General features: G+C 38.0%; 3 protein-coding genes and 1 long non-coding RNA gene across 6 annotated transcripts; 2 read left to right on the plus strand and 2 right to left on the minus strand.

Annotated features, from left to right (window-relative positions):
• Positions 1-16,817: 16,817 nt before the first annotated feature.
• LOC138880975 (uncharacterized) lies at positions 16,818-17,273 on the plus strand. The gene has a single exon (XM_070161162.1). It carries the CDS (start codon positions 16,818-16,820, stop codon positions 17,271-17,273), a length of 456 nt encoding a protein of 151 aa, XP_070017263.1.
• Positions 17,274-21,995: 4,722 nt separating this feature from the next.
• Positions 21,996-22,550, minus strand: LOC138882326 (uncharacterized). Its single transcript, XR_011403878.1, has 3 exons — positions 22,355-22,550; positions 22,202-22,259; positions 21,996-22,112 (listed from the first exon to the last, which is right to left on the minus strand). It is a non-coding gene; the product is annotated as an uncharacterized lncRNA (long non-coding RNA).
• An 11,551-nt stretch (positions 22,551-34,101) lies between these two features.
• Positions 34,102-44,760, plus strand: LOC104220094 (peptide deformylase 1A, chloroplastic). Of its 2 annotated transcripts, none has more exons than XM_009770909.2 (5): positions 34,102-34,209; positions 42,360-42,857; positions 42,933-43,022; positions 43,108-43,175; positions 44,049-44,760. In XM_009770909.2, the coding sequence occupies exons 2-5, from the start codon at positions 42,426-42,428 to the stop codon at positions 44,287-44,289; spliced, it is 831 nt and encodes a 276-aa protein (XP_009769211.1). In that variant the 5' UTR covers positions 34,102-34,209; positions 42,360-42,425; the 3' UTR covers positions 44,290-44,760. The 2 variants fall into 2 exon arrangements, with proteins under 2 accessions (XP_009769211.1, XP_009769212.1); XM_009770910.2 differs by having other exon boundaries at positions 34,122-34,209; positions 42,363-42,857.
• A 2,126-nt stretch (positions 44,761-46,886) lies between these two features.
• LOC104220093 (polygalacturonase At1g48100) lies at positions 46,887-52,413 on the minus strand. 2 transcript variants are annotated; one of them, XM_009770908.2, is made up of 7 exons: positions 52,324-52,413; positions 51,119-51,250; positions 50,580-50,777; positions 49,757-49,801; positions 49,234-49,441; positions 48,311-48,501; positions 46,887-47,506 (listed from the first exon to the last, which is right to left on the minus strand). In XM_009770908.2, the coding sequence occupies exons 1-7, from the start codon at positions 52,363-52,365 to the stop codon at positions 47,129-47,131; spliced, it is 1,194 nt and encodes a 397-aa protein (XP_009769210.1). In that variant the 5' UTR covers positions 52,366-52,413; the 3' UTR covers positions 46,887-47,128. The 2 variants fall into 2 exon arrangements, with proteins under 2 accessions (XP_009769210.1, XP_009769209.1); XM_009770907.2 differs by lacking the exon at positions 52,324-52,413 and adding an exon at positions 52,037-52,212.
• Between the last annotated feature and the right edge of the window lie 19,676 nt (positions 52,414-72,089).

Below are 72,089 nucleotides of genomic sequence, written 5' to 3' on the forward strand. Positions count from 1 at the left end.
GATATTTATGGATCGGGTTGCATACCAAAACATGCCTTATGGATACATGTGGATTGGGTTGCACATTGCAACAAGTCTTATGGCTATATGTGGATCGGGTTGCACGCCGCAACATGACTTATGGCTATATGCGGATTAGGTTACAAGCTGCAACAGACCTTATGGCTATATGTGGATTGGGTTGAACGCCGCAACAGACCTTAGGTCTATATATGGATCAGGCTACACGTCGCAGTAGGCACCATACAGTGCTGAAGTGACTGAGTGTGACGAGCAAGAATTGGGGCAGTCAGATTGAGTGCTTTGAGAGTATGCGTATGTGAGATTTTCATTATATTACAGCACATACGGTATTTATATTGGCATATAGATATAGAGATGTCATATTCCTCATATCAGTCACACTTGGCATATTTTATCTCTATTGAACTTAAATGTTAAACCTGGAAGCATGCCTACATTTTATGTGCTGTTAAACTCTATATTTGTACTATTCGCTTCAGCCCAAAGGTTAGACTTGTTACTTATTGAGTTAGTTGACCACACGCTACACCCTACACTTTGTGTGCAAATCCAGGTGTTTTCACCCACGGTGGTTGCTGATCTTGGAGTTTTTACTCGTTCGGAGATCATCGAGGTAGCTGCTTTGGCGTCCGCAGACCTTGTCTCTCCTCCTCTATATATTAGTTTTACTTATGCTGTCCTACCTTTCTAGACGGTGTTTTATACGTAGTAACACCTCGATTTTGGGGGAAAATTGTATTCGAGTCATAGTTTTTTATATCAGTTATTTATGTTAAACTTGCTTCATCTTAATTTTAATACCAAATGCCTAGATTTATTGTGAATGTCGGCTTGCCTAGTTTTATGATAGGCGCCATCACGACATGTTATATTTTGGGTCGTGATAAGTTGGTATCATAGTCTAGGTTACATAGGTATCACGAGTCATGAGAAGGTTTAGTAGAGTTTTGCGGATCGGTACGAAGATGTCTGTACTTATCTTCGAGAGGTTGCTGAACCCTTAGGAAAATTTCACTTTCTTGTATTTTTGTCGTGCGAATTTGTTGATTTCGGGAACTAAACTTCTGTTATTTTATTCTCTCACATATGGTGAGGACACATGTTACCGGATTAGGAAGACGACCACCTGTACCACCAGCTAGGGACACGAGAGGCCGAGGCCGCGGTAGAGGCCGAGATGCAGCTCGTACAGCAGCACCCATAGACCTACCAGTTGCTCTAGCTCAGGAGCAGGTTCCAAATGTGTTTGAGTCGGTAGGGCCAGCTTAGGCACTAGTTGTGCCAATCATGATTCCAAGACTTTAGGAGGCTCTGGCCTAGATATTGAATGTTTGCACTAGCCTTGCTCAGGCGGCTTCAGTTCCGGCCACGCCAGCCATTTCTCAAGCCAGAGGAGGTGCTCAGACTCCCGCCGCCCATACCCCAAAGCAGGTGATATAAGGACTTCAGAGCCGAGGTATTACCAGCCCGACCAGTTGTAGTTGCTCAGGCCCAGGTGGGTCTCATTATGAGTGATAAGGAGCAGAAAAGACTAGAGGGGGTTGGGAGGCTTAAGCCTCCTCTTGGATAGGTGCTAGCAGATTCTTCGTACGACGGGTATTCTGAAGACTAGTAGGGTTTCATTTACCACTTTTTAGCTAATAGGGGCAACCTTTATATGGTAGGAAGCCTATGACCAGAGTAGGCCAGCCGATGCTATACCACTTTTATGGCACAAGTTCTCCGTTCTCTTCTTGGAAGGATTTGCATAGTCAATTTGTCTGTGACTATGCTAGGAAAGTATGTATGTGACCTAGTATGAGATGAGATTTTCATAGTTGGCTCATCATGTAATCTGGTTGGTTCCCACTGAGAGAGAGAGGATTAGGAGGTTCATTGGTGGCCTCAACTATCAGTTGCGTTTTGTTATGACTCGGGATAATGCATCAGGTACTAGGTTTGATGAGGTGGTTGATATTACTCGGCAGCTAGAGTTGGTCCGTAGTCAGAAGCATGAGGAGAGGAAGGCCAAGAGGCCTCATGGTTTGGGTGGTTTCAGCGGTGTTCCTTCCGGGGGCAATCCTACCATAGCAGGAGTCGTCCTTATAGGCCCGCTCAGATGGCTTGTCAGGTTCATCGTGGTGCATTAGCTAGCCATGGTTCATACAGTGCTCTCCTGGGACAATCATCTCTCAGTGCTCTCCCAGCTCAGAGTTCATTTCGTGCTCCTTCAGTTCAAGATTCATCTGCACCAAGTTCTTCTAGCGGTTATTATGGTTCTCAGGGTCCGATTCAGGCACCACCACCATTTATGGAGCGAGTTTTCTACGTGTGGGGAGCTTGGGCATATAAGTAGGCAATGTCCCTATCTCCTGGGAGGGCCAGTTCAGCAGAGGGGTCAGGCTATAACTTCTACACCAGTTACTTCACCATTCACGCAGTTAGCTCGGGGTGGGGCTTAGGAAGCTAGAGGTCGCCCTAGCAGTGGAGGCCGATCCTGTGGAGGTCAGGCTCGATTCTATATTATTCCTTCCAGGCCAGAGGCTATTGCTTTAGACACAGTGATCACAGGTATTGTCTCAGTATGTCACATGGATGCTTCTACATTATTTGACCCTGGTTCCACTTATTCGTATGTGTCATCATATTTTGCTAATTATTTGGATATGCCTCGTGAGTCCTTAGTCTCAACTATTCATGTATCTATGCCGGTGGCCGATACTATTATTATGGACCGTATGTATCGGTCGTGTGTAGTGACTATTGGGGGATTGGAGACTAGAGTTGATCTCTTATTGCTTAGTCTGGTTGATTTCGATGTTATTTTGGGCATGGATTGGTTGTCTCCATGTCATGCCATTCTAGATTGTCACTCTAAGACCGTGACTTGGCGATGCCGGGATTGCTGAGGATTGAGTAGAGAGGTTCTCTAGATTATATTCATAGTAGGGTGATTTCTTATCTGAAGACCCAACGGATGGTTGGGAAGGGGTGCCTGTCATATTTGGCTTTTGTGAGGGATGTTGGTGCTAATACTCATACTATTGATCTGTTTTGGTGGGGTGAGACTTTCCGAACGTGTTTCCTAAAGACCTGCCAGGCATACCACCCGACATGGATATTGATTTTGGTATTGACTTGGTACCGGACACTCAGCACATTTCTATTGCTCCATATCGTATGATACCAGCAAAGTGAATGAATTGAAAGAGCAGCTTCAGGAGCTTCTTGTAAGGGGTTTATTAGGCCGAGTATGTCACCTTCGGATGCACCGGTTCTGTTGTGAAGAAGAAAGATGGTACTATGCAGATGTGCATCGACTATAGGCAGTTGAACAAAGTTACAATCAAGAACAAGTATCCTTTGTCGCACATTGATGATCTATTTGACCAACTTCAGGGAGCGAGAGTGTTCTCTAAGATTGATTTGAGGTCTGGGTATCACCAGTTGATGATTCGAGAATAAGATATTCTAAAGACAGCATTCGGGACTCACTATGGTCACTATGAGTTCCTTGTGATGTCTTTTGGGTTCACCAACGCCCCAGAAGCATTCATGCATTTGATGAACAGTGTATTCCAGACATATCTTGATTCGTTTGTCATAGTATTCATTGATGATATCTCGGTGTACTTGAGTAGCTAGGAAGAGCATGCCCGACATTTGAGGATTGTACTACAAAGGTTGTGGGATGAGAATCTTTATGCCAAGTTCTCCAAGTACGAGTTTTGGTTCTGATCGATGGCGTTCTTGGGTCACATGGTGTCTAGTGAGGGGATTAAGGTGGATCCAAAGAAGATAGAGGCGGTTTAAAGTTGGCCTAGACCATCTTCAGCTATTTAGATTTAGAGTTTTCTCTGCTTGGTCGGATATTATCATCGTTTCATGGAGGGTTTATCGTCCATTGCAGCGCCTTTGACTAGGTTGACCTAGAAGGGTACTCCATTCAGGTGGTCGGATAAGTGTAAGGAGAGCTTTCAGAAGCTCAAAACTGCCTTGACCACAACCCTAGTTCTAATTTTGATTTCAGCGTCAGGCTTTTATATAGTGTATTATGATGCTTCTCAGATTGGTATTGGGTGTGTCTTAATATAGGAGGGTAGAGTGATTGCTTATTCTTCGCACCAGTTGAAGCCCCGTGAGAAGAACTACCATGTTCATGATTTGGAGTTTGCAGCCATCGTTCATGCATTAAAGATTTGGAGGCATTATCTCTACAGTGTGTCTGGTGAGGTATTTACAGATCATCGGAGTCTCCAGCACTTACTCAAACAAAAGGATCTAAATTTGAGGCAGCGGAGATGGTTGGAGTGCTAAAGGACTATGGTATTACCATTCTATATCATCTCGGGAAGGCCAATATGGTGGCCAATGCCTTGAGTGAAAAGGCGGTGAGTATGGGTAGCCTTGCATTCATTCCTGTTAGTGAGAGACCACTCACGTAAGATGTTTAGGCCTTGTCCAATCACTTCATGAGATTAGATATTTTGGAGCCCAGTCGGGTTCTAGCTTGTGTGGTTTCTCGGTCTTCCTTATACGATCGCATCAGAGAGCATCGGTATGATGATCCCCATTTACTTGTCCTTAAGTACATGGTTCAGCATAGAGATGCTAAGGATGTTACTATTAGAGATGATGGGGTGTTGCGGATGCAGGGTCGGATTTGTGTGCCCAATGTGGATGGGCTACGTGAGTTAATTCTTGAGGAGACCTACAGTTTGCGGTATTCCATTCATCCAGGTGCCGCAAAGATGTATCAGGACTTGAGGAAGCACTATTGGTGGATGAGGATGAAGAAAAATATAGTGGGGTTTGTAGCTCGGTGCCTAAATTGTCAGCAGGTGAAGTACGAGCATCAACGACCGAGCGAATTGCTTCAGAGGCTTGAGATTCTAGAGTGGAAATGGGAGTCTATCACCATGGAATTTTTCGTTGGTCTCCCACGGATTTCGAGGAAGTTTGATTCGATTTGGGTGATTGTGGATCGGTTGACCAAGTCCTCACGTTTCATTCCAGGTGGGACTAACTATTCTTCGGAGTAGTTGACTGAGATCTACATCCGCAAGATTGTTCGCCTTCACGGTGTGCCGGTGTCTATCATTTCAGATCGTGGCACGCAATTTACATTGCAGTTTTGGAGAGCAGTGCAGCGAGAGTTAGGCATACGGGTTGAGTTGAGTACAACATTCCACCTTCAGACGGACGGATAATACGAGCGCACTATTCAGATATTGGAGGATATGCTACGCACTTGTGTCATAGATTTGAGGGTTCTTGGGATCAGTTTCTGCTGCTTGCAGAGTTTGCCTATAACAACAACTACCAATTGAGCATTCAGATGGCTCCCCATGAGGATTTGTATGGGAGATGATATCGGTCTCCGGTGGGTTGGTTTGAGCCCAGTGAGACTAGGCTATTGGGTACTGACTTGGTACAGGATGCTTTGGACAAGGTTAAATTGATTCAGGATCGGCTTCACACGGTGCAATCTAGACAGAAGTGTTATGTCGACCGAAAGGTTCGTGATTGTTACACCCCATGTTTTCGTACGTGAAGTACGCCGTAAATCAATTGATGTAAGCTCACAAATGAGATCATATTTGAAAGTACATAAAGTAAGTTAATCATGCAACTTGGAAGTTACAAATATTTAAGATCATGGACTACACGTACCAAGAGGGTTGGCAGGCTTAGAAGCTAAACCAATTGAAGAAAATAAGTTTCGTTAAAAGTCGACAAGTTGAGAATGTTACAACATGTACTTTTGGGGTGAGACTAGGGTGCTCAAAATGATAAGGAGGTTATGTTATAAGTTATTTTTGTCTTATGATAGTCGTGTGATATGTTTTGAAGTCAAGTGACTTGTGGAACAAAAGTTGGCAAAGATCATCACAAGTTACATTCATAAATATGCTGAAATTTAGGTCAAATATAACTAAGCTTTTCTCCCAATATACTTAGAATTAGGGGATAATATACCTACCAAATTAAATATCTACGAGTCTATGTTCTAATATATTAAGTCATTCATTGATACGACATATGAGTAGATTGATATTTGCAGTTTTGCGAGACTGCGTAGACTGCATAGGTGACAAGTAGGTGTATCACTAAAGCTTTTTGAGAAATACATTTCATGTGTTATATGAGGTCTTTTTGGGAAATATTATATATCAAATTGAAGGTCTTGGAATTTAGTTTCTAACTCTCTTAACTGTTCATTCATATGTCATCCGAATAAAAAGATATAAGCGTCTGAAGAAGAATCAATAATAGGGTGTAAAGCTAGCACCTCTTTGACTTTTTAAAAATGGATATATATATAGGCCTTATATCCTCTTTTTCGTCACTTTTCCACATACCACAACCAGAATAAGACCCCTAAACTTATCCTCAATCTCTCCACAAGGGTTTACAAGAATACTAACATTCCGGGTACGAAATCAAGAAGCGATAACACTAGAACGATCCCTACGATGTAAGTATCTCTATATCGCCTCTCTTTTTCTTTGTAGTTTGAGTTTTGGAAGGTACTTCATAGTTAAGAAAACGTCTACTTACTATAATTAATCTTTAAATATCACGTAAGGTTGATAAATTCGCTTCCTAATTGTTAGAACTCACGGGACGGTGATCAGAAGCCGTGAGTTCGAGTTATTCGACTTGTAGTGGAGTGTTTTGTGGGTTGTTTCATGTTGCTTTTGGGATGTCTATTTTACTGATGTTTTATGGAGTTTTGGAGGATAGAAGGTGTGTAGAAACACCTGTAACACCTCTTTTTTACCTACACCCCCGAGGGTGTAAGGGAGTTTTTTCCAATTTAAGTGATAATCGAAACGGGATGATATTTATTAAAATTCAGAGTCGCCACTTGGGATAATTTATGGTGTCCCAAGTCACCGGTTTAAAATCCCGAATCGAGGAAAAGAATGACTCTGTTTAACAGTCCGCGAACCAGAAATTCAGGTAAGGAATTCTATTAACCCGAGAGAAGGTGTTAGGCATTCCCGAGTTCCGTGGTTCTAGCACGGTCGCTAAACTGTTATCAATGGTTCAATTATCTGATTTTAAAACCATTATAAACCTATATGTATTTTTACTTTAAACCGATTTTATTTAATTAATTAAAGGAAGATTGCAATATCATTTAAAATATGTTTCAAACCACGTCACATAAATACACCCGCAGTTCGCAACACATTTCAGCTAACGTTGAGATTTGGATTTGGGTCACATAAATGCGCACCCAAGTTTAGGAAGGTAAATTATTAAATAGTGCGCCTAAAGCAACTACGCATTAGCAACTGTGTGAGGGTCATGGAAATTCAACTAAGTGGCACGCCTCGAATTCTAAGGATCAAAACAAGATTAATTAAACGAGGGCCATGCAATTGTCATTTTTGTTTGGCATGGCGCACCTCAATTCTAATTTTAAAAAAAAAATTAAATTATATTTAGAAGGGCCATGAACTATTTATGTTGTCTACTATAGTACATCTCCAAAAAGTCAAGCTAATTAATAAAACTCAAGGAATTCAAAAAGCCTTTTATGCCAAGTTTGAACTTACGCTGTAAGAACAAATAATTAAAAGTCCAATCATCTTTCAAACCTGGGCCTAAAAAGGAGCCAATTGCTTACTGCGCATGCTACTGAATCAATGATTTTTTGATGACGTAAACTAAATTACACATGCAGCCCAACATTAAAAATGTAGGCAACTGTAGTGCTGGGACTCAGGATAGAACCCCTGCGAGAACTCAAGACTGCACATAGCCCTTTAGAATTAAATATTGATCCCATGAAGCACACATGATAGCAAGAACTGTTGTTGTCTATTTCCAAATGATTTCAAGGTTTTGGGCCCAAATTAAACCCAAATCTAACAAGGTAAGAGGAGATGTTAACGTGTGGATCCTAGATCGAGTCCCTGCGAGCTCAACTTAATCCAACTATAGAAATTGGATCCCAAACTTATTATGCTAATTTAAGATGCTCTTCAATTAATACCAACAGTCCCGTCTTTGAATTTTTGATTACCTAAATGGGGAACAATAGAAAAATTGATTTGTAGGAAAATTAAAACAAACTGATAGATAAATCAAATTATATTTATCATGAATACATGACTGAACCTCACACGTCAACCAAATCCGTATTTAACAATATACCAAAATACTTTAAACATAATAGAATATACATCATTCACTTTCACCTCTAACTTATAATTATCATAATAGTTGTTCTAATACAAATTCACCTACAAACAAGAGCACCTATTTCAACCAAAATTACAGCTAAAACTCAGGTGTTTGAAGAAGTATGTTGCTGCATTACCTTGACAGTTCCAAAATACCATATCCTTAGCTAACATGGTTTAATCACAACACTTAGCTAAGGGTCAATATTTTTATCAAGTTCCTTGCCTCAACAGTCCAAAACCAACTATAACATCAAGAACTTCAGAAGCAAGTAAAATTATCGCAAAGGCTATACTAACTTCAACAGAGGCAAGTTGACTAATAGCTCCCATGTGAGCATACAACATGTCAATTAACTAAAAAAATGAAACTAAACTAATAGATTTGAATGTGCAGAAGCCACATTTGGAACTCCGAATTTCATTTCATTTCAATATCAAAACCTCATGTGAGATAAATCTAGGAACATGTACCTGGAATATGAAATGTAGGAAAGCAAATGAATATCAGTAACCAAGCAGCACAGCAGTAGAAACTCAGCAACCAACAGAACCAATTTGAACAGAAAATTTATATGCAGCAAGCCCAGAAAAGTTTGATCGAACAGTGAACTTCAACACATCAAACCAGACTTTCACAAACCCATCTCAAACTATTTTTTTAACCTCAGATGATTTAAATGTTCTTTCAGAGATTGAAAAGTAACAAAAAATGTACAAATGATCAATGAAACAGTAAAAACAGTACAACCTATTAATTTTTCAGATTATTTCTCTTCAATCTCCTCTGTTTCTTTTATCTCTGGATTTCTATCTCTTTTTTTTTCTCCTCACTCCTTTTTCAAAGTATTCAGCACTCAGTCCCTCTCCCCCCCCTTTTGTATGAACTTAGTATCTATATATAGGCATTCAACTTAGTGCATTTACCACTATCAATTCAACTTTTCATTTCTTTAATCATCCACTCAATTGTCCACTCAATTAGTGCAATCTTAACCCTACCATCAACTAGAAACTTCTTAAGTAGGTAAACACCTGAATTAAACTTACATTAATCAGTCGATTATTATACACATTTAACCAAACTCAAGCTAATCCTTAATTTAATTGACTAAATTATTAAACAAGATATGATTTCCAAATTCTAAACATATTGACCACACAAACTTATGAAACCAAGAACAAATTCACCAAACATTCTGAAAAATAAAAAAACGAATAGAAAATAGTTTATATCAGAAGATTGGTCGAGTTTTTAATTGAAATCGACCAGAGAAAAAGAAAAAGAGATGGGGAAAGATGAACAATAGAATAATACTAACGAGAATAAACACAAACTATGAAAGAACTCACCGGCCAATATTAATTGAAGAAAACCTTCGAATCTTCAATTTTTAAACCAGATTTTGACTTTAACTGTGTGTTCTTATCAAGAACACATAGATAAAGTCAAAATTAGCTTAAAGTATCAACGAATCTTGACTCTGCAGTTTTAGGTTTAAAACTTAGATTCGTTATTCGACAAGTTCTGGTTTGATTCGAGGGTAACGGATCGTGGATTAGGGAAGAAGGGAATGATGTGGCTTCAGGGTGTTAATTTGGGGGTGCTTGGGTAAGTTAGGGTTCGGGGTCAGATCTTCGATCTGAGATTTGAAGGATTCTAGGGATGTTCGAGGGAAACTAGTCTAGGATTTGGAAAGAGGAGACAGAGGGGATTGTATGGTATAATTTTGGGGTTGTTTGGTGGTATGAGACCACTCAATTTTGGGGTTGTTTGGTGGTGAAAAGACCTAAAATAACACATAATTAAAGAAAAGACCTAATTTTGGGAATTCTTTTGGAGTAATTCGTATGAGGCAAAAATCACGTGCTCACAATACCACATAATGACGGAATGGTGGGCTGGTCATTCGTCGTTATATTTTTAGGTTGTTTGAAACTACTTTTGTTGTCGTTTTATGTATGAAGTGATTAGGGTGTGTGGGCTATTTTATGATATATTGTGATGGAGGTAAGGTTGAAAAATGAAGCATGCATGTTGTTATTGTTTTGTTCTTGGTGTTGCTGGTATATGATATTGGATGAGGGCCTTGGTACATGGGAGATGCTGCCCAAATTTACGTAAACGAGCTACTAGTTTAAGTTGCCTTTACTCAACACTGATTTTTAATCTCCTTATGTTGTGGTAGATTGAGTTGAGTTCTTTGAAGAATTTCTTGGAAGGTATTAAGGACTCAATAGAGTTAAGGTATATTTAGGCTAAACCTTTCTTTCATTTTGGCATGATCTAGTAACTACATGTCTTTGATAACGAGACATAAAGAGAAGTTCATATCCTTGAATTTATGTATATTTTCCTAGTCTCATAAGTTACAACATTCTCCCTTATCGAGCCTTCACATTCAATTTATTTTTGTCTCTAAGAGAGCAGAGAGCCTCTCTCTCTCTCTCTCTCGCTCTCTCTCTCTCTCTCTCTCTCTATATATATATATATATATATATATATATATATATATATATATTACAGTATTTTTGTTGATACCCAATTTTTCCCTATATATTTTCAAAATTATATATATGTGCATATATAAGCACCTAAAGGGTTTTGGCATTTTTTAATGATTTTTAAATCAATTTACGGCCTATTTTCACATCATAAAATTCCAATAATTATTCCCAAAACTTGCCATTTTGGAAAATAATTTACTTTATTCTCATAATTACCTCAAATATAGTTGGCATAATTTTTGCATATTTTTACAAATTCGTTTGGTATTTTAAAACTAAATTGTATGTAATTGCAATACTAGCCCCTTTAAGATTTAATAGCATTTTATAATTACAAAATTGATCCCAATATTTTTGAATTAATATTTATATATTATTAGTTGACTCAGTGCCTTTAATTTGCTTTTAAAACATTTTTTACTATTTTCATAAAATAATAAAAGGAAAAATTGGTTATTTCAATCGTAGCCTCAATTCATTTCAATTATAACCCAAATTCCATTTCAATTTCAGCCTGAAATCGGCCCAATTTCGAACTCAATTGGACCAGCCCAATTCATTCAAACCCAGCCCCTTGACCCGTTTAATTCAACCCGCCCGGAAATCCTTTTAATCCAGGCCATTGATCATTTTGATCAACGGCCACAAACGACCCTTTCCTTTTTTATTCCACCAACCCCCCAACCCTAACCCTCATTTCTCTTAGACAGCCGCCTCTAAAACCTCTTTTCTCTCAAACGCTCTCTAACACTCAAAAACCTTAGCCGTCGTCCTCGTCTTCTCCGACCAAATCTCACCGGAGTCCATGGCTTCTCAGGCCATGGACGGCCTATGCTCACCTCCCTTCACTCCCAAATCATGGTTGTTCGAGATTTCGAGGTTCGACCTCAATGATGCCCGTTCAGATCCTCCACAGATCTGAGGTCCTATGGCCTCTCCGGCTCCGTTCCGACGTGTTCGAGCCTTAAAAAGCATAGCTATGGCTCAGACCTGTTCGAGACCAGACCCTTTCCAAGCCTTCTCGTTTCTAGGGTTTCTGAGAAACCTTAAAGCTGTTCGAGGTTCCTTTTTCTTTTATTTTCTTAGATCTGTGGTAAATCTATGTTATACTCGAAGTTTTAAAACTTTTCCCCAATTTTTCTTTTTTTAAACTAGTCTGATTCGATTTAGGGTTTTCAAAAATCTTAAAACGACTTCTGTCTCTTCTCCTTCTTCTTTTCTTTGTGTGAATCTGTATATGCCATGTTTCTTACGAGTTTTTTGCTTATGTCTTATGTTCTTTCCTCGTATGTCTTCTCCTATGTTCTTGTGTTTTGCCGTTATTACGCACGTTCTTCTGTTTTTGTGTTTTGTTCTTTCTCCTACTGGGTTCTATAAGCATGCTTTATGTGTCTCCCTCGCATATCCCTCTACTGTATTTTTTACTGAACTTTTGCTCCTTGCCTGCCTTCACTGGATTTTTTGTTTAAAGCCCTAAGCATGATTCTTCTACTGTTTTCCTAAACCTGTATTGCTTGTCTCTCCTGAACTTGTTTAAGCAACAAAGCTTTGCCTAAATGTATTCCCTGTGTTTCAAACTTGTTGTTCTCTCTGTTTGCTTATTCTCTCATGAGTTTCTGAGAGAGGCTATTGAGCCTATTCTACTTGTTGTTCTTCGCCTATGTATCTGATTTGAGTCAGAAAACCCTAGTGTTGGAGGTTTTTGACAAGCTTGGCTGTGTGCTTGGGTTAGGGTTCCATTCAGAACCCTGACCCTCTTTCAAAGACTCACTTTGAGTCTATGAACCTAACTTTCCTTGCTACTCTGATTTCTTTGCTAGTGTTGCAACAACTCTCTCTTGTCTCTGTATGGTTTTTATATGACTTTCTCTTCTTTCAAAAGGCCTTTGGCCAGCCTGTGATTGATTCCGAGTCCTTTTTCAAAAGGGTATGATTGATTGTTAATGATTTTCTTCAAATTAAGTTTCTCTTCACCTTTTCTTGGTTGGATCCATTCATGCCAAGGCTCAAACCTTGATTTTTACTGGCTGTGATTGATTGTCTTCCCTTATTTAGCCCAAACCGTGTAATGTTGAACTATTTCCTTAAATGAATTTCCATGTATTTACCCCTGTTATACTGCCTTAGAAAAGATTTAAAATCAAAATCCTTTCCTTATTTGTCATGCCCGTTTGAAATCAATCACTTGGCTGAAGGGAAATCTGTATGATTGACTTTCAAAATTATTTTCTTACCTTCTTCTCACTTGTCTTCTGCACTATAAAAGGGGCTACCCCTTTTGCACTTAAAACGGACATACACAAAAAGACTTCGAACTTTTCAATACTTTCTCTACTACTACTTTCTCAACTTCTAGTATTGAGCACCCTGCTCCTCTTCTCTTTCTACTTTCTGAAACATTCTTGAGTTCTCTTTGAACTCTCAAGTATTTGCTGAAGACTCGATTTTGCTCCTGCTGACTTCTAGCTATTTACTTGCTTTTGTTGTTCTGCTATTCTAGTACTTGCAACTGGTATGTCATTCTTAGTTAAATAATGCCCCATTAACTATTTGTTTATTTCCTAGCATGTCATGCTCTCTCTTTCACCATGTGTTTACATCTTAGTCTGTTACGCTTTCTTTCCTTATGTTTCTGCAACTCTGTATTTGCTCTTCTCATGTGAATCCCTTCCCTTTACTCTTTTGTATGAGAGTACAGTTCCAGCCATGACAGTACTATATTATTGCTGCCCATGACTTTGAACTAGGTTCTTTTGAACCCTTTACTCGAATCAATTCCCACTTCCCTTTTCCCCTTTATATGCTGAGCCTGATTTGGGTCTGGTGGTGTCCTAATCACCATCTGGACTCAGGTCTGACCTCAAGGGTCTGCTCCTAACTTGTTTGACCAAACAAATGGTCAGGGGTGTGCCAGTCTGCACATGTGGCTGGGTATGACCACCATTTGTTATGGCTCCCCAATTCCTTTTCACTTTGCACTTACTCCTAGCTCTAAGTTCTGCCCCTCTCTTGCAAGACATGCTTTGGGACCCTTGAGCTCCCACTGAACTTGAATGCCTGAGGGCTGGCTATTCCACACTGCACTATTCTAATTCTAAATGGTATCTTGAGTGTAAGCAATACCGGGAATCCTTGAGATTCCTTGGAACTTTGAAACACTTTGGATAAAAGGAAGGCTTTGGGAATTCGGAATTGGTTAATCACATGTTATTGGACATTAAGATTGAATTAGGCTGCTCGGATCTAGCTGTTAGTTTTTAATGTATTTATTTTCTTTCTTTTGGTCTGTAATAATTTGTATAAAGGATTTGGGGAATATAGTAAAAGGGTGTGGGAGGGGTTTTACATTCTTGCATTAGTAGGGGTAGAAACCATGTTTTAGGATTTTAATTTTTTTAGAAATACTGCCTATAGGGCTGTTCAATATTTCTGGTTCCACATCACCTAGAGACCATGCCTATAGGGTCAACGCTTCATTGTGTTACAAATCACATAGAAATCATGCCTATAGGACTTAACGTTCATGTAATCAATGTATGAGACCATGCCTATAAGGAATGCATATGCATTAGGAAAACTGTAGGGTTAATTAACACAATCATCTTTTACAAGTTCAATAACAGGTTTTAAAAATCAAAGTAGATATCATGCCTATAGGATTTGCATCAAACTTGTATGATTCACTTAAAGTAATAATGATCTATTAACTAGTCCTTAACGTCTTAATATAGCAACGATTTCAGAAGTCTTAATTCTTTGACAAAACTCTCTTGACTCAGTATGCTTTGAATCCCTCAAATCGGCATCTTTTCTGAAACAGTTTCTTTCTAAACATTCTGCCTAAACGTTTTACTCAGACCCTGAAATTGTCTTTCAAAACAGTTGCCACTTACCCTTTCCTTAGATATTTCTATCTCTAAAACTCTTTCACAACCATTTCTGTGTTTTATTTTTTTCAAAACTCCTCTGCATTAGACTACTTTTCCTGAAACCAGTACCTTTTAAATCACTCGCTTGAAATACCTTAATTTCTGACAATTGGATCCAAGTCTCCTAATGCAGACTTTCTATCTAAACATATGGATTGAACCAGTCCGTTCGCTGTTTAAGTTTAATTTAAAGACCAAATCAGTATGTGTCAAGACATGCTAAACTAAGTGTTTGTTTGATTAATGGGTTTACTTTAGCCTTACCTATTTGTTTTGTTCATCCTTATATTTGTTACTTGTTTTGTATGTCGCAATTAAAATTTTACCCTTTGAACTCCATATATGCTTATATCCCTTTCCTTCCCCTTTAGGATCAGAAGTCCTGATACCCCGGGACTGATAGGTTGGGACGGGTACTAGCATGCAATAAGTAAACGAGACTGATCGCGTTTAAATACCTTAACGGGGTGGGAAGGGTAGAATATGGATATGATGACCGATGCGCTAATATCACGTGCGACCCCTCTTCTGAGGAGTGATCGCTGGGTATTGCATTGAAGTGATCCATATTAATTATAAACTTAGGACTCCCCTCCCTTTATTTGCTTTCATCTCTTCTTGTAAAACTGTTCGAATCTCTTTTTCATAAATTTCTGCCCTCTCTACTTACCTTTGAAAATTTTCAACTTGGTCACAATGTTATGTGCGAATCCTTATTTGATCCTTGATTGTTTACTTGTAAAGTCACAATTGCAACATGGCCGGGAACCACACTAGTGGATCTTGAGGGGTGCCTAACACCTTCCCCTCGGGATAATTTCTAGCCCTTACCCTAATCTCTGGTCCCTTAATCTCAAACCCTTCTTAAAGTGTCCTAATGCACAATAATCATTAGGTGACGACTCTTTAACTTCTAAACCCAATTCTCTAAAGGGAATAGGGTTATCCTCCCAATGTCGTATACCCGATTTCTGACCCCACGGTTAGAGAAAAAGGGGGCGTCGACAATTTTGACCACCATCGAGCTATAATCGATGGGCATGCCCCTATTGGGAAACCTCAGATCAGATGGTGAGTTATATATTGAGCCTACTGTGGGTGAATGCCTATGAGCGAGCCCAAAATGGCCGAGATATAGAGCCTAGTGTGGCCGAACGCCTATGAGCGAGCCTACTATGGCAGAGCAGTTACACATACCAAGCCTTATAAAGCCGAACAACTATTTTACTTTCTATATTGAGAGAGTTCGGTCAGTAACAGCAGGTAAGACCATCTCCAAACCAACGGTATTTTTGACGCCAAATGCTATTTTGGTGTAAGATTTGGTGTTTTAGTGCTCCAACCCAACACCATTTCTTACACCATTTTGGTGTGTGAATAATGTTACACCAAATTTGGTGTAACACTATTCATTAATAATTTATTATTATCTTTTATTATATAACAGAAGAATACAAAAGGAATATTCTTTTTTGGTATAAAAATAGTGTAATGGGTTGGAGTTAATTTGCACCATTTTAATGTTTACACCATTTTGGTGTAAAAAAATGATGTAAGGTTGGAGATGCCCTAAGCATATCTTCAGATTATCTTTGATTCCCAGTTACTTTCAGTTATTATATTATCAGTTCAGTTTTAACTTTCAATTATTTGGTTGCCTTACAGACTTGGTACATTATTTTGTACTGACGTCCCATTTGCCGGGAATGCTGCATTTCATGCCTGCATGTCCTCATTGACAGTTGGACAGGCCCTCCCAGCAAACAAAGTCAAACATCAGCTTGGTTGGTAAGCTCCACTTCCTCGGAGTTACCAAGTCTAGACATTGGAGTATGGGTAGGTCGAGGTCCTGTGCCGATCACGGTATAGTTCAATTATCTCTAGAGGCTTGTAGACAAGTCCTGTATAGTTTTTATATCAGTAGATGTTCATGGTGGCCTCATCAGCCTGCATAGTTTATATATATATATATATATATATATATATATATATTTGGGTATATTTACCCCTCAGATGAGAGAGATGATATTTTTAGATGATTCAGAATATGGCCTTATCGGCCTAGGTTAAGGGTTACCCCTCTAGAGTTCATAGTTACAGAGTGGTACGCTCGGACCGAGTGACACCGGGTGCCGACCACGCCTCTTTAGGTTTTGGGCATGACAATGATGTTGCTTACATGGTGAGGGAGAAGGTACTACTCACAGTTTCACCTATGAAGGGTGTTATGAGGTTTGGGAAGAAGGAGAAGTTGAGCCCTCGGTACATTGGCCTGTTTGAGGTGTTTGAGAGGATTGGGGAAGTGGCTTATAAGCTTGCATTGACACCTAGTCTGTCAAGTGTTCATCCAATGTTTCATGTTTTTATGCTCCAGAAGTATGTCGGCGATCCGTCTCATGTTTTGGACTTTAGCACGGTTCAGTTGGATGGTGATTTGACTTATGATGTGGAGCCACTGACCATTTTAGATCGGCAAGTTCGAAAGTTGTGGTCAAAGGATATAGCTTCAGTGAAGGTGCAGTTGAGAGGTCAGCCAGTCAAGGAGGCTACTTGGACGACCGAGCGGGAGATGCAGAGCAGATATCCACACCTATTTGAGACTCCAGGTATCATTCTAGACCTGTTTGAGGACTAACGTTTATTTAAGAGGGGGAGGATGTAACGATCCAGCTGGTCGTTTTGAGTGTTATGGCCCTGTTACCCCATTTACTGCTTATTCTATACTCGATCATTGTTATGTCACTTGTCGGGGGGTGGTTGGTTTGGTTCCAGGGATGTTTCGAAATGAATTGGGATACTTAGTCCCAAGGTTGGAAGCCTAAGCTGAAAGAGTTGACCGTATATTGACTTATGTGTAAATGGATCAAGAATGGAGTTTTGACGGTTTTGCTAGCTCCATAGGGTGATTTTGGACTTAAGAGTGTGTATACATAGTGATTTGGAGGTCCGTAGTTGATTTTTGGCTCGAATTGACGAAAGTTGGAAAAATGGAAGTTTGGAGAGTTGAAGAGTTTGACCGAGAGTTGACTTTATAGTTATCGGGCTCGAATTTTGGTTTCGATAGGTCAGTTGTGTCATTTATGATTTGTGTGCAAAAATAAGGTCAATCAAAGTTGATTTGATAGGTTTCGGCACCGATCGTAGAATTTGAATTTCTTAGTTTTTATTAGGCTTGAATTAGGGTGCAATTCGTGTTTTTGATGTTATTTGATGTGATTTGAGGCCTCGACTAAGTTTGTATTGTGTTTTAAGACTTGTTGGTATAATTGGTTGAGGTCCAGAGTGCCTCGGGAATGATTCATATGGGAATCAGATTAAATTTGTGGACTTAGAAGTGCTGAAGCTAAGATTTACTAGTGTGACCGCACCTGTGAGGGATTGGTCGCATGTGTGAGCTCGCAGAAACAAGCTGGGTGTCACTGGTTCAGGCCTGAAGGGAGTTGGCCAGTGGTCGCAGGTGCGAGGAGTATGCCGCATGCGTGTTTGGTTCCATAGAAGCAGAGGGTGAGCTGGGATTGGAAGTCCGCAAGAGCGGGCATTGTTGCACAGAAGAGGGCTTTGGACCGCAGAAGGGGTGGGGCAGAGTTTAAGTGAGCTCCGCATATGCAGAAATTCGATCGCAGGAGCGAAAGGCCTGGGCATAACTTAAGTTTGAAGGGTTTGAAGCTTTTCTCATTTTTGGACTTTGCAAGCTCGGTGTAAAGCGATTTTTGAGAGGGGTTTCGAGAGATTTCTTGAGGTAAGCCACTTTTGGTAACTTTTATTCAATAACATTGATTACCCATCACCTAGTTTATATGTTTTTAAGGTGGAATTTTGGGCTAGGGATTGGAGAGTTAAATTTGGGGATCTGAGTGACGATTTGGCGTCGGAATTTGGTAAATTTGGTATGGTTGGACTCGTGGTTAATGTACATTCGAATTTTGTAACTTTTGTTGGGTTTCGAGATGTGGGTCCGAGGTTGACTTTTTAGTTGACTTTTTTACTTTTGATTAAGAACTTACCATTTTCATATGGAATTTATTCGTATAGTTTTTTTGATTGTATGGAATTGTTTGCGACTAGATTTGAGGCGTCCGGAGGCCGATTCGCGAGGCAAGGGCTTATCGGAGTAGAAATTTGCATGATTTGAGGTAAATAACACTTCTAAACTTGGTTCTAAGGGTACGAATCCCTGAATTACATGTTGTGTGATTGGTTTTGAGGTGAATCACATGCTGGGTGACGGGCATGTGGGCGTGCACCATAGAAATTATGATCCGGTTGTTTCCATGGTGCTGTGTAGTCATCAGACCTTGTAGCCATTCATGCAATCTCTATGTGTTAGAGTAATTAAGCTACCGATTCATGTTAGAAATCATGTTAGGCTATATGTTTATCCTGTTGAGACCCACTATGGTTGTTTCTGTTGTTGAATTATTTGCTTAAGGCAATTTTGTACTCAGTCATATCCATGATTCACACATCATATCTCAGTCTTTGTTACTAGTATTGTTGTGTTATATATCATTGTTTGGGGATAATTGCCATGAGATTGTGAGACCGAGAGACTGGAGAGATTGATGACTGAGTTGGGGCTTGAGAACCGTGCTATGAGTGAAATATCTGGATCGGGTTGCACGCCGCAATAGGCCTTAGGGCTATATGTGGATCGGGTTGCACACTGCAACAAGCCTTATGGATATATATGGATCGGGTTGCATGTCGTAACAAGCCTTATGGCTATATATGGATCGGGTTGCACGCCGCAATAGGACTTAGGTCTTTAAGTGAATTGGGTTGAATGCCACAACAGGCATTGTACATTACTGAGTGACTAAGTGTGACGAGCGAGAATTAGGGCAGTCAGATTGAGTGCTCTGAGAGTGTGAGTACTTGAGATATACATTGTGTTGCATCACATATGATATTCATATTGGCATATAGATATAGAGATGTCATATTCCTCATATGAGTCACACTTGGCATATTTTATCTATGTTGAACTTAACTGTTAAACCTGGAAGCATGCCTACATTTTTTGTATTGTTAAACTCTGTATTTGTACTATATTGGTTGAGCTCGCCACTACTTTTAGCCCAAATGTTAGACTTGTTACTTATTGAGTTGGTTGTATTCACGCTACACCCTGCACTTCGTGTGCAGAGCCAAGTATTTTCGGGCACAATGGTTGCTGATCTTGGAGTTTTTACTCGTTCGGAGATCATCGAGGTAGCTTCTTTGGCGTCCGCAGACCTTGACTCTCCTCCTCTATCTCTTAGTTTTACTTATATTGTCCTACCTTTCCAGACGGTGTTTCAGACTATGTTATTGTATAGATGCTCATGTACTCAGTAACACCCGAATTTTGGGGAAAAAATTGTATTCGAGTCACAGTTGTTTATATCGACTATTTATGTTAAATTTGCTTCATCTTATTTTTAATACCAAATGCCTAGTTTTATTGTGAAATGTCGGCTTGCCTAGTTCTGTGATAGGTGCCATTACGACATGTTGAGTTTTGGGTCGTGACACATGCTCAATTGGCTAATCTACTGTACCTATGACTAAGTGTCCCTTTTGACCCTTAAGTCATGTCGATCCCCATATAGTTTTTCATTTAATACTTTTTTATAATTAATAAATAAATAAATTCCTAATTTTCCATGCTCTTTTTAATTATTAACATGATGGTGCACCCATGTTCCTAAAATTCTAGATATGCCTTTGTGTCTCATTTTGAATTCTGAGAATGACAAACCTTTCGATAAGCATAGGCGGAGTCTGGATTTGAAATTTATGGGTTCGTGATTCTAATCCTTTTAAGTTAATGGATTCTATATTAATATTTATACATATTCAATGAATTTTTTAAAACAAATACATGGTTCGAATTAAAGCTACTGGGTTCGGCCGAACCTGTAGGCAACTTGCTGGCTCCGCCCATGTCGATAAGGATCACTTTAATCCTTTGTCTACTTGGCGCAAATTAGGATTAGCCAAAGCTTGTAAATTTGAATACACGATGATTAAATCGATCAAACAGTCAAGACGAAAATTGTCAAAACTCTTATGTCTAAAGTACCTAATTAACTAATGCTTACCGATGAGGAAAGTCAACTGCCTTTGGGGAAGAGAATTTTGTAAATCAAATTTAATTTTATAATCTATATTCATTTGCTAAAGGATCATTTTCGGAGATCTCATAAGTTTCAAAATTAGTCACAAAAAGAAGAAAATGAAGAAAAAAATTATAGAGAGAAGAAGGGAACTTCTATCTAATTAATAGGCTTTTTTTTCTAAAGAACTCTTTCAAGGCATATAGTCTATTGTTTTTTTTTTCCTTTTCTTCTCATTTTGTATTTTTTCTGGGATCTCGATTAATTTGGACTTGCGTTCTGTAAGGTCTATTAAAGGAAAAACATTCCCTACCAATATATTTTATTTTATTTAAAGACTCAAATTCAAAATCTTTAATTAAAGATTGAGTTATCCCATCCATCCTATTTCTGACAAATGAATAATTCATCCCACTGCAAATAATCAACGAGAGACACGTACATGCATACACTTACACGTGGGCATCGGTCGGTTCGGTTCAGTTTTGACCATTATCGGTTTTGCCTATCGGTTATCGGTTTACAAATATCATAACCCGATAACCAAACCGATAAGATATTGGTTATCGGTTATCGGTTAATCGGTTATTGATCATTATCGGTTCGGTTATCGGTTTACCCGATAAGGTAAAACTAAAACTAAGAGTGTTGATTGCTGAACGCTGAATATTACCTAAAATTAAGAGTGCTGAACGCTAATATTTGTACAAAGTAAATTTTGTACAAAGTTTACTGAACGCTAATATGAATATCTTGTGGCAGTCACAGTACATAACAGAAAACTGCACACAAAGCTGCACATAAAACCAACATTTCTCACAATAATTTCAGTTTAAAGTTAAACTTCTCGCTGAATAATTTCAGCACACAAAGCTGTACATTTTTTGCCTCAAACTAAACATACCCAGTCATACTGTCACAGTACATACCCAAAAAATGCAAACAGCTCCCATTTTAAACATACCCAGTCACACAAAGCTGTACATATCAAGAAGAAATATTAATAGGAGCTAAACATACCCAGTACGACAGTACCTCAATTGCCTGTGCATACAAAATGCAAATAGCTCAAATTCCAATCTAACAAAAATATGAGATAAAAAAATCCCAACTTTCACAACCCAAAAACAGATGTATACAATGTCCAAACTCCAAAGTAATAGTTCAAACACATTAATAACAATGCAAAGTAGTATCAACCTTAGGATTAACAAGTCCAATTGTCCAAAGTCCAAACATAATGATAATACATAAAACAAGATGACAATAACTACATCTTACTTTCCACCATCCATCATCACCTTCTTCAATCCTTTCATAGTGACTCCAAACATGTGAGATAGCTTTGAGACCACAAAGTCGAGGCATGGTTACACCTATTAAACATAACAAGAAAATATATTAAGCAAGTAATATTTGAATAACATATAAGTTGAATAATTAACTTACCAAAGTTTTAACTTACAACTATCTAAGATTCTACATATCATCATCGCAGGGTTCGTTTCCAAGATTGGCAAAATCTATGATAATATATATTAACAAGTCAAACAACAAAAATATTAAATAAACTATTTATAAAAATAATATACAATCAAACAAATTAAAATATTGCTACCTTGTTCTAGTTGCTCGAGAACATCTAAATCTTCCTCAACACTTACAGGTAATGGCTCACTTCGAAGCCAATCTTGAAGGCACAAGAGAACTTCCACCAATTTAGGAGTCAATGAACTCCTAAATGAATCAAGAATACGCCCTCCAGTGCTAAATGCACATTCAGATGCAACACTTGAAATAGGAATAGATAATACATCCCGAGCCATCTCAGCAAGAATGGGGAATCTAGGTGAGTTTACTTTCCACCAAAGCAATATATTACCGTCTGCTATTTCATTTTCAACTTCTTCTGTTAGATATTTTTCCAATTCTGATTTAGAATATGAACCTCCAATCCCAGCTTTATGTCTTTTTAATTCTTCAAAGAAAGAACCAAAAGATCCATTTGAAGTTTCCATTGTGTCCATTGAAGAGTTAGATAAACATGAAGAGGGACGACAAACTTTATCTTTTGAATAAGACTTTACATACTCATCAAACAATGAAGTCATGTATGTATGTACTCCCTTCGCGATAATTGGTCCTTTCTCTTCGAACATCTTCGCAAGTGCAAAACTAACAGAATCAAACTTGTACCGAGGATCCAAAACACATGAAATGAAAATCATTTTGTTCATTTTTTCTGGATCACCCCAATACTTATCAAATTTCTCCTTCATCTTCTTTGCCATTAAACCCAACAAAACATCTTCATTTAATATCAATTGTTTCAAGTAAACAGCAACTTCACAAATTTCAAGAAAATGATGATTTGATGTAACATAAAGTGAGCCAGATACCTTTACAGTAAGCTTATAAAAGATTTCAAGAAATTTTGTCAATTTCTTTACATCCTCCCAATCACTACTCAAAAGTGTACCTGCAGGACTTCCATTTACAATATCAACAAACTCAAGATGATGTGACAAGCCAATATCATGATCAACATATTCTAAAATTGCACTCTCATATTCAATAGCCCTGTTCAACATTAAGTATGTAGAATTCCACCTTGTAGGAACATCCAAACATAAAGATTTCCTAACTAGATTTCCTTCATCACAACATTCCTGAAACTTTTTCCACCTAGCAGGAGACTGCCTGATATATCTCACTGCTTGCCTAATACGTTCAATAGACACAATTGATTCTTTTATACCATCCTGAACAACAAGATTCATAATATGAGCCATACACCTCACGTGAAGGTGCTTACCATTCATAGAATTGGTCCCCCATTTAGTTAACTTCTTAGAAAGCTCCTTCACCGTCACATCATTTGAACTAGCATTATCAACTGTGACAGTGAAAATCTTTTGTAACCCCCACTCTTTCAAACAATTAACAATACTATTTGCCATATCTTCCCCCCTATGACTAGAAATTGGACAAAAGTTGACAATTCTTTTATGCATTTTCCATTCACTATCAATCCAATGAACAGTAATACACATATAATTTATTCGTTGTAAGGAAGTCCAAGTATCAGTGGTAAGGCAAACTCTCTGATCTTTAAAAAGCTTCAACAAATTACGTTTTTCATCATTGAAAAGATCAAAACAGTCCCGAGTCACAGTTCTACGTGAAGGAATTCGAAAAAAAGGTTGTGCAACTTTCATAAAATTCATAAAACCTCTTTTCAACAAAGCTGAAAGGAAGTTCATCAACGATCACCATACGACACAAAGCCTTCCTACATTATTCTTGATCAAATTTCCAAGGAACAACGGCTACATCACCCTTATTACCCCCGGAATAGGGTTAAAGCCTAGTTTTGATTGACTTTTTGCAACATCTAAAGGCATTTTTAAACACTTGGCCATATGTGTAAGGAGTGATTTCGTACCATTATCTTTTGAATCGGCAAAATATTCTCTTTTGCAATGTTTACAAACACCCTTTTGATTTCCTTCCGGATCAATAATTTGGTCGAAATATTCCCATGCAACAGACCTCTTTTTTCTTTGTTTTTTTGCTTTCGATTGAACTGATTGAGATTGTGATGTGGCATTTGAATTAGAAGCTCCACTTTCACCAATCACCTTATCAATCATGATATTTTCAGCCATGTTTTTGTGTCACTGTAAATTTGATTTAAAAGAAATCAAACAGTGAGACAACAAAATCTTAAAATGAAACACATATAACTACATATTTAGCTTAAAATCTTAAAATGAAACACATATTTTTTTAATAAATGCTCAATACTTCCTGCCACAACATAGACAGTAAACAAGTGAGTCAGTATTACTGTTGCTAAGAGGGCTTAAGGCATTCTCAAAGGCATCAGTACTTTGCACAAATGCTGGAAAATCTAAGACAATTTGCACAATATGTGATAGTGCACCTGAGACAATTGAACATTTGTTCTTTGAATGCCAATTCTCTAGAGCTTGTTTGCAGGTTATTATAAACTGGTTAAACATTGGAATACAGATTACAGAACACTACATTACTCAGTCTAAGGCTCTAAGCAGCAAGCAACTATCAAGCAGAAAGGAAAAAGGAAATCAGTGCAACACCAAATTTTCAGGATGTTACCCACTAAATTTGCATGATGTTATATTATAAATCAGTATAGTATGAAAAAGGAAACCAAACAATCAGTGTAGTATAAATTCAAGAAACCAAACATTTTAGGGAAACTAAGACCAATCAGTCTTAGTTTGGTCCCGCTTCTGCGTCCTTTCGATTTCCCATTTAGTTAACTTCTTTTGTAACCCCCACTCTTTCGAGCTTCATAAAAAAGGAAAATATGCAAAAATTGATTTCTAAGATACCAAACTAAGACGAATTCAGAAATGGGATATGAAACACTAACCTTAGTGCACCGCTCTGCCGGAAAAAGATATAGAAAATTGAGTTTTGACGGGCTCAGTCGTGTGGGCGTGACTGCCGACTGCGTGAGTCATGAGTCGAATTAGGTCGAACTGGTGAGGGCTTGACTGCTTCAGCCGTGTGGCCGCCTGGCCGGTGGCGGACTGGCAGAGAACTGGTGAGGTTTGACTTGGACTGTGGACTAAGGGCTTGACTGACTGACGGAGAGGGCTTGAGCTTAACTGAGGAGTGACTGAGTGAGGACTTCAACTCTTCAAGTTCAACTGTTCAAGCACAGGAAAGGAAAGGAGTTAGGTTAGTGAGGCACTGAGGTATGAGGCTGTGAGAGTGAGAGGCGGACAACAGAGAAAGGTATGAAAATGAAATAATGAAAATGAAACCCTAGTATTACTAGACTAAAGGGTATACTAGTAAATTAGTAAACCCTTATTGGGTTATCGGTTTACCCAATAACAGATTTGATAAACCGAGCCCGAACCGATAACCCAATAAGAAATTTGTTTTTACCCGTTACCGAACCATTAGCCCAATAACCCAATATCGATAACCCAATAAGTAATTAACGGTTCGGGTTATCGGTTTTACCCAATATATGCCCACCCCTTTCTTTTTAAGGCTAAAAGAAACATGGTAGGTAACATATTAGACTTACCACCAAGTGATCAAGGGTGGCTCTTCGATAAAGCAACTGCTTTAGGCTCCATATTTATGAAGGCTTTCTTTTTTGTTATATCTAATATGTTATGTATAAGTTTAAAAAAAAGATTCTGTGACGTAAAAAATTTGATTTCTTTCTTTAACAAGTATAGAGAAAAATGATTTACAACTGCTATGATTTCTGCCACGAAAATTGCAGTTGAAATAAATATCGAACCCGACTTTTGTAAGAAACGTATGATATATAGGAAGTAACAATTTGATGAGAATGTTGATAATAAAATCTCAAAATCTTTTGAAAAGTCCTTTGTAGTTGATTACTTTATACATAGTAGACAAGGCTCTTTTCTCACTTCAAAATAGATTTGAACAATTCGAAGCATATGAAAATATTATTGGTTTTCTATTTAGCGATAAAAATTAAGATCATTAGATGATAGAAATTTGAAAAAATATTGCCTTAATCTTGAATGTTCCTTAAAACATAATAATCAATTCGATATTGATGGTTTAGATTTATTTTCGAAAATAAAAATATTAAGAAAATAACACAATTAGAAGACAACAGATTAATTGATACACTCAGCCAAATAAAAAGATTTGATTCTTTTTTCAATGCCTATATTACTTATGGAACTCTTGTTACCCTCGTTTCATCAGAAAGAAATTTTCAAAATTAAAATTGATAAAATCGTACCTAAGATCATCAGTGTCTCTAGAAAGGTTAAATGGATTAGCTATATTGTCAATTAAAATTAGCTATATTGTCCAATTAAAGGACAATCGAAACGAGATTATTTACATTAAATTCAGAGTCGCCACTTGGTATAATTTATGGTGTCCCAAGTCACCGGTTAGAATCCCGAATCGAGGAAAATATTGACTCTGTATTACAGTCCGCAAGCCAGAAATCCAGGTAAGGAATTCTGTTGACCCGGGAGAAGGCGTTAGGCACTCCCGAATTCCGTGGTTCTAGCACGGACGCTTAACAATTTATACTTGGCTTAAATTATTTAAATACGTGTTTATAAACTACATGCATTTTACCTTTACCGCTTTTAATTACGCGATTTGCTCGTACTTAAAGAATTATCGAGTTACGCATACGTATACTCGTGTTGTTTGGCGTGTCAAGAGTCATGTCACGCGTACATGTACACAATTCACAACACTTAGTTTATTTAAGAAAAAAAACTTAGTCAAAGTCGCGCGGACGCGTACCTTAATTTATTTTGAAAATCATAATTATGTCACGCGAACATGTACACAATCACGATGATTGATTTATTAAGATCATACCTAAAAGCATACTATCGATTTAGTTTTGATGTAAATATGTGAAAGCAAGATTTTCATGGATCAACAGTGAGCCTTCCTCATTCTCGCATTATAGGATTAAAATTTCAAAAAATTAAATACTTGCATTCTTAAGAATTATGTTAACAGAAAATAAAAATATTACCACACAAAGCAACAAATTTTGCTAACATAGAAAACTGAGCAAAACAAAAAAATAAAACTTTATAGTCTTTTGTTATTAAAACAAAACTTCAAACAAGCTACCTAAAGCACTTTATGAATTATATATCTTAAGCACATAATCTTTCTCTAGCACATAATCTTTCTTCTCCCCTTTTTTAAAAAATAAAATATTCCTACCAAATTAACACTTAGAAATTTCCAACTTTCATGGCTAGGCAGTTAAAAATTATAAACGTTTACTCAGAGAAGAAAAATTTTTCTTTATGTAAAAGAAACTTACTACAATCTTATAAAGAAAGTTTATTATAGTTTATGGTCTATTCACAAGAATGATTAGAAAAAGTTAACCTATTTGTGACTTAAGGATACTATAACACTATTTTTGTCCATAATTAATAACTCTTTATTACTATTTTAAAAGTTTGGCCGTAATTGCGCGAACACATACTCCGGTTTATTTTTAGAAATCTTAATTGTATTACGCTGACGTATACACAATCACAATTGTATTTTTAAACGGCCCTAAAGGTTTTTCTACGAATATTAATCATTTTTATATCTAGGTTATGAAAATAATGCGGGGGCCACGCAATTTGTCACTTTTTATTATCTATATAGTCCACCTCCACTATTTGAAAGAAATTAGTTGTCTACACGTTAAGGGATTGGGCTTTTACTTATGGTATACTGCTTGTTCAAGTAAAAAGGAGCAGCCCACGTTGGATTGCTGAAAGGCCCAAATAAATAAAGCCCCATTAACTAACATTGATGCGGACCTGATATACGAGTCGCTGGGCTCCAAGTGAGCCCAATATCAAAATCTTAGAGATATCATGGACCATTCCCTATTTCGAACTTGGCCTAGTGATAAAAGGCCCACAATACTGAAACTCAGATTCGACTTTCAAGGCTTGGGCCAACAACGAGCCCAACTGCAAATTGATAACTCTTGAAGCTCAAATATACTAACTCTAATATTAACTTTAACTTCTACTAAATAATTTGAGAAACTTACGAAATGAACACAATTAATGTCTATTATATAGATGGCTAAACTAAAATCTATACCCTAACACCAATTAACACCAGAATATTGATGATAAAGCTTTCAACATCTTAATTTAAGATAAAGAATTCAAAGGCTTCCTATTAAACTGACCAAAACTCCATATGAGCTAACAACATACACGAAATAGGATAGTAAATACTAATATATCCTCAACTCGAAACAGTAAAGCGTCAATCCAAACCAGCAGAGTGATATTATGACTTAAACATAATAGAAATGAATACATGCTCCTCTCAACAGTAATGAATACAAAGGTTGCCTTACACATTGATCAACAAATGAACTAGCTATTCAGCCTTGAAAATACATATAACTTTCAGATCTTAACCAACATTTATCATGACCTTTCATACACATTTAGCAACCAACATAATGAATTACAAATTATTACTAACACATCATTCCTTATTCAAAATAGAACCGTAGGAGACATAGGAAAATTAAATTGAATCAGATGACTTTTAAAAATGCAGAAACATCAAGCATACGATTAAATTATTACAAACATCAACTTGAGTACACCAAACTTCATGTCCATCCCCTTTTCACACATTAGAAGGTGAGATGAATACCTGGAAATGAGAGTAAAGAGGGGTAAGGTGCAGCTGTAGCATCAACAGGACTCAGCAGTAAAAATAAACTAAAGGAAACCAGTTTTTTAGCCAAATTCAGCCCAGTAGAAGGATCAACTGATACTTAGTAATCAAAAATAGTCAGAACTTGAACCAAACACTTAAAAACCAGCACATTCAAATCATTTTAACCTATGATTATTCAGGAATTGTTTCACAAATGAAAAGCCTCAAAATCTAGGAAATTTTAATGGAACAATAAAAATCTATTTTTTTCCAGTATTTCAGAATCTCTCCTCTCTCTCTCTCTTTTGTATCCTTTCCCCCCCTGTTTTTCAGTCTTAAGATCTCTTAAATATGCAACTGAAAATGCCCCTTGGATTCACAAAATGACCTTTCAACATTTTAAAATGATTCCACTTACTCAATTAATGCACTTCTAACCCTACCACTATTAGAATCTTCTTAAGTTAGGTGAATACCCCTTTTTATTAAACAATGCTCAAGCTATACTCTGAAATCCTACTTATTTGATCAGAACTACTGAAAATTCTGATTATTTGCAAACTTGCACAAACAATTCTATAAAACAAAATCATCAAGCAGCCAAAACCAAACAACATCAATTTCTGAATATATAAGGGTTTAACATTGAAAAGAAATCAGAAAATACCCCATACATGAGTGATTAGAATTGAAACAAGCAAGAAATAACCAACGAATGAACTCATTTGTGATTCGACCTTTAAAACAATCAACACCAAATTAACTGGACTTGTTACTAAACAAATTCAAACAAATTTAATAAAAAGATTTAATTAAACTGACTGAGTTAGTGGACCAACAACCAGATAATTAAAACAAATACTAAAAAAAAGAAATAATAATCAAGAAAACTTACCGGCTCAACTGGACAACTTGGTATCAAATTTTCTTCTTTTTGATTTCATCGCCAAATGATGTTAGTCACTTGTTCTTTGTTAAAACAAGTGATTAATATCATTTCGTGATGAAACCGATTCTAAAATTATCATCAATTCTCCAGTTAGGTTTGACTTTAGAACTCGGACCCTTGGATTTAAGATTCAAGCAGATCGAACCCCATTCGAATGAAACTGGTTATGGATTAGGGAAGAGGGAGTTGTGGTGGTTCTACGGTGTGAATTTGGGGCCGATTGGGTGAGCTAGGGTTCGGGGATTTTGGGACCGGACATCTTCGATTGAAGATTCGAGAAGTACTAGGGTGATTCGTGGGAAACTAACTACAGATTGGGGACGAGGGGACGTAGAGGGTCTTGGGGTGTTATTTTTAGGTGGGTAGGAGCCGGAGCCGCCACCGGAAGGTGGTGGGGAATGGTGGCGGCTGGTCTCTAGGGTTTGGGGTGAGGGAGACGATAGACAAGATGGGGGGGGGGGGTTCTGAGTGGGCGGGGTTCGTTTGGATATATATATATACTGGGGTGGAATTGGATCCAGGCCGTTTGATCAAATGAGATCAACGGCTTGGATCAATCACTTAATAGGAACGACGTCGTTTAGAGACCGGATCGGTCTCAGATGAAACGGGTCAGATTCAGGTGAGGCGGGTAAGGGGCAAAATCTTAGCCGTTGGATGAAATCAAATCAACGACTCAGATGAATGGGTGGTAACACGATGTCGTTTGAATTGTAAAGGGGGCGGACCGGGTTGGGACGGGTCTGAGCTGGTTTTTGGCTGGGTTTGGCTGGGTTTTGGGCTGGACTGGGGTAAAACGACTTGGGCCTGGAATTTTTAATTAAATGTGGCCCCAAATGGATTTCTTATTCTCTTTTATTTAATTCTTCTCCTTTTCTTTTCTTCCTTTTTCTTTCAAAAATTGAAATCAAAATCCTAATTAAATTATAAAAGACCTAAATTAGCTTAAAAATATTAATTAACTTTAAATAATACCTATCACAAAAAATTAAACACTAAATTAAAAGAAAATCACACAATTTGACCAAAATACAAAAATATGTTATTTTTTGTGAATTTTCATTTTTGTAAAACACCTAATTATTAATTAATTCCAAAAATGTAAAAATCAAATCTTAAATGCAAATGCTATATTTTTTTATGTATTTTTAATGCATTAATAAAATTAAACATGCACATAAACATATACAAACAAACAGGAAAATCGCACAATAATTCCTAAAAATAACACATAATTAAAGAAAAGACCTAATTTTGGGAATTCTTTTGGAGTAATTCGTATGAGGGAAAAATCACGTGCTCACACATGGCTCTATTAGAAAATTCAACAGTTACTTCTTTTAGAAAAGTTGCTACAGTAACGATTACAATGAATTTAATGTTAATTAAATCCCATGTTGTTACTTTTAAAACCTTTCATATTCAAGTTACTACAGTAACGATTATAATGAATTTAATGTTAATTAAATCCCAAGAATTGCTATTACTTCTTAAACCTTTCATATTCCTTAGCTTGGAGGAGGAATTTTAATGTCTGTAGCAATCACCTGACTTATATATATGGCACCAACAGAGATATGCAATAATCCATGAAAGATGTGAAGTGAATCAAATCATAATATATATATATATATATATATATATATATATATATATATATATATATATATATATATATATATATATATATATATATATATATATATATATAGTCGAAAACACAATTGCCGCCTATGGCTTTTCTGGCCATATTTGATTTCAACGGATCCTCCCCAAATGAAGAAACAAGAGAATTTTGTTTGTCCTGGAAGAAAGAAAAAAGTTATCGAAAAGGGAGGTAACTAAAAGAAGAAAATTTGTTTGGGCATTTTCTCTTATGATATTCTTTCGGTACGTCCTTTCCTCTGCATCTAGATTTCTACATGGTCTTTGCTGTAATTATGTTGTTGCCAAAAAATCTGGACTAACCAACAAATTTTTACTTTTTAGACGGTTTGCTCTCTTCTTTCTGGTGCTGTCTGTGACAAATTTACAAGAAGAGTTATGAGAGTACTTAAATGATAAATTAATTATTAAAAGAAGGAGATAGAATTGTGGGATTTTGCAGAATATTTTGTAGCATAAAGAAGATTTTACTGGTTTTAGATAGAAATTAGGATGTGGAAATAAAGAGAAATATAAAAAGGGAAAGAAGAAGAGAAATAACAAAAAATGTATTTAAAATGGCTGAATATGGCAACTATGCAGAAGTTATGGGGGAGGTGACAGGTGATCTGGAGGAGAAAGAAGGAAATCAAAATGCACTTAAGGCAACAACAATAAAAAACTCAGTGTAATCTCACAAGTGGAGTCTGTGAAGATGATATGTACGCAGACCTTACTCCTACCTTCAAGAAAGCAGAAAGACTATTTCTCGTAGACCCTCAACAAAAAAAACTCTCATTTGATTCCTTCAAGAAAGCAGAAAGACTATTTCTCGTAGACCCTCAACAAAAAAAACTCTCATTTGATTCTATTATTCATGGCACAAGTGACCCATATTTGTGTTGTGCATTCCATCAATTTATTATTTGTTTCCTATGTTTGTGTTTTTTAATTTTATTTTTATTTTTTTATTTTAAATCATTAACAAATTTTTTGAAAAGATCAAAGTTGTGAAGGACGGTTAAGACGCCCGCATGCGTACTCTGCATCCTAAAACTCGCAACTGTTGTAGTCGGTTGACAACAACTGTGTGCAATCAAATGCAAATTTCTTAAGATACTACTAACAAAGGTTTCCCTTCTCTGTTTTTGAATATTATTTTTTAAACGCAGTGAACAGTAATCTCTTTATCTAAGCTTTGGTGATGTTGGATTTCTTCTTTGGTTGTCTCAAAGAAATTCACTAAGGGAAAATGATATCATTGAATATTTTGTAATAGAAAAATAACTAATATGTGGTTGTAACTCTATTATTTTGTATTGTTTGTGACTATGAGATAATTTACAACATTCACGGGATTTGCGCGTTAGCCAAGTGAAATAAGGCTTGACGCAAATAAAATTTGACTCACTCTAATACGATCTAAAGGGTCGATTAAATGTAAATATAATATCTCTATTACACTAAATTATTTATTTTCGACAGTAATAATTTTTTTTGGACAAGTTTTATAGGAGTATGTTAATGCCATGTAAAGGAACTCATGCATGGCCTCACAACAAAAATATTTGCTACATAATGTCTTTTACATTGCAACAACGAGTAAGTTGCTTCATCGGACATGAAAAGTTCACTTTAACTACTGTGTGCAATTATCACTAATAAATAGTATCTAAAATAACTTATATTATTTATAAACAACGTTTAACAGGATTCAAAGTCTTAGGTTACTTTTGTTTTCCCTCTCTACAACATGATGAGCATGGACTTCTCTTCCCAATTGAGAAAATTATACCTTGATAATCATGTCATTATTAAATTACTGTGTGATGATTTTTATTTGGATTTAATTTTCTATTGCACTATCTTTTTTATCTCAACTAAATTTGTTTTAAAAAAAATACTTTGTAATGTATTGATGTCTGACCGCACAAAGCGTGGGTAATTTAACTAGTATAAAACTAAAATTAGTTAAGCAAGTGGGATCTTAGTTGCCGCGCGTCTGAATTACTCTGGATACGTGATGCCTAAAGCACAGAAAACCCATTGTCAGTTTGGTTTAATGAACAAAGTTTCTGTGCAAACATATTATTTTGCTTCTATTTACTTTAAAAGTTTTCCACTGATATTGAAACGTTATTCCAATTTAATTTCAAGTAATTCAATATACAAATGTATCGAGTTTGTACTTGCAAATTACATGTATCCGCAATCTATTGTGGGGTTTAAAACTAGTCCATTATTTACCGGGCTATTATCACTTTTGACCTATGCCATAAATTATTTATATTCGATAATCGAAATAGTATATAAAATAATTTTTGTATATAACATAAAGAATATACATATATAAAAAATATATTTTTTTGGCTATTATTTTAAGAGCGATTATATAATGTAATTTTCCCGTATTTTACTGGGCTCAATCCCCGACCATGATTGTTACTTAAGCCCAGACCAAAGCAATTAAAATGGACAAGCTCAGCCCAAGATGCAATCACCATACGTCATCTTCTCTATCTATTCCTCTACATTTGTGTTAAACATCCATTCTTTTCTCTATTGGGTTCACGAGACTAGAGGAATAAAGCTCATAGCCTGAGAATTGGGCCAGTGGTGCTGAAGGTTTGCATTGTTTCAGGTGCTACCAGATAAAGGTATATCTATTGAGTTTTTGGTGTCTGCTTGGTGTTTGGGTTTTTGCTTCGCTGAATTATTATGTTTCCACTTCACAACTTGTTGGAGAAAAATACTACTCCTATGATGGTTTGTTATGCTTGCTTAATTTTGCTTAATCTATTTTAGATAATTGTTGTTCAGTAGTCTGAACTTATGGAGAAGGTGACAGACATGTTATAGGTTCTTTTTTGCCCCTAATTTGATACGCTGATATTTTGTACACTATCTGTTAATTTAACCTGTAATAGCACACTGCATATCATTTTTACCAGATTACCAATTAAAAGTTTATCAAGAGATTTACATTTACCTGTAATTACCTGATTATTTAATAAGTGACATGATTGTTAATATTTTTTACACTGCCAATGCATAGAACATAAATTCTTTACTCATCGCTTTTTCATTTTTTCTGTACGTGGACAAGTTAAAGTTAAATAGAGTTAGCATTTATCTTTGTAATACTGGGGGTAATACCGGGGTTAAGTATAAAATGTGCTTTTTTGTTTTTGATCTATGAGTTATTTACATTGCCAACAACAACAACAGAAAATCCAGTGGAATCCTATAAGTGAGGTCTGGGGAGGATAGAGCGTACATACTACGTACACCTTACCTTGGAAAGGTAGAGAGGCTATTTTCCCAGAAATATTCGGCTCAAGAAAGATGAAAAGAAACAATAGAAACAAGCAATATCAACAACAAAGGCCAGAAAGATAATAACAACAATCTAAGACCTAGAAAATTAGATTGAAGGAAGCGGCAACAATAAGTAGTAACAACAACAAGATACTAGAAAACCCAAGTGAAAGATAGTAGGAAAACAACATGTAATACTAACAATCTAAGAACAAGAATACTACTAGACTAACTCTAAAACCTCCAGTACGACACATAAATACGCTAAATTTCCTACTAACCTTCTACCCTAATTCTCGACTTCCACACCCACCTATCAAGGGCTATATCCTCGGTAAGTTGAAGCTGCGTCATGTCCTCCCTGATCATCTCTCCCCAATACTTCTTTGGCCTCCCTCTATCTCTTCTCATACCCACCAAAGCCAACCGCTCACACCTCCTTATTGGGGCATTTGAGCTTCTCCTCCTCATATGCTTGAACTATCTAAGCATCGCTTCCCGCATCTTGTCCTCCACAGGGATCACACCCACCTTTACCCGGATATTGTCATTCCTAATCTTATCTAACCTAGTTATGCCTGCATATCCATCTCAACATCATCACTTCTGCTACTTTTATCTTCTGTATATGGGAGTTCTTCTCTAGCTAGCACTCTGTCCCATACAACATAATCGGTCTGACCACCACTCTATAGAACTTACCTTTAAATTTCGGTGGCACATTTCTTATCACATAACGCCGGATGCTAGCCTCCATTTCATCCATCTTTCCCTAATACGATGTGTGATATCCTTGTTAATCTCCCCATTTCCTTGGATAACTGTCCCGAGATAGTTGTAACTTCCTCTCTTAGGGATGACTTATGAGTCATGCTTCACGTCTATGTCCGCTTCCTCTGTCACGTTGCTGAATTTGCACTCCAAGTATTCTGTTTTGGTCCTTGCTCAACTTGAAACCTTTATACTCCAGGGTCTGTCTCCAAACCTCTAGCTTCTCGTTAATACCGTCCCGCGTCTCGTCAATCAGAACTATGTCATCTGCGAATAACGTACACCAGGACACCTCCCCTTGAATATGACGTGTCAGTGCGTCCATCCAAGGCAAATAAAAAAGGCTTAGCATAGATCCTTGGTGTAACCTCATCACAACCGAAAAATGATCCGAGTCTCCTCCCATTATCCTCACCGGAGTCTTAGCTCCATCATACATGTCCTTAATCACCTAGTGTATGCTACAAGAACGCCTTTAGCCTCTTAACATCTCTAAAGAACCTCCCTTGGGACCTTGTCGTGTGCTTTCTCTAGGTTAATAAACACCATATGCAAATCCTTCTTCCTTTTCTTGTACTATTCCACCAACCTCCTAACAAGGTATCGCTTCCGTAGTCGAACGTCCCAGCATGAATCCGAATTGGTTCTCAGAAATAGACACAGTACTCCTTACCCTCACATCCACCATCCTATCCCAAATTTTCATAGTATGGCTAAGAAATTAATACCCCTATAGTTGTTACCATTTTGGATATCACCTTTGTTCTTGTACAACGGAATCATCGTATTCCACCTCCATTATTCAGGCATCTTCTTCGTTCTAAAAATGGCTTTAAACAACCCGGTCAGCCACTCCAAGCCTGCCCTACACACGTACCTACAAAATTCCACTAGAATCTCATCTAGCCTGGTCGCTCTGCCCTTACTCATCTTACATATAACCCCCACGACCTCCTCAATATTTATGCGCCTACAATACCCAAAGTCTCGACGACTTTAAGAGTGCTCCAAATCACCCAACACAATGTTCATACCTCCCTCCTCATTCAGAAGTTTATGAAAGTATGTCTGCTATCTTCGTTTAATCTGTGCTTCTTCCAATTAAACTTTGTCTTCCTCGTCTTTGATACAACTCACTTGGTCCAGATCACGAGCCTTCCGTTCTGTGACCTTGGTTAGCCTGAATAGCTTCTTGTCCTCGCCTTTGACCCCAAGTTCCTCGTACAAACAACTAAAAGCTGCAGTCTTAGCCTTCGGACCGCTAACTTCGCCTCCTTCTTAGCCTTCTTGTACCACTCTTTGTTCGTCTTCTTCTCCTCCTCGTCTGTGCTCTCCATTAACTTCAAATACGCTGCTTGCTTGGTTTTCACTTTTCCTTGGATCTCTTCATTTCACCACCCGTCCCCTATTGCAAGGGTAACCGTTCGAGACTCCTAGCACCTCTCTCACAGCTTCCCTAATGCAGTTAGCCGTCATGGTCCACATACCGTCCGCGTCTCCACTACTCTTCCAGGCCCTCATAGCCAACAACTTCTCCCCAACTCTTGGGCTTTGTCCTTAGTCAAGACTCCTCACCTGATCTTCCATCAACCTCACACCATCCTCTTCTTCCTCTTCAGCATGATCTCTAAGTCCATCGAAGAGCCTATGCTGGGTCGTGAGGTTCTCACTTGGGATAATCTTGCAATCCGCGCATAGACCTCTATCACACTTCCTGGGGAGAAGATAATCAATTTGGGTCTTGGCCAACGTACTTTGGAAGGTAATCAAGTGCTCCTGCCTCTTCTGGAAACTTGAGTTTGCAACTTCAAAAGTAATGGCACAAGAAGCAGGGGGGTATATAGCTCTAGATAATAAATGATGATCAAAATTATTTCTTGGAATGTTAGGGGACTTAATAGACATAGAAAGAGGGAGTTGATAAAAAATATGATTGACAGTTGGAAGGCAGATATCTACTGTTTTCAAGAATCCAAAATAGAACGAGAAATAAGAGAGATTGTTAAAGACTTATGGGCTAATAGGTGGGTAAAGTTTGCTCAATTAGAAGCTAGTGGCACTAGAGGTGGTATTCTCATTATGTGGGACAACAGAGTATGGGAAGGGGAGGTCAGTAGTGTGGTTTTTTTTCCATAACAATCAAGTTAGGTGAAAAATCACAAGAGTACATTTGGCATAAGTCTAGCATTTATGCTCCTAATGATAGAAGGGAAAGAGAAGAAGTTTGGTCGGAGGTAGGTGCTGCTAGAGGTCTGTTCAATGGGCCTTGGGTGGTATGCGGGGATTTCAACACAATAAGATATCCATCAGAGAAGAAGAATTGCAACACATTCACCAGGTCAATGCTAGAATTTTAAGAATTCATCAATAATATGGAATTAGTCGAGTTATGTCTAGCATTTATGCTCCTAATGATAGAAGGGAGAGAGAAGAAGTTTGGTCGGAGGTAGGTGCTGCTGGAGGTCTGTTCAATGGGCCTTGGGTGGTATGCGGGGATTTCAACACAATAAGATATCCATCAGAGAAGAAGAATTGCAACAGATTCACCAGGTCAATGCTAGAATTTTCAGAATTCATCAATAATATGGAATTAGTCGACCTACAACTGCTGGGTGGGAGGTTCACATGGAAGAAAGGGGTTGACCACAATATTGTAGCTAGACTGGATAGATTCCTAGTATCAGAAGAATGGGATGTAGGGTTCAGCGGAATTAACCAGTCAATCCTTCACAGAGTTACATCAGACCACTCCCCCCTGTTACTCCAAAGCGGGAATTGGGAACCAGTCAAGTCCTATTTCAAGTTTGAAAACTGGTGGTTGTTGACAGAAGGATTTAGTGAAAAAATTAAAAGCTGGTGAAAGTCCTTTTACTATGAAGGTCGACCTGACTTTATCCTAGCCTTCAAGATGAAAGCTTTGAAGGGGAAACTCAAAGAGTGGAGCAAACTAACTCAAGACAATTTTAAGATGCAGAGACTAGAATTGTTGGGTCAACTAGTTGAACCGGAAGAGACACAAGATTTGAGGTCTCTGAATGAAGAAGAAAAACTTAAAAAAGCCACCTTATTGATAAAATTTGAGGAAAATGCCAGGAAGGAAGAGATAGCATGAAGACAAAGATCTAGAGCAGTTTGGTTGAATGAAGGGGATAGAAACACCAAGTTCTTTCATAGAACTGCTAATTCACACAAGAGATGTAACAACATTGACAAGTTACTAGTGAATGGAGAAACAGTGGAGAACCCTGCAGATATTAAAAGAGAGATCCTGGCCTACTACCAACACCTATACTCAGAGACTGAGGAGTGGAGACCACAATGCAATCTAAGGGACTGTCCCACCATCAACACAGAAGAGAACCAGATGCTACTAAGCCCAATTGAACCACAAGAAGTATGGGAGAGTGTTAAAGCATGTGCAGGGGACAAAGCCCCAGGTCCAGATGGCTATACCATGGCATTCTACATCCAATGCTGGGATGTGATAGGCCTAGATGTGATTGCAACAGTCCAACACTTTCATGAAAATGGGACTTTTGAAAAGAGCTTTAATGCAACTTTGGTGGCTCTGATTCCAAAGAAAGTGGGAGCCAAAGAATTGTAAAATTTCAGACCTATTAGCTTGATAGGGAGCTTCTACAAAATTATATCAAAGATACTAGTAGAAAGACTCAAAAAAGTCATTGGAAAATTGGTGGACACTCAACATATGACCTTTATCAAAGGAAGGCAAATCATGAATGCTGTGTTGATTGCAAACGAGTGTGTTAATGTCAGAATGAAGAGCAAAGAACCAGGTATATTGTGCAAGCTGGATATAGAAAAGGCTTATGACCATTTGAATTGGGAGTTTCTGCTGGGAGTCGTGCTGAAGATGGGCTTTGATGAGAGATGGGTCAGATGGATCAAGGCTTGCATAAGCTCTATCAAATTCTTAGTTTTGATAAATGGATCACCTGTTGGATTTTTTTCTTCACAGAGAGGTTTGAGGCAGGGGGACCCTATATCCCATTCTTATTCATTTTCGCTATGGAAGGTTTAAATAGTCTGTTTAAATCTGCCAAAGTCAACAGTTGGATTAAGGGCTTCAAAGTGAACCCAAGAATTCCAGATTCTATGGAAGTGTCCCATCTACAATATGCAGATGACACTCTAGTGTTCTGTGATGCTGATAGAGACCAGGTGCTATTTTTGATAGTGATATTCATCCTTTTTGAAGCTGTTTCTGGATTACATATTAACTGGAACAAGAGCTTTATCTATCCAGGTAATGTAGTAATGGAGATTCATAGCTTGGTGGATATTTTGGGAGGGAAAGTAGGAGCTCTACCAACAGTTTACCTGGGAATGCCACTTGGGGTAAAAAGCAAGTCTAAAGGAATTTGGAATGGTGTAATTGAGAAGTGTGAAAAGAAGTTAGTCAGCTGGAAAAGCCATTATTTATCACTGGGAGGGAGACTTACACTAGTCAACAGTGTTCTGGATGCTATGCCAACTTATATGATGTCCCTTTTCCCTATGCCTGTAAGTGTAGCAAAAAGACTTGATACATTGAGAAGAAACTTCCTGTGGCAAGGAGCCAGTGAAAAGAGCAAGATTCACCTAGTCAGATGGGATACTCTCACAACAAGCAAAAAAGAAGGGGGTACGGGGATTAGGAATCTGAAGATCCAAAACCAAAGCCTGATGATGAAGTGGCTATGGAGGTTTGCCACAACAGAACAATCGTTGTGGAAAAATGTGATAGAAGTAAGGTATGGAAAGGAAGGCAGCTGAACAACCAAAACTGTGAACAATTCCTATGGGGTTAGCCTGTGGAGATCTATCAGAATCAATGGCCAAAATTCTACAATAAATTTAGGCTCAAAGTAGGCAATGGAATGAAGATTTCTTTCCGGGAAGACAAATGGTTAGGACAAAGAACCCTGAAGCAGCTATTCCCAGGCATCTACAACCTCAATCAACAGCAAGCTTCACATGTGGGAGAGTTATGGACAGGCCAAGGGTGGAATCTCACCTTCAGAAGACTCCTGAATGATTGGGAAATTCGAAGGGTGACAGAATTTTATAACACTTTAGAACATTTCAAAGGGACATCTAACTCTGAGGATAGGGTGATCTGGCAAGGAGGAAAAGAGGGCAAGTACTCTGTAAAATCTGCCTATAAGATATTTAACCAGTCTAACAGCCAGAATGATTGGTGGTCATGGAAGATGATCTGGAAAGTAAGAATTCCCTACAAAGTTGCATGTTTTACTTGGTTATTAGCAAGAGAAGCAGTACTGACACAAGATAATCTCACTAAGAGAAGTTATCAGCTGTGGTCCAGATGCCACCTATGTGAAGCTTAGGAGGAGACAGTCAACCATCTTTTTTTGCACTATAGTGTCATTGACCAACTGTGGAAGATTTTCATCAACCTGAGGGGGATCCGATGGGTGATGCCAAGGAGAATCAAGGAATTCCTAACCAGTTGGAAAAGAGATGGGGAACAATCCAGTCAGAAGGAGAGATGGAAGATTGTCCCAGCCTGCATATGGTGGACAGTATGGAAAGAAAGGAATCAGAGATGCTTCGAGGACAATCATAGCTCAATTCAAAAACTAAAGATGAGCTGTCTAATGCTCTTTTATTTTTGGTGTAAACAGGAATGTCTAGAAGAGAATGAGTTAATTTTTTATGTTTTAGACCAACTGTGAGTCTAATAGAATTTTAGGTCTCTCTTCTGGCTACCCCATTGTAACTATCAGAAGGTTACACTTTTAGTGTAACCATTTACTTATTCAATACAAATATATTACCATTTCAAAAAAAAAAAAAAAGCTTTAGCAAAATCAAACAGTGAAGTTCCTCCTCCGTTTCTAATCACCAAATCAAAAGCTTTAGCAAAATCCAACAGTGAAGTTCCTCCTCCGTTTCTATCCCCAAAACCGAAGCTGCCATGCATCTTGCCATATCCCCAGCAGTCGTTCCGATGTGGCCATTGAAATCCCCTCCTACATTACCAACAAAGAAAGAAATCAAGCAAATTGTTAGTAGCGCAAGAAAGGGGGGCCTTTTTAGTTGTTTAAACTTCTGAACTTTCTGTTTTTCTTGCTTTTCTGCCATTGAAGTGAATGGCTGAATTCTTTCAGTGTGCCCCTGCATTGCTGCACTGCACTATATTGTTTCTTGAATCTTGCCTCAAACTAGGGATTTTTTAATTCAACCAAAGATCTTCGATTGATATACAAGCCACCTGAGATAAGAACTGCCACGAGTCTGAATTTAACTTTAGATTCTGCACCTTCTGATTATTTGAATGAAAATATATGGTTTACCTGGAAAACTTGGCATCTTTTCATAATGCATTACTATCAGTTATTTACATCTCTTGTTGTATTCTCTTGGCCAATGTTATCAATTTACACTGCTGCATTTTTCTAAAGCTAAGTCACAAACACACATCAAACAATTATAGCCAAACTAACTAGTATTAATCATACATTTCGATCTGTTTGATCTAGCTGTATTCACAAGAATCTGAGGAGATAGTAGCTCCTAGGTATCATATTTTATCTGTAAGAGTTCGATAAATTGTTATGTGACCACCGGAGATTCAATTTTTGTTGAAATTGCGCTTTGTTTAATGTTGTTCTCTGGCAGTATGGTCCATTATATTGCTGACATGAAATTACTGCCAATTCATCTGATTTTCTTGAACAAAAACTGTGTGCAGCAGGCACGTGCATACTCCGGGATATTCTGACCAGTGTTATTGGGGTGGTGGGCTCTGAATTTAGTAATGGAGAGCATTCCGCGATTAGCACAGCGTGTTCTTTCTGTGCCATTCACCCCAAAATACTTGAAATCTTGTAAGAAATCAAGGCCTCTGACCTCCTACTTAATGCAAATCCACGACTCCCAGAAACCAGTATTCATACAATGGAATCTTCAAGGTAGACCTTCTTTATGCACTGATTTAGTATCTGTGAAAAATTACAGTTCTACCACTGCTCGAGCTGGTTGGTTTCTTGGTATGGGAGAGAAAAAAAAGCAAGTCTTGCCTGATATCGTGAAAGCTGGTGACCCTGTTCTTCATGAGCCTGCTCAGGACGTTCCTCTTGGGGAGATTGGATCAGAACGGATCCAAAAGATCATAGATGAGATGGTGAAAGTTATGAGAAATGCACCCGGGGTTGGTCTTGCCGCTCCTCAAATTGGTATTCCTTTAAAGGTTTGTTGAATAAAATCTTAGTTTCTCCATAGTATTGTTTTCCGTCGCTGAGTTTGATTGTCTTGCAAGTGACAGATGATTGTGCTGGAAGACACAAATGAGTATATAAGCTATGCTCCTAAAGATGAAACCAAAGCACAGGACAGACGCCCATTTGATCTCTTGGTGTGTGAACATTTATATTTATCATCTTGATAAATAGGAGGCCCAAGTTTTATGCCATGCATTCATTTTTCTTCTTTTCTTGCAGGTTATTATAAATCCAAAGCTTAAAAAGAAAGGCAATAAAACTGCATTGTTTTTTGAGGGGTGCTTGAGGTAAGAGAAGCAACTAGTCTAACTTCAAGTCTTTTACATTTGAACTCTACAATGCAGTAGTTTATTGATTTAGGACCATATCAGGCATAGAGGCATGCTGCGTGGTACAAATTACTTGGCCTGGGGCACTTCTGCGGAAAGACAGCTATATATGCACTATGCAGTCTTAAAACTCCTTTAGTATCAATATATCCTAGGAAAGTATCCAGAAAATGACATGCATTAACAGCACATAAGCGGAAAATAGTTGTTTGTTTATCTGTAATAAACTAGCAGAATTTATCATCACTTCAAAAATGTGAAACAAAGGCTTATGAAATTTAAAGAAGGAACAAGAGGCAATATTTTCTCGACAATTATCAGGAATTAGCACTTTTTTGTTTTCAGTGGAGGCAATCACCAAGGTTTACTTGACGTTTATGTTCTGATAATCACGTCATTTACTCTTAATGAACTACCAATCTAGAGATATGCTCTTTTACTGTGCAAGTAAATGTGCCTTGAGGTGAAGATTTCACTTCGCCTATTGAAGAGATGGCATGTGAAGGAGAGCTTTGTTGATTTACATTGTCATGAGTTTCATTACTTTGCTTGAACACTTTTTGTAAATAGTAAACAGGAAATAAGTGCTTTTCTTTTTAGCTTTTATAATTGTAAAATGTTTATTAGCAAAACTCCTAGCAAACTGCAAAGCAGTTTAACAGTGCTATGATGTGGAGGTTCAAACTGTCAAAAGAATCTGAAGTTCTCCTTGACAGGGTGTTATGAGCTTTTAGAGTGATATATTATATTGGTCAAAACATGATATAATTGCTAGATGTCCTATCAAGTTAATAACCAGAGGTATAAGTGAATTCTTTCCTTTCCTTGTAGCGTTGATGGGTTCAGAGCAGTTGTGGAAAGACACCTAGAAGTAGAGGTTGGAGGATTTGACCGAAATGGAAAAGCAATCAAAGTTGATGCTTCAGGATGGCAGGCTCGCATTTTGCAGCATGAATATGACCACCTAGACGGAACTCTTTATGTTGACAAGATGGTTCCTAGGACATTCAGGACTGTAGAGAACTTGGACTTGCCTCTTGCAGCCGGATGTCCTAAATTGGGAGTGCGCTAAGTGATCGCCCCAATCGACTCTTCATCAAACTAATTGAACAATATCTTCTTGGGATCGTTTATCCTCTTGTTCTGATGTTGTGAAGTTAAAGTTTGACGTGTGCTTCGACATTTGGAAAGTTTCGAAGACAATTAAAGATGCTGCAGGCACCGACTCCCTGTGTTTGTGGAATACCGCTATGCTTCATTCAGATATCAGCGATTGAGAATTATATGGACGGCTCAATGACAGATAAGTGTACTGCATATATCATTTTTTTCTTTAAGTGTGATGAATTACGGAGATTCATTTTTTTTTTAATTGTAGACTGTTCCCAGAATGCTGCCAGAACTTTATGAAAACTTTTGAGAGTTTGGAGTTCCTACTCTTGGGTTGACACGGACTCAGAAATCCTTTTTTGTAAATTTTGATGTGAACCCTTTTGCTGGTAGGGCTGCCTATAAATTCCTTAAGATGCCTTAAAGGCAATCACTAGTTGCGTCCTACTGCTTTTGAAACTCTTGCACGATCGACAAAATACTGCAACCTAGATTAGGATATACTTTATTGATGAGTATACTCTGCAGTTGATATGTGTATTATACTCCCTCCTGTCCTTTTTATCTGCCTCTTCAGCCAACAAAATTTAATCTAAAATATATACTTTGTTTAAAAAACTAAAAACGCATTAACTATTTTTCTGTAATTCTAAATTCTTAAACTATCGATACAAAAGATAGAAGGAAGTACCTTCTACGTTTAGAAAAGCCCGCGTCCCACTAACATATTAATGGTCTAAGACTGACTTTTCATGTATGTAATTAATATACATCAAAGGGAAGCTAAAAGGGTTTGGTCATGAGCTGTGCCTTCGTATTGTTAGTGTAAAAATTTGTTACACTATCAGTGTATATAACTTAAATCCATGTTAAAAAGCATCTTGGCTTGGAGTTGGTTCAGTTTCTTATTGATACACGAATGAACTCCTCGTGTCCTGCCATATGCAGAAGAAAAATAGAATGACACTCTTATTCATAAAAGCTTTTGTTTATGGATCAACATCACCCCTGCCAACCCTTTTTTCTATAACGACATTCAAAGATCAACATGTTTCTAGACTATCTATATATATGAAGTATATGCTACAGAGATGAGGTATGAAGAGCCCCAAGGAAAAGTTTCTTCTCTAGCTATCATAGCTGTTGTGACAACTTTCTAACTACTAGTACATAGAGAGCGAGACTAGAAATGAGAGAGAACCATCTTTTGGCCACAATCTTGAATCCGTCTAGAGGTATTAGCTACTTTCAAGTTCAGATTCAAGCTCATGGCAGAGGATGAGTCTCTATTTTTTTCTTCTTCGGTTTGCTCTTCTGTATGAAGGTCTAAAGCATTGCCTAGTGGCCATAGTCTAGGCCTCTTAGTTAGATGATTTCATATCAGTCCCGTACCACTGATACTTAATATTTTCGTTGCTAATCCTTTTTTGGGAAGGAAGTAGTAGTAACACATAGGTTTCAAAAGATGGGTTTTTCTGAGGCATTTCTTCCTCATCATTCTCTGTTCACAATTAGCTCCAGGCTTTACTGTAGCTTGTTATGTTGCAATATTTGCGCAGTCAAACTAGTTCCATTAGGCCAAAACACGCCTTTTGATTATAGGTAGGTGTCTTGAAGAAAGATCAGTTGTCTCCAATTTTAGATGAAAAGTAGAATGATTTACCCAATAATTGCAATTTTAGTCGTATTAGAGCAGCCTTAATTACCCAGAATGAGGCATGTCACTCATTTAATTGCTCATTTTCTCTGCCAAATTATACAAGTGACCTATAGTATTGATCCTATTCTAATGTTCATACACTTGAAGACAAGGCAGGAGCACAATAAATTCGTTCTGTAACAATTATTTTGTACTACATTCTGTCTTCAGTATACTACATTGTATAATTGTATCTTCAGTAGTAGATCAGACACTATGGTCACCACTGCATACAAATTACAAATGACATTCATGTCAAGAATGTAAGCAGACAACAAAAGATTCAGAAGGAACAGAGTTTCTCCAGTCACATTTACTAGCTACCGACTTTAATTTAAATTGTTGCTCGCACCCAAGAGTGTGACCTAATGATTTGGGAGAACCGTGAAATCTCTGGTTCAAGTTTCAATGGAGAAAAAATACTAGGTGATTTCTTTTCATCTGTCCAAGCCTTAGTGAGTAGTTACCTGGTATCAGTGTTGGTGGAAGGAAGCAGTTACTCGATCGAGGTGCATGCAAGCTGGCCCGGACACCACCATCATAAAAAAAAACTTGAAACGTTGCTCAATCTAGAAAATGCTGTGATATTTCTTATTTCATAGACACTTTTCAATTCCTTTTCATTTTTTTCTTGGAATAATGAAGAGACACTCAAGTCAGCTCTACAATTACTTATGCTAATTCACTTGGTTAAATGGAAGAAATTAAAGTACTGCAAGAGTTTGCTCCAACCAAGTAGAAACCTATCGATGAGAACATACGGTGTAATTGATAAGTTTGTCACACCTTTTAAATTTTGAATCATCTTGCAATACTATATATATATATATATATATAGAAAGCTGGATTTTGTACATCAATATCCTAGTCCTAGTACTAATAGCAGATTCGGGATTTGAACTTTATAGGTTCAGGATGCTAATTGAACCTACTGACTATTTGAGTTATTGGGTTTTAAAATTTAATATTTGTTCATATTTAGTAGATTTCTTAATACATATATAGGGTTTTGGCTAAAGCTACTAGTTTCGGTTGAACCCATCTGCCCTTGCAACTGAACGAGAGAACAATCCTTCCAATTATTTATTAATCTCTAGGAAAATCAACAAGAATCATAATCAGGGGTGTCTTGATCAGGTTGTATACAATCAATTGGAGGGGTTGTCTTTGTTTTCAATTCTCCATAAGTTTGCCAACAATAAGGTCCATAAAAATGTTCCCTTTTTGGTGAAGGTTTAAGCTGTATGTCTGCAAGGGAAACACCAGTGCATGGCACAGAATCACTGCATGCAAAATGAAGTGGTTCATATGAATATGTTCCTTTTATTGATTGATATGAAACCCCTGAGATGGCCACTGCTGATGTCTGATTCTTGCATTTGCTTTTATCACAATAGAATTGATCAATTATTATTGGTGTTTCCACATCTGAAACTTGGATATTCGAAAACATGATCCCTTGAACTGAACCTGAGCCTCCCTGGAGTTTCAAACAAATTATAGAGACTTAATTAGTTACCATGAAAGCTTTTTGGAAGTAAAATCCAAAAAGCTTCTGTTTTTTTATTGGGCAGCAGAAGCAAATGGAATATATTGTCTGTGCGTTCAGCAGAACCTAGTATTTGTTATATATATTCACAAATATTAAATTCTAAATTCATAATTTTAAAAGTATGATGAACTAAGTGCTAAGAACCATATAGATAGAATCCATCTAATTTAAGTTATGGATCCGTTCAAAGGACAGCCTAATAGCAACTTTGTAGTTTATTTGAATGAGTAACATTTACTAGCATTTTTGACCGAACTTTCAAAATCTATTTATTTTTAAAAGTAATTTTTATTAAAAGTGTTTCTCTACAAAAGTACTTTTAGAGAATAACAGTTTGTGTTTGATTAAGCAATTTGAAAAGCACTTTTGATAATATTAGAGGAGCAATCTATGCTTGGTCAATATTTCAAAAAGTACTTTCGGGAAGAAGCTACTTTTATTAACTTCTGAAAAGTAGCTACTGCTATTACTCAAAAGTACTTTTTTTTTTCAAAAAGTTTGACCAAATATTTCAACTATCTAAAATAAGCACTTTTGGCTTCTAAGAAGCTTGGCTAAACATGCTTTGTAATATTTTCTAACAAAAAATCATCACCCGGAATGGATTTTTAGTTTTGGTTTAACTTATTCTCCATGTATACATCATCAACAAAAAAATAATTTTTCAGTATCAATGTAATAGAATAATTCTTTTAGTAAGTAGAAGTTAAACTCTTTAGTTTTAGTGTTTACCTGCCATGTTTTGATTCGTACACCAGTCAAAGTATTGTGTAGTGTGGAATCACGAACTGTTATGTTGGAGACACAGGCTTTGGTGTTGTCATTTCCCAGCCCTCCTATGCTAAATCCATGTCCAGGTCCACACTTCACATCATGAATGAACACAGCTGAAGTTCCAGTTTGAATAGAGATGCAATCATCTCCTGCAAAATGTGTATGGTTAACCTGATAAGAAATAGTATTATATTTAACCTGCTATTACAAGGTAAACTCCACTTATATAGTCCCTCTGTTTAAAAAGAAATGAATTATTAAATATTTTGGGAGTTAAACAAGGTTTTATTTGACTATATTTTTTGCAAATAGTATTTAAATATTTTGAATTATTAACTATTGTGACTTATAATACTTTTGTTATAGTTTCTACGTATGTAACTTTTATTTTAAAAAGCTTAAAAAATCTATATCTGAATTTACATAAAAAATTAGTCAATTTAACTTTCGTACCAAAAAGGTTCCAACAAATTTAAACGGCAAAAAACATGTAGGGAGTAATATAAAAACGTGTATATAACTTAATTCCTTTTGTTTTCCTTCGGTTTCGGCATGTATCATTTTATATTATGAATGTAAGCTATTGACGCATATTATAAAAAGTTCTTACATGATCAATATATTTTAACCTACTATAGCATGTTATTACTTTTTTTTATAAGATATTTAACAGTTCACGTTTACCATAGAAATTTACATGTAATTACTTTATACATCAAGGCATGATTATGTAGATATTGATGTCCCCAGTCAATACATTGACTTAAACTCTTATATTATTGTTCTTGTTATGAAGGGGTCCCTTTCATTTGTGTTTATAAAAGAAAAACAATCATGCGTAAAAAGGTACCATTATTAAAACATATAGACTAAAATATTACCACAAGCAAGATCACTGCTATGGATAACAACATTTTGGGAGTTCTGAAGGTGAATTCCATCTGTATTGGGGCTATCTTCTGGTGATGAAATTGTGATACCAGAAACTTGAATAGTCACACAACTATCAAACTTTAGATGTGCTTTAGGGCTGTTTTGGATTGTTATGCCTGTTACTACCACATTAGAACACCCATAAAACCTCAGAGCCTGCACAAAATGAAAAATCCACTTAAGGAACTTTAATGAGCCTACTACTTTTTGTCGAATGATTTGGTACATGTATATGTAATTGATGATTTAAGTTATACACATCGTCAGTGCAAAGAATTTTTATATTATATCAGGTCATTCAAAAGATATTTAAAGGTACATATTCTTAAAACGTGAGATTTGTAATCTTGAAATAAGACAGAATTCCTGCCTGCTGTAAAGGTAAATATGACCCGATGATAAAAAAAATTCTTTACGGTGATGGTGTAATATATAACTTAAACTCTATGTAATTTTGCAGAAGGAACTCACTGTTGGTCTGGTTCTGGGCATTTTTCCTTTTGCTGTGCTACTTGTCTGTCCAAGCACAATTAAAGGCAATTAAGCAATAAAAAGTGACAGTTGCTGAACCTATCCCTTTTCTTTCCTTTTTGGGGTTTGAGAAAAGGTTAGAATTTATACATCAGTGCACTTTTGGATAGAGAAAGTAATACTCCATCCATTTCAATTATAATAGAAATAGTTTGACTCGGTACGGAGTTAAAAAATAAAAATAAAATTTTTATAACTTGTGGTCTTAAAAGCTTAAAGGGCAAAAACTTTGGAGCCATGATATTTATGTGGTTATAACAGTTTTTTATAAAAGATAAAATGGGTAAAATAAAGAATTTAAAATTTAAACTACTAATAAAATTTTTATTTTTTTTCTTTAACTCCGTATCGAGTCAAACTATTTCTATTATAATTGAAACGGATGAAGTATTACTTTCTCTATCCAAAAGTGCACTGATCGATGTATAAATTCTAACCTTTTCTCAAACCCCAAAAAGGAAAGAAAAGGAATAGAGAAAGTAATACTCCGTCCGTTTCAATTATAATAGAATTAGTTTGATTCGGTACGAAGTTAAAGAAAAAAATAAATTTTTTATAATTTATGGTCTTAAAAGCTTAAACGGCAAAAACTTTGGAACCATGATATTTATGTGGTTATAACAATTTTTTATAAAAGGTAAAATGAGTAAAATAAAGAATTTAAAATTTAATTATTTCAAATTGTAGAAATATATTATTCTTTTTGTAACGAACTAATAAAAAAGTAAGTAATCTAAATTGAAACAGGGGAAGCAGTGATTACCAAAGCAAATAGCGTAGTATAATTTGGATCATCATCAGGATCTTCTAAATGAGTGTTTTGCCACCAAACTGAGCCTTGACCATCAATAGTTCCTTTTCCTTTGACAGATATTCCATTTAGCTTTTTGAATTCAAGCCATTGTAATAGCCCTGAACCCCAAATTTTAGGGTTTGTTGGTGCTATAATTCTCCCATCCAACTGTTCCAAAAGAAAAAGAGAAGATATAAGACAAATATAGATCTATGGTACATATCGCCAATCTCAATGTGTTATCTCGAAAGAATAATTTGTGTTAGAGGCAAACTTAAGTAAATAAAAGTATATTTTTTTTACACTTCAACATGATTACAGAGTGGACAGATGTAGTTCAAATTTAAAAGAAAAATCCCATGAAAAAGAATTAAGCTTACACATGAGGGGACGTGTTGGGATATAAATAAAGATGTGCTCTCTCACTTTAATTATCTTAAGCTTTTAAATGAGATTGTCACATACTTCAATAATTTAAACTTAATTTAAAATGGGTTGAAATTATTTACCAGGAAAACAATGTTTTCTTCGCAATGTGGTCCTGAAAAAGAGATGGGTCCAACTAGGAAATCATAATCTGATGGAACCACTATAGTTGATCCTTCAACTTTGCAAGCTTCTATCCATGCCGCTTCAAATGTCTGTCAACAATTGTTAAGTAACCATGTAGAAGAAAAAGTAATAGAAATAAGTATGAGGAAGAGACATGTAATGCAGAAAACGCTACAGTCATGTACCGGTTGTGAAATTAGTTGGTCAGGTTTTATTGTAAACAATTTTGTTGGCATGATTAAAAAGAAAACATTATACTTTATTCATGCTTACGTAATTTAACTCCTTTTTAATTTTTTTTTTGGTACCCAGGGAATGTATAAAAATGAAATAATTTATTCCTAGGGTTTTAGTTTTCAAGATTTTAATAAGTTTATCATTGCCCGTTGAAGATATAATCAAGTAATACCAAAATATAGTCTCTAATAATTACTTTTAGATAAAATATGTCCGAACACTTCAATATGATATCAAAGCAGCTCAAAGTCTCATTGCCACTTATTATTAAAAAAATTTAAGTTATATAGACTATCTTGTATGGTTTTTTACACAATCAATATAATTTAACCTGTTATAAAACATTACTATCATTTATTTTAGGTTAATAGTCAACACGAATAAGTACAATTACATGAAATTATATTTTAAGTGTCATACTTGTGTAAATATATTTTATAACGTCAAAGCATAGAATTTAAACTCTTAAAAAATTTCACGCAATTTACTACAATAAACAACCAAGCTTGCATAACACGTGTTAAAGACATAATTAAATAATTAAATATTAGCATTCCTAACGACTTAAAATTTTATATTTTATATGAGATAATCATATACTTCAATTTTATGAAATACTATATTATAGATCATCTTACTTTGGTGTCATCTGTGGTACCGTCACCTTTAGCACCATAGTCTAATACATTAAAGACAGAAGAATTCTCATTGCATATTGCACTCTCCAAACAACAGATTAGTAAAAACAGCAAAATGACTAACTTCAAGAGATTTACGCTAAACCTCAACATTTTTATGAGAGAGAGAGAAAATTAAGGGGTGTACTCTTAATTAGTTGATGATGTTAATTAATCCATAGAATATATATTTATAGGCTTAAGCCTTCTAATAAACCGAACAGTTGCAGTCATGTGATGAACATTACCTTTCTTGTAGTGTTGGATAAATACATTCTTCTCTTTACCATCAACGAATTGAAAACGAAGTACAATCTTTAATCATTACAGACGAGAACATGAGACTCATATATATTTCGGATAGTTAATGATTTCTATATGACTATATCTTAATTTTCTTGTTTAATTAGGTATTTTGGTTAACAAGAATAATATTCTTTTAAGCTAAAATGAATAATAGGAGTTACGTGTGTGCATGATGTAGCTGCTTTTCTTTCTGCTATTGATGTATCTTTTGACTCAACATCCCCTACTCGATCTTACTTGCTTGTAGGTGAGATTAATCTTCAAATAACTTGCGGGTTGACAACTACAGCTTGTTGAAGTTGAAAAGATTCCTAAATAGATGTGCTCTAGGAAAATAATGATTGCCAAATATTTCACATATTACCTTTGGTAGAGAGAAGTTAGTGGGATATGATAGAGATAAACGCAAGAATTACGTAGTTTTGCTTATGAAATAATTATCTTGATGGTATCGAATAGGTCGGATGACACTACTAGAAATTTGGCGAAAATCGGCCAACTGTCCGACTTCGGTCGGTCAAAAAACCGACCGATAAATCGATCGAAGTCGGTTGGTAAAAAAACCTACCAAAGCCGGTCGACTTTTCAAAATATTTTATTTTTTAACTTTTTTACGAAACTGATCAACTTCGGTCGATTTTTTAACGCAAAAAAGCGGGAAACTATTTTTGCATCCCGCAAAATTTATTTTTTAAGAAATCGACCGAAATCGGTTGATTTTCATATAAAATAAATTAAAACTAATATTAAAAAACCGACCGAATTGGTCGGTTATATTCGCGCGAAAATAAAATGAAGAAGTACAAATTAATTAAAAGAAAGTCCTAAATCAAAATGTACCAATAGTCAGTGGTAGAATAGTATTCCGCTACAGTACAGACCATGGTTCGAGTCCCAGATGGTGCATTTTTTAATTGTATAATTAAAAAAAATCGACCGAATTTAGTCGAAAAATACCTCGGCAATTTTTTTTTGGTGTGAGAATTAATTTGCCGACCGAAAATTGGTCAGAAATTGCGACCAACTTCAGTCGCTATTTTTTACCGACCAACTTATTTTCGACAGATTAAACTCGGTCGAAAATCGCGGTTTTTCCAGATTTTCGACCGATTTCGGTCGGTATTTCTGTACGGGTTTAAGCAGTTTACTAGTAGTCTGAGAGCAGGGATAAGTAATTCGAGTATGTATAATTTGAGGTTTATCTCCTTTGGTGTGTTTAGTACGAAGGGAAATTTTTAATATCTTTAGTAATTTTCTCACATAATTTATGATTATTGGTTATTAGTTAGCATAAAATATTTTTTGAAAAATTATAACATAGGTAAATACTATGGGAGATGAAATAGGTAAGGAAGGGGTGGGGAGAGGAGCAAGGTGCTGGGGGTTTGGATCCAGGGTCAAGGTCAGGGGTCGGTGTCCAGATCATATAGGGGCTCGAGGTTAGGGTCAAGATTGTGTCTCAGGATTGCCGAGCAAGGTCGGATTCGAGTCTGAGTTTGGTGTCGAGGTTCAGAGTCAGGGTCAGGAATGGGGTTCAGGGTTGGGATTGGTGTAACGGCCCGACTAGCCATTTTAAGAATTAGCGTCCTGTTCGTTGGCTTAAGGTCTCGAGTAGCTTCGTATTGTATATTATAACTTGTGTATGTGGTTGGATTCGGTTTTGGGGTGATTCAGGAATGATTTGAAAGAATGATTGTTGTTTCAGAAGCTTAAGTGGTAAGAGTTGATCGGAATTTGACTTTTGTGTAGACGACTCCACAATGGTATTTTGAGGATTCCAATAGCTTCGTATGGTAATTTTGGACATAAACATATGTTCGAATTTGGATTTGGAGGTCCGTAGGTTGATTTAATTCATTTTGACGAAAGTTGGAAAGTTGAAGGTTTGGAAGGTTGAGAGGTTTGACCGAGAATTGACTGTATTAATATCATTTTCGAATTGTGATTCCGGGAGTTGGTATAGCTCCGCTGTGTCATTTGTGACTTTCATGCAAAATTTGAGCTCATTTGGAATTTGCTTTGGTATGTTTCGGCATTAGTTTAAGAAGTTGGAAGTTCATTAGACTTGAATCGAGGTGCGATTCATAGTTTCGATATTGTTTAGTGTGATTTAAGGCCTCAAGTAGGTCCACATTATGTTTTGGGATTTCCTGAGGGCCCTAGTGCGTTTCGGACAAGTTACGGATCATTTTTGAACCTTGTTGTGTTGCTACAAAAATCTGTTTACTGATACCTGCGGCGCCGCAGAAGCGGCGAAGGGAGCGAAGGTGCTGTAACAACCCGACCGGTTATTTTGAGCTCTAGCGTGTCGTTCAGCAGTTTGAGGCCATGAGCAGCTTCACTTCAGGTATTGTGACTTGTACGCATGGTCGAAATTGAATTCCGAGGAATTCGAAGTTGATTTGGAAAGGGAATTCTCATTTCGGAAGCTTTAAGTAGAAAGAATTGACTAAGATTGGATTCCAGAGTAAACGATCTCAGAATCGGGATCTGAAGGTTCCAGTAGGTTCGTATGATGATTTCGGACTAGGGCGTATGCCCGTATCGGGTTTTAGATGACCCGGGGGCGTTTTGGCGCCTATTGTGGAAGTTAGCATTTTGGAAGAAATTTCATAAGTTTGGGTTGAAGTGCATTTCAGCGTTATCGATGTTCGTTTGGGATTACGAGTCTGGGAGTAGCTCCGTATGGTGATTCTAGAGTTAAAGATAGAAATTTGAAGGTTTTTGAGAAGTTGGACCGAGAGTTTAACTTTTTGATATCGGGGTTGGATTCCATTTTCGAAAGTTGGAGTAGGTCCGTATTGTCAAATGTGAGTTGTGTGCAAAATTTGAGATCAATCGGACGTGATTTGATATGTTTTGACGTCGAATGTAGAAATTTGAAATTTCAAAGTTCATAAAGTTTGGATTGGAGTACGATTCATGATTTTGACGTTGTTTGATGTGATTTGAGGTCTCGAGCGAGTTCGTATATTATTTTTGTACATGTTGGTATAATTGGTTAAGGTCCTGAGGGCCTCGGGTGGATTTCGGAAGGTTAACAAAATGAATTTCGGACCAAAACATTGCTGAAATTTTCTGCAGAAAGCTGTTTTGACAGCAACTAGTGCAATCGCGGAGCTGAATTTGGAAGCTTATATCTCGAAATTTATAAGGAATCTAAAAATTTGCAAAACATAAAAGTTGTTGCCCTTGTATTCTAGTTTTCAGAAAATTAAACCATTTATGATGTGGACATTTTATCAGAAAGTTATGATCGATTAAAAGTGGCTGGTGGAGCAGTTTTGACAGAATTTTCTGATGCATGGAGCCGACTTTAGAAGCTCATATCTCGGAATATATAAAGAGTTATATGGTGTGCAACCTATCAAATAAAAGATCTTCGAGTCTAATTTTTAAATCTTCAAACCGTTTGTCATTTGGATATTTTCACAAGGAGTTATGGGCGTTTTAACAAAAGGTGTACAACAGGGAAAAACTGTAATAGGATGTACAACCTGCATAGCGCAAGGTACAACTCGATGAAGCCTGGGCAGATTTTTTTAAACACGAGTTTTGGCCCATTTCTTTCATTTCTTTAATTTGGATTGGACGATTTTGGAGAGCTCAAGGAGGGATTTTCACCAAGCAACACTAGGTAAGTGATTTCTTTCTATTTTTGAGTTAAATATGTGATCTTACATGGATTTAGACATGGAAAATTAGTATAAATTTGGAATTTTTGGGGAAGACCTAGAATTTGGAATTTTGGACTTTTACCTTGAATTTGAGCATGAAAATTAGAGCAAATTGTATATTTGAGTTAGTAAAGCTATGGGTAGAATTTATCTTCGAGAAATTTCGGAATCCGGGCACGTGGGCCCGAGGGCATTTTGGTCAACTTTTCGAGCGGAGTTGGGAACTTATATAATTTGAATTGTTACAAGTATTAGAGTGAATTTTTATTGGTTTGCCCGTTGTTTGAATAGTTTTGGGGCATTGTGCATCAATTGGAGTCGTTGGAAGGGCTTGTAATCCGATTATGGAAATTTCGGAGCTAGGTGAGTCTCCTTTCTAACCTTGTAAGAGGGAATTGTCCCCCATAGGTAAGTTAATTGGTTATGTGCTCCTATTTGCGGGGGCTACGTATGCACGAGGTGACGAGAGTCCGTGCGTATATACTATTATGCTTAAGTCCGGTTAGTTTAGGGCCCAAAAATATGCTTTCTTGTAATACTTGCAACCTTGTTGACAAACTTAAAATGCTTAAAACATATCGAATCAGTAAATGAATTTCTAAAAGGATTAAACTTCATTTTCTTAAATCGCTAAAAGAGAATTGTCTTTTATTTGGATAAACGTTCCCCGATAAATTCTTAATTGGCTGTTTGAGCATTTATTTCTATGTGTACCTACATCACATGTATGATTCGCGAGCAGGGTGATCGTTTATTTAAATTTGACCGCATCACATGTATGATTCGCGAGAGGGGAAATATATGCATCTATGGTTCGCGCCATTCGACCCTCGACAGTGCACATTTTACATTTATGTTGGATCGGGCCGTACAACCCCGACATGATATGTGCATACTTGTATTGCTTGCCTGAGAATTTTAAATGTTGATAATTGCCTTTCCTGGCCAGAGATAAATTGATAAAGACAATGAAAAGTAAATCTTTGAAAATCCTTTATTATTTGAGAAGTTGTTTACCTACTTTCTGGCTTTATGCATTTAGTTTTACTTTATGAATGAATTCCTCACACTTTTGCTATATTATCATTGGATCACTAGTAAGTGTCGAAGTCGACCTCTCGTCTCTACTTCTTCGAGATTAGAGGAGATACTCATTGTGTACACATTATTTTCGTACTCATAGTACACTTGCTGTGCATTTTTGTTACACAGGTTCATATGTGGCTAGTGGCATAGCGGCATGGTTGATATGGAGACTTAGGTGAGCTGCATTTATCGAGACGACCCGCAGCTAGCAGAGTCCCCTTCAGAGCATTTTACGGTGTTTTTCATTTCTGTCCACCTTGTATTCCGAACAGTTACTGTATTTTATTTCATTCCCTAATAAATGCTCATGCACTTGTGACACCGGGTTCTGGGATGATTATGGGGTATCTTGTATTAACTTCTTAACATTCATATTTGATTTGAAATGATTATTGATATTAGGCTATATAGATGATATTTACATACTAAATGTACCATGCTTTATTATTGTTTTGAATGCTAAATGATAACAAAATGCTCTAATTGGTGTTCTTTTGTTTCGCAGGGACTAATCCAAGTTAGAAAGAACTATGGAGTGTTTTGGAGTTAATAATGTGAAGAAAACGTCCAATCAAGAAGCACCCGAGCGGAACGAAGCAAAAAGTGGTCTGGGTTAGAATCCACCGCGAGCGCGGTGGACCGTCGTTGGACCGCGACAGGCCAAAGATGCGAGGAAGAATGTTTGTCTCTCACTGCGGTCGCGCCGTGTTCTGCCGCGGCCACAGTGAACTGTGTAGTTGCCCAGAACTTTTGGGACCAAAGTGTAACATGGGGAAAACTTATTCCAAACCCTTATAAACTCAAGAAGCTTGCCCAAGAAAGTATCAAGCTTGTTTTTAGACTACTTTGGAGGCAAGAACAAGTGTGAGAAGAGCAACCAAACATTAAAGTTTTTCTATCTTCTCTTTATTATTGCAATTATACATTATGAACAATTTAGTAGTTTTATCTTGTTTTGTTATGATTATCTAATTCCTTAGTCTAGGTTTTTGATGGAACCTATTGAAGGATGAACTTCCTATTATGTTAATAAAGTTTGCCCAGTTTAATATCTATTTGTTCAACTACGTTCTTGTTATAGTTAATTGATAGGATCCTCAATTAGTTGTGCCTATTTAGTGTGCATAACTCGGGGGAGAGAGTGCATATTTAGGTAATTGTTGGATAACACCACTCCCAAAATATATGAGGGATCAATAACCGAGGGTTTAAAGGCGGGATTAGGGATAATGAAGCCTTGGGTGCAATCTAAAGTGAGCTGTAATAAACAAAGCCAGCTAGCATAACTCGGGAGAGTGTGTCTAGTAAATTGTCATGATTACTCGGGAGAAATTTACGGTAATAAGAGTGCTCATGATTGATAGAGACGAGTAAGCGAATTTATGTGAAACATAACCGGAAGGGATTCCATCAATAGGGGAAATCATAACCTTAGGTCTTTCTCTTAATTGTTTACAACTTAAGCATAGTCAGTCTTTATTTGCTTAATTGCAGTCAGTCTTAGTTAGCAGGAACATCCTCAATTGTTATTCAAAACGTTTGGGAAGTTGATTACGTAGAATTTTGTAATTCTAAAGAGAGTAATTGATAGGTTAATTCCTTGTGGGTTCGACTCTGGGCGAAATACTCAGATTATATTTGCAACATCCGCGTGTTCTTTTTATAAGGCATAGTTGGGCGTGATCAAATTTTGGCGCTGTTGCCGAGGAATTAACGGTGTTATCAATTACAATTGAAAGAAATACAAAATTCTTAGTGTAGTCTGTTTGCTCTATACCCAATGTATACATTGAAATTTTTAACGTTTGTTGACTTGGTTGTACAGGTGGATGTCTAGAAACTCATCGAGAACTAGTGAAATATTTGAAGAATTATCAGATCCCGAGAAAGTTTTCAAGGCCTTGAATTGGCCAACCGGAAAAACAAACAACTGAACAATTCGAACCAGACATGGGGGATCACATAGTAGACCCAACTGCACCGATAGCGCCAATAGCGCCAGTGGCACCTCTTATGCCAGAGGCTGCGCTATATGATTGGGCACAACCCACAACAAAGAACTTGGCCATAACGATTTTAGTCCTGCAGATACAGGCTGAATCATTTTAAATCACGAACAACATGCTGCACTTGTTGCAAAACAAGGGACTATTTTCAGGGTCACAAATCGAAGATCCTCAATAACACTTGAAGAATTTCCTGTCAATCTACAAAACCCAAAGGCAACCCAACGTAACTCAGGAAGCAATCAAGCTGTTATTGTTTCCATTCTCAGTGACAGGAGCTGCCCAGACCTGGCTAAACTCACTCCCCATTAATTCCATAACAATTTGGGAGGAGTTGGTCAAGAAATTCATGAACAAGTTCCATCCACCCAACAAGACTGCTCAACAAATTGATGAAATTTTGAGTTTCAAATAGAGACCAATGGAGACACTGCATGAAACATGGGAACGATTTAAAGGAATGTTGGTTATATGTCCGCACCACGGTATTCCAGATCTGATGTTGGGGCAGCGGTTTTACATAGGATTGTTAGATAGCGTGAAGGGTAATGTTGATGCTTCAGTTGGTGGAGCATTTTTGAGCAAAACATGGAGAGAAGGCCAGAGTCTTCTTGACAAGATGGCACAGAATTCGGGGTGGACAACCAGGAATGCACCTATCACTCCAGTGGTTCACTCAGTACCCTTATATCCATCCAATACTCTTGCTGAAAATATGGCCACGTTAATGACACAGATGAGTATACTCACCAAAAAGGTGGAAGAGTCAGGGCAGAAGCAGCATGTACACATTGTAGATACTATCAATGGGGGCTTATGCACAACTTGCATTAGTCAGTCAATTGGTAACCAATGGAATGCAGAAAGTGATCATCATCATTACCCTGCGGACATGAATTATGTGGCTAATTATGGAGGCCAGAGACATGGTGGTCAAACTTGGGGCCAACAAAATCAGTCATACAGGCTAGTCCAGCCACAGCTCAACAATGGAAACATGGGAGGTATGAGACCTCACAATAATATGGCGCCTTATCAAAGGCCACAGGGATACAATAATTAAAATCACCAGCAAGGATATCATCCTCCTCAGTAGCAGCATGGTGGACGGCAGGAAGATGGGTTTGCTAGACTTGAGGCTATGATGCAGCAAGTTATTGGGTCAAATGCAAAAATCAGTGAAAGAGTAGATGTACATGATTCAACCATTAAGAATATTGAAGTGCATATGGGCCAGATTTCGACGTCTTTAAATAATCGTCCTTATGGGACATTACCTGCAGACACTCAAATAAATCCAAAAGATCAAGGCCCGAAGCAGCTGATGGCAGTAAGTCTAAGTAATGGCAAAGACTTAGACTTTGAGAAAGAGAGGGCTCGAGAAAGCAGACAGGCTAAGACACTTGTACCAGTGCCCATTGAACTAGATGAGTCAATGAAATTGACCGAGGTGACAGTACAACCTTCCTAGGAAGAACATAACACACAGATTGAGGCTGAGAGAGAAGCTGAGACAGCCCATGAACCGGTAGTTGAGGTGGTAGCTGACAAAGAAAACACCCAAATCATTGGGAAGAAGAGACCCCCGCACCATTCCCACAAAGGCTGGCCACGTACCAAAAAGAGGAACAATACAAGAAATTCTTGGAGATGCTAAAACAAATCCAAGTAAATATTCCATTGATTGATGCTTTTAAGGAGATGCCTGGTATGCAAAAATGATGAAGGACTTGATGTCCCGAAAGTTAGATTTCCAAGACTTGGCCACAGTGACTCTTACTCAGACTTGCAGTGCGGTGGTAACTAGACCAATGGCTGAGAAGCTGTCAGACCCAGGGAGTTTCACAACCCCCTGTACTATTGGTAACTTTGCTTTCGCCAAAGCGCTTTGTGATTTGGGGGCTAGAATAAATCTTATGCCCATGGCAATCTACACGAGGTTGGGGATTGGAAGAGCTAGACCCACTTCGATGTTGTTGCAACTGGCTGACAGGACCGTGAAAAGACCCTTTGGTATCCTGGATGATGTGTTGATTCAGGTAGGGAAATTTGTGTTCCCTACAGATTTTGTGATTCTAGACTGCAAAGTGGATGAAGAGATTCCCATAATTTTGGGAAGACTGTTCTTGGCCACTGGGAGAGATCTCATTGACTGTGAGACTGGGGAACTCAAGATAAGGTTGAACGATGAAGAGATAACATTCAATATGCAGAAATCTATGAGGCGACCAAGTGAATTCGCCAACTGTTCTCTTATTGATGCCGTAGATGTAATCGTAGAAGCTGATGATGAGATGCTGACTATTGAGGACCCTCTTGCTGCATGTCTGGTAAATTTAGATGAGCTGAATGGGGAAGAACTGATAGAATTGGTGTTGGCTTTAGAGGGCAGAGAGTTCTGGGATAGAACTCTTGAATTTGAGCCCCTGCACTTAGAAAACAAAGAAACTCCTCCAGCCAAGCCTTCCATAGAAGAACCACCAAAGCTGGAATTGAAGCCACTGCCCGCCCATCTCAGGTATGAGTTCCTCGAGCCTAAGAAGAAGGATGATGCCGGGGCGATCTACCACAGAAGCTATCCACATTATTAGGAGGATTATGGAACAATACAGGGATAAGAAGAAGGATCTCCACATAGTGTTTATCGATCTAGAGAAAGCGTACGGCAGGGTTCCTAGGGAGGTCCTATGGAGATGCCTAGAGGTTAAAGGGGTCCCGGCTGACTGCATTAGGGCGATTAAAGACATGTATGATGGATCTAAGACTCGGGTTAGGACAGTAGGAGACGACTCCGACCATTTTCCGGTTGTTACGGGGTTGCACCAAGGGTCTGCTTCAGCCCTTTCCTATTTGCCCTGGTGATGGATGCCATAACGCATCATATTCAAGGGGAGGTGCCATGGTGCATGCTATTTGCGGATGACATAGTCCTAATTGACGAGACACGACACAGAGTCAACAAGAGGCTAGAGGTTTGGAGATATGCCCTTGAGTCTAAAGGTTTCAGGCTGAGCAGGATGAAGACAGAATACCTAAATTTGGGGCCGAGCCGACGGAAGCAGGAGTGGAAGTGAGGCTCGACTCGCAAGTCATCCCTAAGAGGGGTAGTTTCAAGTACCTTGGGTCAGTTATTCAGGGGACCGAGGAGATCGATGAGGATGTCACACATCGTATAGGGGTGGGGCGGATGAAGTTGAGGTTAGCAACGGGAGTCTTGTGTGACAAGAAAGTGCCATCGTTACTAAAAGGTAGGTTTTATAGAGCAGTGGTTAGGCCTGCTATGTTGTATGGGACCGAGTGTTGGCCGGTTAAAAATTCACACATCCAGAAGATGAAAGTAGCAGAGATGAGGATGCTGAGGTGGATGTGCGGGCATACAAGGATGGACAAGATTAGGAATGAAGATATTCGAGAGAAGGTGGGTGTGGCCCCCATGGAGGACAAGATGCGGGAAGCAAGACTCAGATGGTTCGAGCACATTCAGAGGAGGAGTACAGATGCACCAGTGAGGAGGTGTGAGCGACTGGTGGTGGTGGGCACGAGGAGAGGTAGAGGGAGGCCTAAGAAGTATTGGGGGGAGGTGATCAGGCAGGATATGGCACGACTTAGGATTTTCGAGGACATGACCCTTAACAGGGAATTGTGGAAGTCGAGCATTAAGGTTGTAGGTTAGAGGGTAGTTTGTGAATATTAATACAACGCACTTGAGACTAACTATTTAGGAGTTAGTCTTACGATGCTACTGATCAGCTACTGATGCAGCGCTATATCTGTTGGATATTAGTATACCTTACATCCTTTTCTCCATCATTTTCGTATTTCCTATATTTCTTATATTTTTGTTATTTTTATTTTATGTTATGTATTATATGTTTAATTATGAGCCTATTGATAGTACTAATATATTGTCTCTTGTTGCTCTCTTGAGCCGAGGGTCTCTTGGAAACAGCCTCTATGCCCCTCGGGGTAGGGGTAAGGTCTGCGTATATATTACCCTCCCCAGACCCCACTTGTGGGATTATACTGGGATATTGTTGTTGTTGTTGTTGTTGTCTAGTTTATTAGATGTGCAGGCACACCAACTTTTGCAGGTACTCAAGGAGTGTAAGACTGCCATTGGGCGGACCATGGTAGACATTAAAGAGATCATCCCAGCCTATTATATGCATAAAATTCTGCTGGAAGAGAGACACAAACCTTCTAAGGAACACCAAAGAAGGCTGAACCCCAACATGAAGGAAGTGGTGAAGAAAGAAGTGATAAAGTGGTTGGATGCGGGAATCATTTTCCCAATCTCTAACAACAACTGGGTTAGCCCGGTGCAATATGTGCCTAAGAAGGGTGGCATGACGACGGTCAAAAATGATAACAATGAACTGATCTTTACGAGAACCGTCACGGGCTGGAGAATTTGCATGGACTACAGAAAGTTAAATCTAGCCACTTGGAAAGACCACTCCCACTTCCCTTCATTTATTAGATGTTAGACATATTGGCAGGGAGGTTACACTTCTATTTTCTGGATGGGTACTTAGGGTACAATCAAATCTCTATTGCACCAGAGAACAAAGAGAAGACCTCCTTCACCTGCCCATATGTTATTTATGCTTTTCAGAGGATGCCCTTTGGCCTATGCAATACACCCGCCACATTCCAAAGGTGCATGATGGCCAGATTCACTGACATGGTAGAAGACATAATGGAGGTATTCATGGTTGATTTCTCAGTGGTGGGAAACTCATTCGATGAGTGCCTTATAAACCTGACTCCTGTGCTAAAATGGTTTATTGAGACTAACCTAGTTCTTAATTGGGAGAAGTGCCATTTCATGGTACAAGATGGCATAGTCTTGGGACACCGGGTGTCAAGTAAAGGAATCGAGGTGGATCATGCTAAAGTGGACGTGATAGCAAAGCTGCCACCTCCAACTTCGGTCAAGGCAATTAGGATCTTCCTCAGGCATGCCAGTTTCTACCGGAGATTCATAAGAGACTTCTCAAAAATTGCCAACCCTCTCTGTAAGTTGTTAGAAAAAGATCACACCTTCTTGTTTTCTGATGATTGCAGGGTAGCATTTGAGGAGTTGAAAAAAGGGCTAGTCACATAACCCATCATTGTTGCCCCCGACTGGGAGCAACCATTCGAACTCATGTGTGACGCCAGTGACTATGCAGTGGGGGCAGTGCTAGGACAGAGGAAAGACAAGCGAATGCATACAATCTACTATGCCAGTAGAACGCTGAGTGGAGCCCAGCTGAACTACACTGTGACTGAGAAGGAGATGTTAGCTGTGGTGTTTGGATTCGACAAGTTCAGATCATACCTTATTGGCTCCAAGGTTATTGTATATACTGATCATGCAGCTCTCAGGTACTTTATTGAGAAGAAGGAGTCTAAACCATGCCTGATTCATTGGGTGCTGTTACTGCAAGAGTTCGACCTCGAAATTTATGACTGTAAGGGCACAGAAAACCAAGTCGCTGACCATCTATCACGACTTGAGGGAGCTAAAAACTCAGTTGAGGTTGAGGATATTCTGGAAACCTTTCCAGACGAGCAACTGCTCGCTACAAGTCTTGAGGAAGTTCCATGGTATGCAGACTTTGCAAACTACCTTGCAAGCGGTATAGTTCCCTATGACCTTTCATCTGCACAAAAGAAAATTTTTTATCGTGACTGCCGCATGTATTATTGGGATGAACCTTATATGTTTCGAATATGTGTTGATAATATGATCCGGAGGTGTGTCCCCGAGATAGAACAATCTTCTATTTTGTAGGCATGTCACGCATCGGCGTACAGAGGGCATTTTGGAGGAGTCAGGACAACGACGAAAGTGCTAGAGGCCGATTTCTTTTGGCCAATAGTGTTTAAGGATGCACATCAATGGGTGAAGGGCTGTAATGAATGTCAGCGAACCAGGAACATTTCCCGTCACCATGAGATGACCATGAACCCAATTCAAGAGGTTGAAGTGTTTGATGTCTGGGGGATCGACTTCATGGGACCCTTCGTTAGCTCCTTTGGCAATAAGTACATACTTGTTGCTATTGACTACGTGTCCAAATGGGTAGAAGCTGCAGCATTGCCCACTAATGATGCAAGAGTGGTGGTGGGGTTTTTGAAGAATAACATATTCATCCGTTTTGGGACCCCGAGAGCTATTATCAGTGACGGAGGCATCCACTTCTATAATCGAGCCTTCAGGAAGTTGCTAGCGAAGTATGATGTGCGCCACAAGGTAGAAACACCTTATCACCTTCAGACCAGTGGATAGGTCGAAGTGTCTAATAGAGAGATAAAGAGTGTATTGACCAAGACTGTAAATGCCACACGAACTGATTGGGCGAAAAAGCTAGATGATGCACTCTGGGCTTATAGAACTGCGTTTAAAACACCAATTGGTATGTCACCATACAAGTTGGTGTTCGGGAAGGCCTACCACTTACCAGTGGAACTTGAACATAAAGCTTGGTGTGCACTGAAATAGCTGAACCTGGACATTGAGGCTGCGGGCACAACGAGAATCACTAAATTGCATGAGCTTAACACGTTCCGATATCTGGCTTTTGAGAGCGCAAGGTTGTACATGGAAAGAATAAAGAGGTTGCACGACCAGAACATTGTTGAGCAACATTTCAACCCCAGGGACAAGGTATTGCTCTATAACTCCAGATTAAGGCTATTCCCGGGTAAGCTCAAGTCACGATGGTCTGGTCCATTTCGAGTGGTTGAAGTGTTCCCTTCAGGGGCTGTAGAGATTGCCTCAGAGAAAGACTCTCACACATTTAGAGTCAATGGACAGATATTGAAACTATATGTAGGCATGAATGAACCAAAAGAAGTGACAGAAATCCACCTGATGGAACCTCAGAGGTCGAGCGAACCGTAAATGTGCTTATCTGCGTCGTGCCGCGACGTTAAATCAGGTGTTGCGTGGGAGGCACCCACGAATGTTGTTGTTTTTGTTTTCTTATGTAACCTTATAAAAAAAAAATTTCCTCACACCGTGATTGCGGTGAGACGAGAACATTCTACCTCGAGGCATTTAACCCACCGCGACCGCGGTAGGACCGCAATCAATCGCGGCAATTCCTCGTCGCCCAGGTAAATATAGTTCATTTTTTTTCTTTCTTTTTCTTTTTATTTTATTTTCTAATTTTTTACCCCCCCTTAATAATATCACCCGCCCACCCCATCCCCTCACTTTCCCCATCCCTCACTCTCTCTCTAAACCCTAACTCCCCATCTCCTCTCCCCTCTTCTTCTTCTTTTTCACTTCTCTCACATTCTCACCCATCTCTCCCAACCTACATTCATCTCACTCTCTGCTCATCCTAGGTATGGCATGCCTCTCTCTCTCTCTCTCTCTCTCTCTTCTATTGTAGTTTTGTTTTAGTTTTTATGCTAGTTCCATGTTTTAATTGTGTAGTATTTCTAGTAGATTTTTGTTCTTTTGATTTTCATTTTTGTTGTTTCTTGTTGATGGGTTATGTGCACAATGTTGTAAAATGGTGTGTGCACAATGTTGTGGGGATGTGTATGCTTGTGGATGTTGGAATAATTGTTGTGGGGTGTAATGGTGTAGTACAAATTATTGATTTGGGGGATGAATTGATATATCCATGAGGGCTAAGGTATTAGGATAGTGCCTTGCTCACAAGGTGTTTGTGGAATTGCCCCAATGGAGTTTAAGGGCTAATGTGACCATGGTAGTGGTGAAGTCTGAGTAACCACCCATAGTTTACACAACTCACACCCTCACTGATAGGAATATTCTGTGCTTGACAGGTACAATGCATCCCTCTAGGAAGAGACGCAACACATGGTCCTCCGCTAGTGGACCGGGCAGTTCTTCGAGAGCTCGGGGTCAAGCTAGTGCGGCACAGTTTGACCACACTAGGTTTGTCTCCAAATCGGTTGAGGACAGGTATAATGCCAAGGCGTCAAAGAAATTATTACCGGAGGTGCATATTGACCGGGCAGCTTTGCAAGTAGAATGCCCAAATATCTTTGCTGAGTTGAGGAGGTGTCAGCTGGACATCCTCTTTGAGGAACCAGAAGAGGCAAATGTACAGATGGTGAGGAAATTTTATGCTAACTGCCCGGAATATGAGAATGGGGTTGTCACGATACGCAATACCCGGGTAAATGCGTCCCTCAAGGCAATCGGCCGGGTGTACCGGCTACCCGTATTCACGAGGGAGATGGATGCATATATTGCTTATCATCACCCGAGGGTCAATTGGGCACCAATTCTTGATGTTATATATGTGCCTGACAGGGAGTTTATATGGATAAAGCGTCTGGTAACATTGAACTCACAGTCTCTTAATTGGGAGGCAAAGTGTTGGCTCACAATTATCAACAGCCGCTTGCTACCCTCCAGCAACACGACTGATGTCAAGGGCCACGGGCAGCGACTATCTACAGTCTTATGACCCACCAGGATTTTGATGTCGCCCGCCTCCTCCATGATGAGATGTTCATTCGCTCACCTGAGATACTCAAAGGTTTTTACTTCCCTTCTCTGGTCACCAAGATGTACCGTATTGCTAGAGTCCATGAAAACCTTAGAGTTGATGGGAAATTGCCATTGAAAGACCCGTTTTGGGCGAGCAAGATTGGAATTGGGAGAGAGCCGGTGGTAATGGTTGAGGATGATGATGAAGCTGACGATGAGGCTGAGATTGCTGCGGTCCCACCACCTCCGAGAACTGATGAGGTGGGCCCATCACAGCCCCACCGAAGTACTCACATGATAGCCCTGTAACAAGGTATGGCTGGTCTCCGCACTTCTATCGATGACCTGGGCACCAGAGTTGACACTCTGACCACTCAACATGCCAAGTCGGAAAAGAAGATTGTGGGATGGCTTCGAGCGCTAGGACGAGCATGTCACCTCGATCCTGGCATCGTCTCTGATCAGGATTGATTTTTAGGGAAGTCCCCTTACCTTACTATGCTTTATATTTGTTGACATGGGGACATGCCAAACTTTTAAGTGTGGGGTGGGGGGTGAATGTTGTTGTAAAAACATTGTATAACTTTGTATTGTTTCTTTCTTTTTAATTATTTGGTATTGTAGGGTCATGTTAGTTAACTTCGACTTGGCCCGAAGACGGAAACCTTTTGACAGGTCTCTTGAGGGACATTAGTCGAACAAAAATATAAAAATAAAGGGAATATAAGGACTCTTCCTGATGACGGATCCTTTAGACAATTTCTTGAGGGAAGTAATTCTAGAGAAAAGACCAAAAAGATTTTTTATTTTTTTTATTTTAGGTAGTGTAGTAACTCCCCCTTGATTTTTCTTTGGGCCAAGATTCTTTTCCAAGGGTTTAGCTTGAACCGGGTGTAGGTAGTTTTTATTTATTTTGTTTTTAATTTTTAGTTAGTATTGATGGGCCACGAGCTGAAATAGAAAGAGAAACCTTTGGCGTTAAGACACCTGAACACAGTCGATACTAGAGTTGACTCTTGCTAAAGTGCCTTAAATTTGTATGTTTGTAACTGACTTGAACACTCAAAAGAGAGTTTCTTGATGAACCAATATGGAGTGAGTCATGCGCCATGTATGTGTGAGTTGTATTGTATTCTATGCTTTACATTTGATGCCTAGAACTTGCCCCGTGTTTCTGCAAAGTGAAATAGTAGCTTCATTTAGTCTTATAAGTGATATAGGCATTTCTTTGTTAAGCCAGATATATAAAGTAAACCCACCTAAATGTAATACATCATAGTTAACTCCGTTGAGCCTATAAGCCTATTTCTTTGGCAACCACATTGTGAACCTTACCCAATTGTTTGAATGGCCTATCTGTTTGAACCCCTGTACCTCCCATGAGCACTTGAATGGTATTGAATTATGCAAAAGTTAAAGTGTGGGGTGGTGGCTTGGTTTTTAAGTGGAACCAATGAAATAAAGGAAAAGTGCAGTTTCTTTTTCTGGAAAAGTAAAAGAAGAAGCACCACTTAAAAGAAAAAAGAAGAAGAGAATGAATAAATGTAGTAGTTGATAAAGTTGTGGCTTGATGCAAATGAACCTAAAGGAATGGGATGTTATAAATAAAAAGGTGGTGGAACATCTGGTTGACATAAGTGTGATCTTGAAAGTTAATGTGATTGTATTAAAAGTGCTTAGGGAGGTTAGTCACTATACCCAAATATATCCTACCCGTCCCTTAGCCTACATTACAACCAAGTAAAGTCCTAATTGATCTTAGACTGAATAAGCTCGATTAGTAGAGTAGTACACTACGGGCAAGCCTATGGTGCATCTCTGTGGCATGTGAATGTTCTTTTTGAGAGTGAGCGGATTTTGTCCATTTGAGTTCCTAATTGTTTTTAATAATATTAATTGTGGAACTACTCTCTTGTCTGATGTGAGGGCATGTGATTCACGAAGGAAAGGTAAGTCTTGACCTCTGTATAGAGTAGTTTGAGTAAGTACGAATATTGCACGATTGAGCTTCGACTTTTGAGGCAAAGGTTGTTCATTACTAGGTGCAACTTTGGTGAATTATTCTTGGTGTGATTTGTTAAGGGAAAAGCTTAGGGAAGGAACTTCGATAGAGTGTGGTGGATTGGTCGAGGACTAGCAATGATTTAAGTGTGGGGTGTTGATATTAGGCTATATAGACGATATTTACATCCTAAATGTACCATGCTTTATTGTTCTTTTGAATGCTAAATGATAACAAAATGCTCTAATTGGTGTTCTTTTGTTTCGCAGGGACTAATCCAAGTTAGGAAGAACTATGGAGTGTATTGGAGTCAATAATGTGAAGAAAACGTCCAATCAATAAGCACCCGAGCGGAACGAAGCATAAAATGGACTGGGTTGGAATCCACCGCGAGCGCGGTGCACCACGGTAGGCCAAAGACGCGAGGCAAAATGTTTGTCTCTCACTGCGGTCGCGCCTCGTTCTGCTCCGACCGTGGTGAACTGTGCAGTTGCCCAGAACTTTTGGGACCAAAGTGTAACTCGGAGAAAACTTATTCCAAACCCTTATAAACTCAAGAAGCTTGCCCAAGAAAGTATCAAGCTTGTTTTTAGACTACTTTGGAGGCAAGAACAAGTGTGAGAAGAGCAACCAAACATTAAAGTTTTTCTATCTTCTCTTTATTATTGCAATTACACATTATGAATAATTTAGTAGTTTTATCTTGTTGTGTTATAATTAGCTAATTCCTTAGTCTAGGGTTTTGATGGAACCAATTGAAGGATGAACTTATTATTATGTTAATATAGTTTGCCAAGTGTAATCTCTATTTGTTATACTACATTCTTATTGTAGTTAATTGATAGGATCCTCAATTAGCTGTGCCTATTTACTGTGCATAACTCGGGAGAGAGTGCATATTTAGGTAATTGTTGGACAACACCACTCCCAAAGTATATGAGGGACCAATAACCGAGGGTTTAAAGGCGGGATTAGGGATAACAAACCTTGAGTGCAATCTAAAATGAGCTGTAATAAACAAAGCCAGCTAGCGTAACTCGGGAGAGTGCGTCTAGTGAATTGTCGTTATTACTCGAGAGGGATTTACGGTAATAAGAGTGCTCATGATTGATAGAGATGAATAGGCAAATTTATATGAAACATAACTGGAAGGGATTCCATCAATAGGGGAAATCATAACCTTAGATCTTTGTCTTAATTGTTTACAACTTAAGCATAGTCTATCTTTATTTGCTTAATTACAGTCAGTCTTAGTTAGTAGAAACATCCTCAATTGTTATTCAAAACATTTGGGAAGTTGATTACGTATAATTTTGTAAGTCTAAAGAGAGTAATTGATAGGTTAATTCCTTGTGGGTTCGACTCTGGGCGAAATACTCAGATTATATTTGCAACGTCCGCATGTCCTTTTTATAAGGCATAGTTGGGCGTGATCAATTATCTTTTACTAGTGAAATTGATGGAAAATCATAGTTTTTAAAATTTATTAAAACGAGAATTTAATTAAGTATTTTGGTTGGCTTGCCTGATAGAGGTGTCCGACACCATCATGACCCTTAGTGGATTTTGGGTCGTGACAGGTACAACTTGGGTTGGTGAAGGCAAGGACCTCAGATACGGTCGTCCTATCATAGAAGCAGAACCGCAGCTGTGGTGAGTGGTCGCAAAAGCGCTTTGTGGATTACTGATGTGGTAGGGCACCAGTTGATTGGTTCTCGCAAGTGTGGGACTATTTCTGCAGAAGCGGTCATCGCAGAAGCAACTATTTGACCACAAAAGCAAAATTTCTGGCAGATTACATATATTTTGAGGGTTTGCCCATTTTTATCATATCTTTAGTTGTAGAGCTCAGTTTTGGGAGATTTTGGAAGGGATTTGTTATGCCTCGTATTTCCATACGTGAGAGTACGTCGTAAGTCAATTAATGTAAGCTAAAAATGAGATCATCTTTAAAAGTACATAAAGTAAATTATTCATGTTAGCGTGGAGGTTACAAATATTTATGATCATGAATTACAAGTACCAATAAGAGGGTTGGAAACACTTAGAAGCTAAACAAATTGAAGAAAATAAGTTTCATTGAAAGTCGACAAGTAGGGTACGTTATAACATGTACTTTTGGGGTGAGACTAGGGTGCCCAATATGATAAGGCAGTTACGCTATGAGTTATTTTAGTCTTATGATAGTCATGTGTTATGTTTTGAAGTCAAGCGAGTTGTGGAACAAAAGTTGGCAAAGGTCATCACAAGTTACATTAATAAATATGCTGAAAATGAGGTCAAATGTAGCTGAGTGTTTCTCTCAATGTACTGGGAATTACGGTATGATCCATTTACTAAATTGAATATCTATGAGTCTAGTTTCCAACGGATTAACTCATTCATTGATACAACATTGGAGTAGAGAGATTTGCATATTTGCGAGATTGCACAGATTGGTAGGTGACAAGTAGGTGCATCACCTACTTCCAAA

This window comes from Nicotiana sylvestris, chromosome 11, assembly GCF_000393655.2.
Source record: "Nicotiana sylvestris chromosome 11, ASM39365v2, whole genome shotgun sequence".
Classification (NCBI taxonomy): Eukaryota; Viridiplantae; Streptophyta; class Magnoliopsida; order Solanales; family Solanaceae; genus Nicotiana; species Nicotiana sylvestris.

Bases quoted from the DNA above. Each gene is read 5' to 3' on its own strand.
- LOC138880975 (XM_070161162.1), top strand. From the start codon at position 16,818: ATGGTGAGGGAGAAGGTACTACTCACAGTTTCACCTATGAAGGGTGTT.
- LOC104220094 (XM_009770909.2), top strand. From the start codon at position 42,426: ATGGAGAGCATTCCGCGATTAGCACAGCGTGTTCTTTCTGTGCCATTC. The intron at 42,858-42,932 runs GTTTGTTGAATA...TGCAAGTGACAG, and splicing joins AAATTGGTATTCCTTTAAAG to ATGATTGTGCTGGAAGACAC. The intron at 43,176-44,048 runs GTAAGAGAAGCA...CTTTCCTTGTAG, and splicing joins TTTTTTGAGGGGTGCTTGAG to CGTTGATGGGTTCAGAGCAG.
- LOC104220093 (XM_009770907.2), bottom strand. From the start codon at position 52,189: ATGTTGAGGTTTAGCGTAAATCTCTTGAAGTTAGTCATTTTGCTGTTT. The intron at 51,251-52,036 runs GTAAGATGATCT...AATTGTTGACAG, and splicing joins GTACCACAGATGACACCAAA to ACATTTGAAGCGGCATGGAT. The intron at 48,502-49,233 runs GTAATATTTTAG...CACATTTTGCAG, and splicing joins TAGCAGTGATCTTGCTTGTG to GAGATGATTGCATCTCTATT.